We start from the raw sequence: 60,948 nt of genomic DNA on the forward strand, positions 1-60,948 counted from the left end.
GTTCCTGTTAATGATAAACTACAAATTTACCCCAAAGTACTAAAATATCGATATTTTAATATGAGAAACGATTCTATAACATAAATTACTGGTATCGGAAGAATCGATATTTCAGTATCAATCCGCACACCACTACTGGTTAGCCTCGTCAGAGAAGTCTGGATTTCAATATGGCAATGCCCTCGAAAACGGTTGTTTTGTTAGCCCTCTACAAAAACAAATTACTACTAAACACAATTGCAGCCATAGCTGAACTCAGTGGGCCGATGGTGATTTTTTGTTTTTATGGGCAGATGTTTTTTTTTCTTCTTTTTTTTCCCCCGTAACAGTGCAGGGACACCGGCCCTCGTGGACTGAGATTGGGGATCCCTGGTTTGGGATGACCTATTCCAGGGGTGGCAAACTCCAGGCCTCGAGGGCCGGTGTCCTGCATGTTTTAGATTTGTCCTTGATCCATCACAGCTGTTTTGGATTGCTAAATTACCTCCCCAACATTTCATGAAGTTCTCCAGAAGCCCGGTAATGAACTAATCATGTGATTCAGGTGTGTTGACCCAGGGTGTTATCTAAAACCTGCAGGACATTGGCTCTCGAGGCCTGGAGTTTGCCACCCCTGACCTCTTCATTCACAAATATTTGCAGAGACAGTCTGCACGTCTAGGTGCTTTCTTTTATAAATCTGGATTACGAGGTATAGCCCAACAGTTCTCACTTGACATTATAACAGTATAAACTTGGTTTAAGGGGTAAAGGGCTCAGAAACATTTCTTGGAATTGCATGTGTACTACAGTCAGGTCCATAAATATTGGGACATCGACACAATTCTAACATTTTTGGCTCTATACACCACCACAATGGATTCCAAATGAAACGACAGTCTGCTTTAACTGCAGACTGTCAACTTTTATTTGAGGGCATTTACATCCAAATCAGGTGAACGGTGTAGAAATTACAACAGTTTGCATATGCGCCTCCAACTTGTTAAGGGACCAAAAGTAATGGGACAGAATAAGAACCATAAATCAAACTTTCACTTTTTAATACTTGGTTGTAAATCCTTTGCAGTCATTTACAGCCTGAAGTTTGGAACACATGGACATCACCAGATGCTGGGTTTCATCCCCGGTGATGCTCTGCCAGGCCTCTACTGCAACCGTCTTCAGTTCCTGCTTGTTCTTGGGGCATTTTCCCTTCAGTTTTGTCTTCAGCAAGTGAAATGCTTGCTCAATCAGATTCAGGTCAGGTGATTGACTTGGCCATTGCAAAACAGTCCACTTCTTTCCCTCCAAAAACTCTTTGGTTGCTTTTGCAGTATGCTTTGGGTCACTGTCCATCTGCACTGTGAAGCGCTGTCCAATGAGTTTTGAAGCATTTGGCTGAATATGAGCAGATAATATTGCCCGAAACACTTCAGAATTCATCGTGCTGCTTTTGTCAGCAGTCACATCGTCAATAAATACAAGAGAACCAGTTCCACTGGCAGCCATACATGCCCACGCCATGACACTTTCACCACAATGCTTCACTTCAGAGACTGCAGCATGTTGTGCGCTCTGCTGAGAAGGTGATTGGCTGCAGACTCCCATCTCTGCAGGACCTGTACACCTCCAGGACACTGGGGCGTGCAGCTCGGATCTCAGCTGACCCTTCTCACCCTGGACACAGTCTGTTTGACCTGCTCCCCTCAGGCAGGAGGCTCCGGTCCATTCGCACCAGAACCTCTCGCCATAAGAACAGTTTCTTCCCCTCTGCTGTTGGACTCATGAACAATAACTGTATGACTGTTCCCACCACTAACACATGACCCTACGCTACGTTCACTGCATCATTCCATGTTTGGCACTGATCACCACCTGCACTCATGTATATATCTATCTACTTAGCACTTTTAATTCTTATTCTCATGTCTATTTAAGCGTAATTTATGACAGTATGTTTGCACTGAAGCACCGCAGAAATTTCCTAATGTTGTAAACCTGCTCAACATTTGGCAATAAAACCCTTTCTGATTCTGATGAGGTGGTATGCTTAGGATCATGAGCAGTTCCTTCCTTCTCCATACCCTTCTCTTCCCATCACTCTGGTACAAGTTGATCTTAGTCTCATCGGTCCATAGGATGTTGTTCCAGAACTGTGAAGGCTTTTTTTAGATGTTGTTTGGCAAACTAATCTGGCCTTCCTGTTTTGAATAGAATAGAATGCCTTTATTGTCACTATACAGTTGTACAATGAGATGCAGAGCATCTCCTACTCAGTGTAAACATGCTGGGGGGGTACAGTTCTGCAGCGCTAAGTACATATGGACAGTATTAACATAGGGAAAAACATATATATAAAATGTACAATATACAAGCCTTAAGTAATATGTAATAAATAGTGTTATGTATATACAGTTGAGTTGGAAGGCCAGATTATGGTTTACATCTTGTGGTGAACCTTCTGTATTCACACTGGTGAAGTCTTCTCTTGATTGTTGACTTTAACACACATACACCTACCTCCTGGAGAGTGTTCTTGATCTGGCCAACTGTTGTGAAGGGTGTTCTCTTCACCGGGAAAAGGATTCTTCGGTCATCCACCGCAGTTGTTTTCCGTGGTCTTCTGGGTCCTTTGGTGTTGCTGAGCTCACTGGTGCGTTCCTTCTTTTTAAGATGTTCCAAACAGTTGTTTTGGCCACGCCTGTTTTTGCTATCTCTTGATGTTTTTTTGGTTTTTTTTTTAGCCAAATGATGGCTTGCTTCACTGATAGTGACAGCTCTTTGGATCTCATCTTGGCGGTTGACAGCAACATGGAACAGCTGAGAAGCCAATTGTCCCATTACTTTTGGTCCCTTAACAAGTTGGAGGCAGATATGCAAACTGTTGTAATTCCTATACTGTTCACCTGATTTGGATGTAAATACCCTCAAATAAAGCTGACAGTCTACAGTTAAAGCACATCTTGTTCGTTTCATTTGGAATCCATTGTGGTGGTGTATAGAGCCAAAAATGTTAGAATTGTGTCGATGTCCCAATATTTATGGACCTGACTGTATATTAGTTTGTATGTTCATTATCCTGGTGTCTTTGAAAACTTGGCCAATAAGGGAAATTTTGATTGGCCAACAGAGTTTTTAGCCATGACAGTAGATGATTCCTAAAATATGGTTGTTACTGCAGAGAGGCAAAAATCCTTAAAAAATGCAAGGTGGATAGACCTACCAGGCAGGACAGAAGACTGCAAAGCGCTTTTGCAGGGTACCACCTCTAGGTTCAGATGTCACAGTCAGCTTTAGTAAATCAGTACAACAAACCACGACACAAAGCATGTTTTCATAGATTTTTTTTCTCGACTTTTATATTTTTAAAAACGAACCAAAAAATAACAGATTAAATAAAATTTACAGTAGACATATGCAATCATTGTGCACTTTTACTACTTCTTCTGATACGTTCTGCACAGCTGTCAACGAAAAAAAAAATGCAAACACAATGGGGCGTCGGGTGGGTGGAGCTGGGGCATGTGGGCCGGCTGTGGGAGAGAGGAGAGGGGCAGAAGAAGTGAGGTAGAGGGCAGTAAGGAAAAAAAAGATGGGAAGAGGAGCGGGGATGAAGAGGGAAGGAGTAAAGGGATAAATAGGAAGGCCTAACCTTTGTCACTCAGGGGGGGAGGGAAGAAAAAAAAAATTTCACCGAATATATAGATTTCTTTTATTCCTTACATCACTTATATAAATATATTGAACCCCAAAAAACAAACAAAGAAAAACTTCTGAGAAAAAAAGAAAAAAGAAAACAGCGCAATACAGAAACCCACAACAGCAGTAAGGCAAACAAAGCAAGAGAGGAGAGAGCAGTGACAGAATACATGAGAGGGACAGAGGAGCAGAGAAAGATAGGAGGCAGTTTGAGACATGGCAAGAGGGGGGAGCAGCAGGAGAAAGCGGAGCGTACGCAACTGTGCCGTATGAAAATTTATAAATATGTGAGATAAAGAGACGACTGTGTGACAGAAAGTCGAGGAAGGTGAGAAAGCGCTGGCAGAAAAAAAGGAGGAAGGGTCAAGGGGGGGGGAGGGAGGAAGAGGAGGAAAAGGTTTGACTGAGGTCGACTGTCCAGTGTGTTTTTGTTATGTGCTACGTGACCCTGTTGCCTGCACTTGTGTTTCTGTTATGTGTGTTTTTGTATCATGGCAGCACACATTCCACGGCAACAGTGAAACACATGCTCGCGTGTCTTGTGTGCTCTTCTGCGATATAAATACAAAACAAAAACAATGAATAAAAACAAACAACAAAATCATATTTGCAACCAAACACCAGCCACCTCATGATTCACACCCTCTTCCCTTTTATACATTTGACACATGATTTAAATCAAGTTTGTTTTTTGTTTTTTTTGTTTTTTTTTTTTAAATTTGTACACTAAGAGCAGTCCCCCTCAGTCCTCCCCCTTTTCCACCACTCCAACAAGTGTCTCTCTTTCTGTCTGTCTTTCACCTTCGTTCCTCCCCCTCTCTTTTCCTCTCACTGAGAACTGGCTCTCTCCAGCACGCGCAGGTCATAGTTCTTTTTGGCGGCCCTCAGTTTGAAGAGGCTGGCCCCACTGTTGTTAAGTTTGAAGGAAGCACTCTGGGCAGCCATGGTGTTGGGGAACACTGCCACTACTGTGTAGAGGTGAGCTGGGTCGTTTCCGTCGCCCTTCGCTCCCCCAGCTCCCATGCTAGCTCCGGGGCCTGCTGTTGCTCCTGGCCCTGAAGGCCCAGCACCAGGACAGGGGCCGCAGCCCCCTGCTCCTCCTCGGCCTCCTTGGGGCTCCTTCAGCCACTGGATCTTGGCACCGCACAGCGACAGCTGGTTGAAGAGCTTTTCAGCCTCTGGACGTGTGATCCCCTCCGGCAGGTCTGTCACCTCGAGTACTCGACTCACCACTGAACGAGGAGGGACAATGATAATACTAATGAACTCCATATAATGTGAGCAAACCAAAAAGAGAAAAGCACAGGAATATAGACTACCAAAAATAATAAAGTCACACATACACAGTCTTTGCTTTCACCTAAGTAACAAGCTTTTATAATCCGTATGTCCTCAGACAAGAAAAGAAGATACGCAACTTTCTCATGCGTGTCTTATACGTGCCACAAATTCTTGGGTTTTATAAAGATAAAGAAGACTAAAGTAAACTGCAGATTCCAGTCGAGTTAGGAAGCTGTGTTGTTACAAAAACAACATACCGAATGTTGAAACTCAGGGTTCTTTTAAGTTGTGTAACTCTTTAAAAACATACCAGCACAAAATTAAAGGACACTTGCCGATTTATGCTGGTCTGTGATGGTGGATTTCTAACTTACCTACATCAGTGGTACCAAGATCTGTTGATGCAGCTTTGAGTGTTTGTTTTTTCCCTCGTGCTCCGTGTTTCATTACTCCTTGGCCCTAAACACATCAGATAACACTCATAAAGATGCAGTAACAAAGGAGGACACTAGGTGGGGGTATGTGATATCAGTTGTACCCTTAAAAACATTTCACCAGACTGCACAGTTCGTGGGCACTGGAAGGTCAGCAGCAGAGAAACAAAATGACAGCTCACGGATTTCAAATTTTTGAAACACTGCGCTTTAGCTACACAACGTGCCCTAAAAAGAGCTTTAATCCTTCAAAGGCCACATTTTATGACTGTAACGCACAAAAGTTGTGTGATTCTCAATTCTGGAGCACTTTAATCACAGAGCCCAGACAGATAATCAATGGGTCTCAATCAGCAATGAATTCAAATTAAATGTTACATTGCTTTATAACAGCTTCTCCTTGTGTTATAGTAACAAAAATGTAATTCTTAAGAGGCTATCAGTTTCTTCACATGCCTACAAATTTATTGTTTCTTCAAAGACAGTTCTGTAGCTGGTGGTAAGTTTTTACACCCCAGAATTCATGACAGCACCCAAACGAAAAACAAATGTCCACAAACTAAAGCAATAAGTTTAAACCAGAGAAACTGATTAATGCACACTGACAAACTAAAAGGCTCTTACTAGAAAACATCAATATCAGTCAATACCCTAATCATTAAGATGGAATTCAGGACAAAGGCTTGTCAATACTAACCTGATGAGAGCTGTAGGAGGACTGACCGTGCATGAGGTGTGGGGGACACAGACTATACTGGAGGGGCTGCCCCAAAAGAGAGTAGCGACCATCACCTGCACAATTCAAATGGTGAATTAAAATTAAAACCTCACCCGAAGCTTGAAAACCGTGCTGTAATCCATTTTGCAAATATATGCAGCACCTGTCAAGTTAAAGTGAGTAATATTAAACATATCAGATGTATGTACTAAATGCAGCGTTTAAAGGAAGACCATGTTTGTGTGTCTGGGAGTGCAGTGCACAATAAAAGAGGTCCGATGACATGTGAGTACATCATTTCAAAACTAATTACAAGAAACAGAAACCACTTCTTATTTGTAACCAGATGAACATAAGTGTAATCTAAATGGATAAGCATTAATGATTTTCACTAGTTTTGAAAACCTAACAGTGTGGCTGGAAAAATACATGTGGCATAATGTTAGACCACTGGATAAGACAAATGATCCCTTAGAAAGAGAACAACTCCTAATGAAGAAGGAACAGTTCAAGATTGGAAATCCATACAACATACTCTAAATACACTAACACTCAACAGTCAAAATGGATACGTATAATGTATACTGGTAAATTAAATTGGCAAATTACTCCAATAAAGATTTGGAAGAAGTTAAAACAAAAAAATATGGAAACCACCTAAAGTCATCTATGGGTCAGCTGACTACGACAGTATTTATTATACATTATAAATGCCATAAAGATGCACTGTGGAGATGTAGTATCGCAGACTGATGCAAGAGCCTGTTCATATGTGTAACCGTACATTTCGAAGAATAAAAATAGGCCAAAGGACAGTGATGAGGTAAAGTTACGTGTGTATGCAGAAGGTTTGACCAGGTGGCACGATGCCAGTCATGTGAATTTGCTGAGGTGAAGCCATCATTTGTTCACTGGCTTGCAGCCAAAAGCCACCCGACATGGTTTAGAGGGTTGCTGATGCAACTGGTGAAAGCGCACAAACCTAACAAGGGCTGAAAGCACACCTGCATCAAGAGGATTGCTTTTTGTGCACTAAACCTCTTTTCAACCAACCAAGCTGGGCGAATACAATTGTTATTTATTTATTTATTTGTTTTAAATCAAAGTTGCACTCATAATGTTTTAACCAGGGGGTCCCAAACTTTTGGGGAGCAAGAAATTATTACAGGAAAGAGCAATTTTGTCAAAGACAACTTACAGAGTAATCGTAATGATTTAGCCCATTTGCTTTTTTTGGTTATAGACTCCATGCTCGCCACCTAAATGGCTAATAAGCAAAGCCACAAATGAACATGAACAGTCTATTACACCCTTGTTGCAGAAGGTGATTTCCTAACAGATTGAGCTGATGTGTCACAATCATTTTAGAGTTTGTACAGGCTAAAAGATAAGATGTTGGGTAGTACATGATAAGATGTTACAGAGTAAAGGGCGAAATAAGATTTTTTTTTTTTTGTAAATTGGCTGTAAAGGTGCCATCTTTATAGATAAAGCACAATTTTATGACCTCACAAGAGATTCTTTTTGGGATCCTTCTATAAATAACTCACCTGGGGGCGAAACCTTAAATGTATAAAACAACATTTCATCAATGCTGCTGTAAATGGTAGCACCAACAAAGCTAACATGGCAAAATATATATACTACTGCTGACTAGTCCAGACTTTTATGGATGTATAAAGCTGCTGAGAAGAATATGAAAGGGTAACATAGCACACAAATCAAAGCCTTAAGTGTACTTTATGTGATTGTGAGTCTAGGGGCTATACTGGGATGATATTCAATTGGAGACCAGCAATATTTTTTACATTGTGTATGAAAACTTACTCATGAACAGTCAGTATCTGTTTATGGATTTGAACCTTCACTTGTACCTTGAGCTGGCCCTCCTGGCCGAGGAAACTGGGAAATGAGGGGTAATGGTCCCAGGCCTGGACAGACACTGTTGACGCTGCCAGAAGGTGACGGGGTGGGAGACTGAGTGGGAGAGGCCAGGGGACTCGTCAGTTGAGTACTGGCCTATACACACAGAGCAAAAATAAGAGACATTATAATATTATTTTGATTAATTGATGGTAATTTAAGTTCAAAATCTTTACTCATTCATCAGATTCAAAGAGCCTCCTGATCTAAACAGCCTTTAAAGCGAATCACAGATCACAGCTAGGGTGTGGAGATGTTAATGAAAAGACAATTAAGTACACACACGGACATGCGAGTTGCAGATTGAATTAACAAGGTTTGTTGCATTGATCAACAAGGCTTGCATGCACGCGTGTACCTGTGGAGTGTTGTCAGGTTTGTAGAGCTCGCCTGGCTTGCTTGCCCTTTGCTCTATACTGTAGTACTTGCAAGGGTTCCACTGGACAAGAGGGGGGTTCTGGGAAGGCTGCGGTCCATTGGGGACACTGAGCTGCATGACCATCACCCCAGGCCCAGGAGGTGGTACTCCTGAGAGAGCACAAACAGTCAGACACGTGTAACATAATAATATCAATATGTGTAGTGAAATACGTTTCATATCTTTTGAAAGATAAATATTTGATTCAGCAAAAAAGGCAGCTTTACACAAGTTAATTAAAATACCAGTTTCCCTTTAAGAGTGACAACTGAGCAATTCCAAGACTTTAAACCACTTTAGTAAGCCACATATATTATATATTAAATTATAGTGCAGACAACTATTAATCTAAGTAATCTGTGTTCATCCATGAGTGAGAGCTGCTTTAAAAACAGATAATGAACAATGTAATATTAAGGCGTTTATTATAACATGACAACCATATTAAGAGAACTTATAACCATTAAAAATATAGTTGTATAATTAAGATGTCTTTATATCTGTGTACACCTGCATTAGATCAGCTGTTTGCATAGTTTTGATAAATGCCAACCAAGCTGACTTATTTTTAAATTAATTTTCTCATTATTTTCTCCCCTCTGTTTACACAACAACTTTCAATTTGGTGGTTTTAATTGTCACAAATGAAGCAAAACTGCAGAAAACATTGAAGAACAATGTCACGTTTATAGATACATCTCATTTCCTGGCCAATCACATTGCTCTATGAATACATAAAAATAAACCTGACCTAATTTGAGGTAAAACATTGTTTGTCCCCGTGTGCAGGGCTTGAAGTACACAGAGTTACGTGTTAAACATGTGAACCCTGTGTACCTTTGTCTGAACTCTTACCTAAATACCTTTCATCTAATTTTGTAAAGGACAGTTGCAACTAAGATTAGTCAACATAGTGTTTGTAGATTTAAGCACACTATGACTTCATCAGGTCAGCACTAGTATATACTCAAATACAGATGTACCTGGGACTGCTGCAGTCTAGAACAAAAACAGTTTTTAGACTGTTTTCTTTTTAGGAGCCTACACTTTTATAAAGCATATAAGTCCAGTATTAATTATGGATGTCACACAAATTTCTGATGTCCAAAAAAATCCTAAACATATTCATCTTTACAATCTGCTGACATCAAGCCTCACCTGAATATTGCTGCTGCAACTGTGGAGGGTTGCAGGGGGATGGTGACTGTGTTATCTGATACTGCTCAGAGCTGGGGGGCTGCAGGTAACCTACTGATGGACTGCAGGATAGACAGACACATAAAAAGATGAACATCATCACCACATTGTGGATGGTTATATTAACCATTTCAAATACTTCAAGGTTATTATTAAATCTCTTGTTGGAATATCATGTCTTCAAGCACCTACCTTGTGCTATTCTGCTGTGTGGGTGTGATAACACTGTAGTAAACAGGCATGGGCCCCTGGACAGACTGGCTGACTGGAACCATGACCTGCTGCTGGTACTGCTGCTGCACCACCTGCTGATTTTCATTACCCACAGGTACCTAGCAAAGTGTCAAAGATCAAGGGGAAAAAAAGTCCAGTTCAAGAATGTGTACTGATGGGTCTAGGGGTCTTCTGACAAAGATGATTAGGTAGATACTCGTGTTAAACCCGTGTTACACTTTGCACGACGTTTGTTATTGTTTAACAAGCACCAGATATTCAGCGCAACTCTTTGCTGCATATTGGTGTGTTTGGAATATCACAGTAGCAACAGATTTTCAGTTGCCTCTGAGCGGCAACCTTATTCAATTCACAATCTAAACCACATAATCAAAACTCCATGTTAGCACATTTTAGTAAAATATCATCGCAACATGGATTATAAATGCAAGCTTTTTTGGCTGCCAACACAGGGTTGAGGTGTTCTTCGGTGCCTACACACAACACAAACTACAGTGGCAAAAAGCGAGAGCTTTCTGCAGCTGCACCCCTGACTCTAAATAAACCACTGGCACAAACCTGAGTTAGATCTGATCAGTTCTTTTAACTCTTATCTGTATCAGTACAGCAGAAAAACAGGTCTACTTTCAAAATATTTGCTTAGATTGTTTTGTTAAGCTTGTTGCAGTTTTAGGACTGTAAGCTCCACATCTGTTTCACAGACATAAAATGATGTTTCAACTGTACACCAGATGGCGCTGTTTTAACATTGAGCCGCATGTGGTTTAGATACTGGAAATGCTTAACTTTTGTTCTCGCCTGGAAAAAAACCTGACAGTTCTGTAATCATCAACTAGTCACATTAACCAAAGAAAGATATGACTGTTGACAAGTATCCTTTATCAACTCCTACAGTTGCATACCTGATATGATGGCATCTGTGGGTACTGAACCATTATACTCTGCATTTGTCCTCCCATTCCTGCTCTCTGTGAATTGAGCAGTCCAGGATTTTGGGGTTGTTGCACACCCATCATGCCCTGGTAACTCGGCTGCTGGCTGGGCATCATGGTCTGAAGACCTGATGACCAAAATAATTTAAAAATAAAAATATTTAAAGTAAAACCACAGTATATTACAGAAGGGAGAAAATGGGATGAAGAGGAGTAGTTGGGTCTTTACCTTTAAATAATTCACAGAACAACAGGACATAAGCGTTAATGTCAACCATAATATATTAAATAAAAAGGGAAAAAAAGGAAAACAATTTACAGAACACTGACAATCACGTAACTCACAAAAACTGAAATGTACCATCACTTTAAGCTTACATGCTTAAACATAATATAAATTCATTAATTAATTTTCTATGAGTATAAATCTTCACCATCACAAAAATTATATTTCAGACCAGACTGCAGGCATGTTGTAATGTAGGGTCTTTCTGACCTTCATGTTCATGAACTATGTGGCTTTGGCAGACGTCCATTATGATCCAAAGTCCGTTTAGGTTGTCAACACTGTCAGTCACTTACTATACAAACAGCCAGACTTCACAAACCATACAATGCTGGCGCCTGACAACTTTTTCCAGGAACACAAAAGGAAAAATAGCCCTATATTTATCTGATTGTATTGGACTTGGATGAACAAGCAGGCACGGCTGTTTCACTCCAACCTTTCACCTGGTAGATTTAAAAGCAAGTGTGACTGTGGAAAACATTTACAGTTCCAAAATCGAGTGGACTTTATCCCCAATATAATTTCCAGTAAGTACAACTACATGGACAAATAATAATTTTGAACTTAAGTATACAACATCTGTTACAAATACACATTAAAACCCTGTCTTCCAGTTGTCAATAGACTGAAAAATAAAATAAAATAAAAACACAATATGCAATAAAAAGTAAATGTGCATCAACATTTGACAAAGGCCTCTTTTTAATGGCCATTTGCTGCAAATGGAAGTATTTATGTCTTTGCATATCAAAAAAGTTTTGTTTTTTTTTTGTTTTTGAATATCATGTTGTCTGATGATGCACAGCACATGAAAATCAACTGACCTGACTGCTGTGCTGGCTGAGGCATGGGTTGTGTGCGTTGGGTTGGGTAAGACACCTGGTGGGACATTGGCTGGGGCACACGGTACTGCTGGCCTGAGCTTGGATACTGACCAGGAGGGTAGTATGAGACTTGTATCTGCGTAGAAATAACAAACCAAAGTTCAGTAATCTGTATTTAATGAACTTTGAAGGGAAGAATAACTGAATCACACTGGTGTAGACAATTTTTAGTGTAGAAGTAATAAACTACCATATTATTTTGCTTCTGCAAACCATCAAATTCTCAAATCACAACAGCAATAAAGACTTTCATAAATACTTTGTCCTTAAATTTCACTAAAGCAAATGTGTTAGGACAGGATTATCAGCATGAAAGCTGGAATATTTGTAGTAATAGTCTTGTATTTAAAGCAGTAAAAAATTTCCCCCCTGTTAAAAATTGCTTATTTAGACCTTTAGCAAATAACATTCATCATTCATTGTTGTACTTCAACTGGGTGGTTTTCAAGCAACTCCATCCATCTTCTTCCACTTATCCTTATCAGGGTTTGCAGGCGGCTATCCCAGCTACAAAAAGACAGACTCTCAAGACTCGCATCACAGCTGTGGGCAATTTAGAATCACCAATTAACCAAACAGCACTAACTGCATGTCTTTGGATGTAGAAGGAAGCCAGAGTACCTGGAGAGAACCCGAGCAAACACGTGCTGCATCTTAAGATTATTTTGCAAAATTTTTGTAGGCAGGAAATATGTCGAGGACATTTGCAACATAGCAGAAAAGTGAGAGTAAATCAAAACGATGAACTAAAACAAAAGACAATCAACTCCACTCAAAGGTGTGATTATACTTCTGCGTCCACAGGTTTACTGGGGTGCAGGTTAATTCTATCTCACCATACAACATTGTGATTCAGCCTGTTGACGACTGTATTGGCCACCAATTTTTTATGATTGTGCTGACTCGCCAACAGAAACACTAGAGTACACTACACTACAATGCACCAATAACCAGCAATAAATGTCTCTAAAGGTCAAGATTAGAACTTTACAATGAAAGCACACAGAATCAAAGCTATTTTTAAGTGTCAATCAGGATGAATCTGTATAAAGAAAACTGCACAACATGTCAAAACTGAATTAGTTCATTACAAATAGTACGTATATAACTTTTGATAGAATCCGATGAGTGAAAAGCCTGATGAAAAGCCATAAAAACAGAACATTTTGCAAATCTTCCATGATATTTGTGACAGCTTTGGTAACTGACATATCACGAAGTTAATTACTTTGCCTTCGGTGTAGAGTGCTGTTCTAGGTAATGATTTAAATTAGATAACAGATCTATAAAACCTTTTGCAAGTATGAAATATTAATTTATGTTTGCAATTATATTTTAACTACCCGATATGAAAGTCATACACAGGTCTGTTTTATTTATTACATTGTGTTACATTTCATTAATCATGTAATCCTTGGGCATGGTTGCCTCCAGATATCAGCTACATCAATATTCAATCAAAGCTGACAAACTGTGGAAACTGAATTTAAATCTAAAAGGTATGTCTGCTGTTTTTATCTAACCACCTGTGGAGGAATGCATACCTGCTGAGGTGGAGGGGGCTGCATGTAGCCTTGTGGAGGTGGTGCGGCCTGCATGACAGGCTGGGATGGAGGAGGCGGTGGAGGTGGAGGATGGGGGTGTCCAGTGGTGGGCTGGTAACCAGACGGAGGTGGCAAAGGTTGACCCGTAGTAGCCATAATGTAGCCGGTCTGAGGTGGGGGGTGCTGCGGCAGCACTGGAGGAGTAGCCTGATACATCGGGGGAGGCTCGGGGTTCTCACTGGAGCCCTGCCGACTCAGTGTCATCTGTGTGAACTGGGGTGCCAGCTCTTCTCCCTGGGTAGAATGGGAATAATGCCATTAGTTGGTTATGACTTATAGGTGACACTCCTATATCAGTACTGTTTTTTGATTTTGGAGATGGATTTTAGGATATACTAAGTAATTAACAATGATCTCCAACAGCCTAAATGCTTCATTAGCAATGGTCTAAAACGACTCCTATTCTGATTATTAAAGGGTCATTGTGTCATTTTGGAAAACACTTTATTTATTACTTTGAGTATATACATATACAGTTAAACACATCATCATGATTATTATTATTATTAGCAGAATCCAAATACAACATTGCAAACATTCAGAATATATGACAGGAGTATCGACTTTGTTGTATGCTGGAAAATCTAAAATTAGACACTGAAGTTTATACTGGTTTAATCGGTCATTGCTTTACATACAGTCATGTGAAAAAGAAAGTTTTCAAAGGACTCTACACAATTTTGTTAAAAAAAAAAAACAAAAAAAAACCCACATCTCTCACATCACCTCTGGACGAATTTTCACACACTTGACTTTACAGTTCATTGAAATTTGCAGGTTATTATTTATGCTTAGCTCTCTTAAGGTCCCAACGCGGCATTTTAAATCAGGCAGAACTCATCTCTGACTGGGGCCATTACACCACGTTGAGTCTTTTCCAGTTATTCTGTCATAGATTTGTTGCTGTGCTTGGGATCATTGTCCTGTTGCAACAGGACAATGATCCTAGGGTGTGTGACAGGTTTCAGCCACCTTTTGCTCTCAGATAGATCTGACTCTAGAATACTTTGGAGAGGATTTCATGGTTGAGTGAGTGATTGCAAGGCCCTGGGGCAGAAAACAAGCTGTGCTTCGTTTAGAAAGCTTCTTCAGGTTACAGCTTCTGGTAACGCTTCCCAAAAACTCCTCAGTTGTTCAGTCTTTTTCTAATTGTACTGCATGAACTTTTAAGATTTAACTGCATAGAGTCAAGTGAAAACTCTTTTTCAAATGACTGTTCCAATGTAAACACAACCAAACTCAAACTCTGCTTCTGTGGGCAACCGTGGTTGCACTCATACAGATGCAGTGATTTAAAAGAGAAAAACAAAAAACGTAGCCAGGAACAAACTGGACACATCCTTGTCATTTCTTTTGTTACTACAGACACAACATTTACTCACTGAATCCACTTTAGACAGTAACACCAATTTATATGAAAAAGCTATTACTTAAATGTATTTGCAGACACACTCACATCTTGATAGAACCAAGATATGTTTTTTGACTCCCCTGAGTGAATGTAAACAGGACAGTAAATGAGTGCAAGTGTTTTTAGTAGGATATGGCATCAGCTAAAGTGTCAGTCATTAACTGAATGAGTATAACAGAGATGAAGCTATAATACGTGTCAGTACCATTGTGTACTGCTGGGGAGGAGAAACTGGCAGGAGAACCTGGGGGCAGGAAGGGCTGGAGTAGGAGACAGGCTGAGAGGGCTGCAGAGACGCCACCGGCTATACACACCAAAAAAAGGGATGAAATAAAGAGGTAGAGCATAGAAAGAGTGAAGCAAGGCAGTGAAAAGAACACGGCATCAGAAGCAGTGAAAAGAAGGGAAAAACAGAAATGAAGACATAGGAAAAATGAGGGTTAGAACACAAAGGAAAAGTTGTTAATGAGCAGAGAGGATAGTAATGGAAATCAAGTTTTTTTTTTCTAAATATTACACAAACAAATTATGTATAAAAAATTAAGTGTAATTATTACTACTCAGAAAAAAAGGAAGAAAAGGAAATGTGTGCAATCAAAGACTATCGACTGTGAAGTTATTGGAAAAATCAAACCTGTTAAAGGAGGATGGGTTGACATTGATTCTATATATAAGCTGAATATGTTCAATTCACTACACTTGTTTCCATCCATTCCTCCTCAAAGTCTTTGTTTTTTCCCTGATACGTTTGATGAGGGTGTAACAGGATATGCATTAATCCCAAATGTTCTGAAAGGAATGTCCTCAGGCCACTACACCCTGGAAGTGATTGTAGAACAATATGCACACAGTGTCTAACCGTAATAGTTAGAAAACTGTGTTTAAAGTTCTCCCTCGCTCTGGAGAATAAAAATGTGGCATGCAGGCCCAAGTAAAAGGGATGTCGACCATATATTAAACAACTCTGGGTCTAAGAATTTTATTTTAATTAAGAGCATGTTTTATCTGTAGCCATTTCAACTTTTTCTTTCACTTTTAAGAAGTAATAAAAGTGTTTGCGAGTAGGACATTGGAGAAGGCCAAGTTTCCATTTCAAATTCTTTTTTCACTGATGAGCTGTGTATGACAAAGAGAAATAATGCAGCTTCACTGTCTGCAGGATATTTATACCTGAAATTACACTGCTGCCCTTAATAATCAATTTCAATGAATAAACTGGACTGTCTAAAATTTTTTCCATATTTTCCAATTACAGTATGCACATTTAAGTAAGAGTTGTTACACTAACAGTCATGACCACTTAAATACCTCATGTTTTTCTCTTTCTTCTGCTACACCGAAGAAAACAAAAAGAAAAACAGACTCTCAAACAGACGTCCTATATTAAACCACAAATTGAATGTGCCATTGCATCCATTTTTGGTTGGTAGTGGAGATAACTTACCTGAGCAATCATGTGGTTGCTCATAGGGTGCTGCGGCGGTGTGGGCAGCAGGGCAGTCTGAGGTGGAGCCTGGGGCTGTGGCTGCTGTGGCTGTTGAGATGGGCAGGGTAGCAGACTACGGCTGGACTGGGAGGCTGCAGGTGGAGGACATACATCAGGGCTGACTAGGGGAAGGCCTAGTGATTTAGAAGATGACATGATAGATAAAGGAGATCATTTTGAAATTTAAATTCTCCAACACTGAAACCCACAAATTATGACTTGATCTTAAAATATTGCATCATCACTGAATAACACCAAATAGTGTTCTGAAGATTTCTGAAAATGATTTGTATGTGTGCAAAACCACTAGAGGGCAAAATAAAGTCAACTTTGCATCAAACGTTTGTCACCTTTGTAGTTTAAAAAGTCAATTGAAGCTAATTTTAGTAACTTCTGATTCCTGGTTGTTATAAAATATGAGCTCTGCTAAATAAGCGCTCAACATTTTACAAGAACACGTTTGGACAGAAATTAATTCTTAATCAGATAAATACCTGTAGCTTTAATATTTTCTTTGCTAATAAAGGGACGGCCTTGAAAGCCTTTAAAACCACAGGAGTTTCTGATGACTTGTTTAACAAGTCACAAACTGCAGGGTCCAAATCATTTGTCAAGTAGCTAGTAGGTACTGGGGGCACACAATTCCCTAAGAAAATACTTTTATTGTTCTGACCAACAGGCTGCCTGTGACTGTGTGGATGATACTTTCCAAAATAAAAACCAACACAAAAACTCAACAAGGGTCAGGATCTTCACAGGCTTTTCCCAAAACAATACAGGAGAAATGAATACACCTTTAGTCTCCACAGAGTAGGGCAGACAAAAACACTTCTACACATGAATCTTAAAAGCAAAAACTAGCACAGCAGTCAACACAGACTTAAAATGAAACCGGGGGAGCCCCGTCGGGAGAAGCAAATCAACCAATCCTTGAGTCCACTGATGACCACTATTAAATTGTTTTCACACATGCACTCCAGCCCTGAACTTTTATAGACACAAGCCGATGGAGACACATTCGGGAAGGCAAATGTCCGACACAGCCGGACCTTAAAAGCTATTTAAGGTCATAGTACAAAATCTGTTATGCCCAACAGAGACCATGTGGAAATAGCTCAGGTAATGTGAATACACACTGCGCAAGTGGGCGTCAAATAGCCTTCATTCTCCACACTTTACCCAGGCAGCACCCTTCTCCTGAACCAAAAATGAGTATTTTCAAAGGTGAGAATTTGTCTGAAGCAGACCATCTCTTGCTGTGCGCTACATATGAAAAGGGCAACTTTTAGAAATGACCAACCATATCATTCTCCAGAGCTTGTTTAAAAAAAAAATATATCTGGCACATTTAGCAATGAAATAAGAAATAAGGCACTATCCATTACCTTAAAATCTCGCTAAGAAGGCCGACCTGAGAGAATTTTATGGGATGTGGAATATAGACATAAGGGAGCTTCTTGAATTCAATTTATGCTACACAGCTAATTCTTAAACTACAATGACGTTCGGTCAGTTCTATCATAATTTTTCATTATGTTTTATACAAAAAACAGCTTACATGACTAGATAATCCATCTCTCCATGTTGTACTACTCATTTAAGGCAAGTAAAATAAAACAAGCTAATAGCATACTACCTAAATGCTTCTTCTCCACTTTTCTCCAAACCTTACCAGAGCGAGAGCCTTTGCAGCTCCCTTGCGAGCCTTTGTTGCTGCCAAGGCTATCCCCCCTGGTAAGGATGGAGATACCAGAGAAGCTGCTGGCCTTAGTGACGGGTGGCCGGAGAGTGCGGTTAGAGCTGTCTGAGTCGGTGCTGCTCCAAGGCCTTGGCTCCAGGCACTTCATGTCACTGTCCGTGCTGCTTTGACGGCTGCTTGATGCCCGGCTGGAGCTCTCGCGGTTTCTGAGAAAAGACAGAGTAGGAAGAAAAAAAAAGAAAGATAAGAGATGACATGATGGAAATAAAATGGGAATGAAGTAGTGATGAAGTAGAGGAGGTGTTGTAGCAGGAAGAGTTGAAAGGTGAGTGAGAATGTGCAAATTACAGAAAGCACAGCCAGAAGAGAAAGACAAAAAAGTATAGGGTTAGAAGGAGGAGATTTAAAAAAGAAGAAGAAGAAGAAGAAAAAAAGGAAGAAAAGAAAAAAAAGGTGTGCATATAAGAGAGTTCGAAGCAGAGGTGTGTAGGTGGAAGCAGAATAAAGACAGTTGAAGACAGAAAAGGATAGGGGGAGCAGAAACAGAAGAGCAGAGTAAGGTCACCAATAGCGTAGAGTACACACAGTTTAAGAGGTTTTAAAGATGGAGCATTCAACACAGATGTATATTTGCTGGTTAAGTATACCACAATACAAACTCAGGCAACATACCAAATAATAATGTCTCAAATTTAAAAAAATACAACCCCCCCCCCCCCCCCCCCCCCCCCCACACACACACACACACACACACACACACACACACTCACACAAACCCATCCAGAAAGGAAAACATACATGCAAAAGATGCTCCAAACACTAGGATGTAAGAAGATATTACAAAGACACTAGACACAAAGACAGATTTCCAAGAGCTCAGCACACATTAACCATCTAAGGGTGCTTTCACACCTACCATGTTTGGTCTAGACTTTTTAAATTTTGTTTGATACCAACCAAAATCACTGTAGTTAAAACTTATGGACATATGGGCCTGGGTCCAGACCAAACAGTCAAACTTAACCTGACAAAAAGAGGTGGCTTCGGTCCAGAACGAGTTGTGTTTGTTTCTACTGTGAAAACTAGAACACTCTGTGGTAGAGGCTAGAGCAGGGGTGGGCAATTCCAGGCCTCGAGGGCCGGTGTCCCTGCAGGTTTTAGATCTCACCCTGAGTCAACACACCTGAATCACATGATTAGTTTGTTACCAGGCCTCTGGAGAACTTCAGGACATGTTGAGGAGCTAATTTAGCCATTTAAATCAGCTGTGTTGGTTCAAGGACACATCTAAAACCTGCAGGATACCGGCCCTCGAGGCCTGGAGTTGCCCACCCCTGGGCTAGAGAGAGGCCGAGACTGTTTTTAAATATCAAGGGACTTGAAGGGTTAAAACCTGACACCTTTCAGGTATATTGTGACAGAGCAATGGCATGTGAAAATAAAGAAAGTGAGGCCGGTATGTATGCATGTGTATATCAGACACATCCCCATCAAATCAGTATCAAGTCCACGTGGAACGTAAACTATTTTAGACTCCATTCACATAATAACCAGATCAGTTTAACAAAATATGAACCTAGTTTGTATTTCCAGGTGTGAAAAGGCCCAAAGACTGTAGACACCATTCCCATAGAGGACATATATACTTGCATAAACATGTTAAACATATTAACACAGATGAAACAATCATGCATGCACTTAAAAATGCATCGTCTTTTCACTGAGACAGCAAATAGCATAGAAACAAAACACACATACACTACTGAATTAATACCAAATGTACATAAACACTCATTAAGAGCAGATGTACATCAGCACTCAGACTCTCACACACAATACTTACAAAAATACACACTTACTACAACTGCTTCACCAATATAGTTCTTTAAGCTACACTGCTGTGTTCACACACAACGTGTTGTTGTGATGCTGTCACCCTAGATAAGGGTAGCTGCCAAGAAAACTAATGATCATGCTGAAACAGTAACCACCACTCTGAGGAAATCCACTATCACGTGAATGACTGGGTCTGCCAGTTAAGTGGCAGCATTAAGAATACTATTGTTCTAGCTGAACATGAAAGAAAAAAAAAGAAGAAAGAAAGCGGAATTTATTAACTTTAAAACTTTAAAAAGAAAAATGCAACTGTGCTGCTAAAATATTGTAGAACAAAGACCCTGCATGCAAGGAAAAAAAAAAGCATAGAAAAGAAAAACAACCACCAGGGCTGTAAATGTTTTTTTACCCCATCACTGGAGGTTTATGAACAGAGTATGTCCATGTACAGAGAAAAGACTGGAATTAATTCATAATATGTCAGACAGGTTGTGGAAATCTCCATGATGAGCACGAAGATGTGTTTATGGTTGTAAAACCATAGTGATAGGCAGTAGTGCTTAAAAGGTGGCTGTGGCTCATAAATATTTCAGAGACCGAATTAATGGGGGGGGATCTATTTTGAGGCCTCTCTCCGCACAGCCTATTTTAAGGAAGGGTGGGTGCTCTGACATTCTCTGTACAAGCAGTCGCACACTTGTTCGCTTCGATCTGCAGACAAAGATGAGAGCAGGATGAGAAGAAAGAGGAGGAGGGATTCTGCTGTTGATCACATGATATTTCATCTCCCCACGACAGCATTCCCCCATCACATGCACAAACAAGGGAAGGAGGGGGAGATAAGACTCCTGGTGTTCTGCACCTCAATCATTTTCCTTGTTAGATGTTATTATAGCCAAAGAGCTTTTATGTGGGTTCATTAAACTGAAGAACATCAACAAGTCTGTGATTTTAGGGGTGTATTTTAACAGCATGCATTCTCTAAAAGGTTAAAATTTCTTATAAGCACATTTAGATGGAAAGAAAAACACTTCAAACATACATAATTCTGTTTCAATTCCCATGTTAAACTTCTAAAATTTTCACAAATTAAGTGATAACAGAATTTTTTTCTTTTAAGTGGACTACTCATATGGTTAAAAAAAAAAAAACTTAAAAAATTCTTAAATATGACAGAAGGGTCATGTCTGAAAACGTCTACATTTCACTACACAAACACATGTTACAAACAGCAGAACATATATTAGATCCTGTTTATATTTACAGAATAAAAACACTGGAATTACCATCTTGTACGCCTTCACCAGTTTTATCAATGTTTGTCTGGCCTCTGCCTTTAAGCTTTTGTATACAAAATGCCAAAACTTTATCCTATTATTAATCTAAATCTTACAAGTGGATTATTCCATAAGAATTTTAAAGCCTAGCCCAAAAACATGGCCTATCTGATTTTTTTTTACCTTTGACCACCAAATTCCAAATCAGTTCATCCTAATCCAAATGAAAATTTCCAGTAACTCCCTAAAGGCAGCATTTTCAAAACAACAGAATGTGATGCCAAGTGTAGAGGCATGAAAACCATATATGAAAACCAGGCTCAAGACCCACCTTTTTAATTTAGCTTTTACTTAGCGTTTATTTATTTTATGCTTATTTATTCTATCCTGTTATTCTATTATTAATTTAGACTTTACCTAATATTTATTGATTTTATTCTTATTCATTTTTTAATCTTCTTACTCTATTTATATTTATATTGTATCCTGTTCTTATTTATTTTATCATTTTACCCTGTATATATCCTATTGTGTCATATCTCCAGTGTTTCCTCAGAGGGCGCTCTCTGCACCGGGGCTGTGATCAACTGTGGCTGCTGGGTCTCTGGGGGTCCTCTCAGCCTGGCTGGGGGGCTCCTTGGCCTCCCTCCTGCTGTGTGCCCAGCCTGGAGGCTGCGGTCTGTGACCGGTGCAGACGGCTCCCTGTTATAGTGTTTCCTCACTTGGCTCATGCGAGCCCAGCCCAATTTTTACTCTTTAAGTGTGCGCGCGTGTGTGTGTGTGTGTGTGTGTGTGTGTGTGGGGGGGGGGGGGGGGGGGGGGGGGGATATGTGTGTATTCACATCATTTATGTTAATGAGAGTGTGGGGAGTGAGTTGGAGGGTGGGGTGGGCTGCTTTTAACTATGTAAAGCACTTTGTGCTACATTTTTTTTTTGTATGAAAAGTGCTTTATAAATAAAGATTGATTGATTGATTGATATTTATATTTATTGATTCACAAGTTACCAACGTATTTGCTCCTCCAATTAAACCAAGTACACATGCGTACCAAAACATTAATACCACTCCTAAACGGCAAAGACACATTAGATCTTAAGGTTTGTAATGTGTTTATGTTGAGCAGCGACAAAGCTCCACTAACAGAGGTTAGTTTAAGGACAAGTGGAAATGTTGGTATTGCAGGATACGCCACAACACGCCTGATCTGTTCAGGCAACATAAAACACTACAAGGATCTGATGATAATATCTGAGTAGCATGGGATAGCTATAGAAATCAGAGTCAAAGCTGAGGCAGGTCGAACAGTTTGGGCACAAAGGTCTAAAAGCATGTTAAGCATGCAAACAAAGATATTTTTAGTATCTCTTTGGACTTTTAACTTTAGTTTTTATATACAAGTATTTATTGATGCATGAGACATTTTTATGGCTTCCATCTAAGAGACTACACAGTACTCATTAGTAATCATGAACATCTCCCAACACTGTATAGATGAAAGTAGAAAGTATTTATCAATAAGGAAAATTATTAGTTGTTGGACACAAAATATAAAGGGCCTCGTGGTTCTTATTTTCAAATGACCATGTCAGTTGGAGAGCACTACTGCACATGCGCACTACTTGTATATTTTATGCAATACTATGCAACATTTGACATGTTAACAAAAACTACAAGACTGAGTCAACCACAAAACAAACAGATTACTGTGAAAGCAATGCAGTTACTTTGTGTAAAAATGTGGTTGATGGTGGATGGGTGGAAGGGTAAGTAGGTCAGTGAGTCCCCAGTGAAACCACAAAGCAGCCATGCATGGGTCTTGGGAAGCCCAAAAGTGCAATGCTGGAATAGCCATTAATCAGCCGACTATGCCAAGCAAAGATAACCACCACAGGTCACCACTATCATCACCAAACCACTTTGAAAAATGGGCATGGCAACACACAAGTCAGTCAGCAGTAGCCCAATACCTAAAGATCTGCCTCCTCTTTTGAGAGCTAGAGCAGTAGCCCTCAGTGGAAAGTCTGTTGGGGTTAACATTAGGAGAAAACGCTAGAGTTACAGGACTGGAGTGGAAAACAGGATAGGGTTTATAGAAGAATGACAACGAGTGGTGTAAGAGGTAGAGGAAGGTTCATTGCAACTTTCACCACCCAAAGAAATAAGGGAGAAAAACAAAATGCACACAAGGCAAAAAGTTGACTGGTCAATCATTCCCGTTTCTCTCAGCATATTATATCATACTCTTTCAAGTTCAACGGACAGGATGCTTAGGGGTCGTCTTAGTCTAACTGCCTGTGAGTCAAATTATTTTCTTATTAAAATAAGAGAGAAGGAAAAAAGTGGCATTCCACTATGCACAAATCTCTCTCAAACACAGTGTCACTCAAAGTAATTTTAACACAAAACATCAGGGAAATTAGAAAATTAATCATTTGAAAGAAAAAAAGATTAAAAAAAAAAAAAGCGAAATTTGATTTCTTCTCTACAATCAAATTTTACCCAAGTCAAACTTGCAAGAAGTCAAAAATTCAACTCATACAGATACTTCTTAATATTTTAATGAGGTAGCTGCCTACCTCTCATAACTAAAACCTAACACAATACAGTGTTAATAGGAGAGATGGCCATGATGAAGTCTATGAACTACAAACATTGAAGTCTTCAGAAGAACGTAGGATCTTACCTGTTGTCATTGATGTATCCATTTTGAGAAGACTGTAAAAAAAAGGACACCTGCACATTATGAAATGTATAATTCTTTCAAGAGCACTTAAGACAAGCAGTGTTTTCCATTTCAAAAAGGTTTACAGGCTTGGATTTATGAGTATTTGGCATAAAATAAAGCACAGATTCCCAGTGTGGGATCAAGAACCTCACAAGAGACTGCAAATTCAGTGTGACAAATAATAAGGACCCATTTCTCAACAGTCTACACTTTCAACAAGGACTACTCTTGCCAGCAGTCCAACCCGGTGCCATTTGAGTGAGCGCGTCTGAGATGAGGGACTCACTGGAAAGGCAGCACGATGAAACTCTGAAGGATCTGTAATGCTATGGCTATGGCTCTGAGGTTGAATGACCCTACTACATAACTCTCTTAATGGGGGGGGGGATAAAAAGGATTTTTTTTTTTTTTTTCTTTCTAACGCGTTTGTTACGAACTGCAGATTCCAGGATTATCACATGATTCTGATCACTTACTTTCTAATAATATCCCAAAAAGTTGGGAAGTGCTTAAGATCAGTAAGCCCAAGGTGTTACCTTTAGCTAAGTGGAGAACAGACTATATGGCTCCAAACAACTCAAAAAACACTAAACACTAATGATAGAGGAGGACGAATACCTCAGACATCTCACATTGAACACAAATCAAAGCAGCTAATAGGACGGATAAATTCAGCTAACATAAAGTCTTTCTGATCTTAACTCTTTAAGATCATTATGTGTAAATGTGCTTAAAATGTAGGTTCTTCCTGAAAAACAACAAACTGTACTGAACTTTACTAATTCTGCCAAGACAAACAGTCAGAAATCCCATTAAATTATGTCCAAAGCTTGTTTATGTCGACCACAAGCATCTGGTCAAAATACAACTGTCAATTATTCAACCCAAGAAAAAGAACAGTTCATTAAAAGTCAGTTTAACACATAAAGTAAATTACTAAGTGAAGGTAATTGTTGATATTGTGGAAGTTTATCACAAAGAAATTAATTTCTGAGTAAACCTGACTGAGTAAACACTGGTGCTGTTGACATATGAGGAAATATGCACTGCAAGCACTTGCTCCTCCATCCATGTTCAATACTTACTTCTCGGGCAAAGATCCGGTCTCGTACCCGCTGATATTCTTCCTCTCGCTCTTCAATGGACTTGCTACGCCGCCCGTCCTGCAGCGGCACGCGGATCTAACATTTGGGGAGAGAATGACAATGTAAAATAATTAAGCATGCAATTTAATTTTCAAACACGTATAGTCACACTTTGTGCAACCTGCTGTCAAGAAAAGTAGCAGCAATGCACAAGATAACAATAGCATGTGAGGAAGGGCAGATGTCTGTTGTCAAAACAAGACAGCAGAATGAAAACTGTGCGAAGTGAGTGTTCAAGGGATGAGTCAGCATGGGAATTTTTAACACCACAAACGTGAGAGAACATAGAATCATAGAAGACAGCATGACAAATCTGTGCAAGCATTAGGAAAAAGTGTCATAGCCCCAAACAAACACTGCTGAAATGAATAAAATGGTGTGATAAACTTGGTCCAGAAAACAAAATAAACAAAATCAATTTTGAGACAGAGAATCTCCTAATTCCAAAGTGGAGAATTGTCTCTGTATTTGAAAATGTCCAATTTAAGGTTTAATTTAAAATCTAAAGAGCTACTCAAATATCGAAGCATGCAAAGATCAAGTTCCTTTTGAAATAAACTGAAAATGTTTTTATAAAAGTGTATAATTTTATAGCTCTTCAACATAGATCAAATTTAACAATACAGCAGATAAATTCGAGTTTTGCACTGAATTTCTGTGCTACATGTTTCACAATTGTGGGGTCCCCAAAGCTGTCACATTATGACCACCACTGCAGGGAACTTCGTTACTCTTTTGGGTGCAACACACAGGTCCTCAGGGGATCTTGTACACAGACTCGAGCATCGATGATCATTTAATTCCTGTAAATTCTAAGCCAAAGCCAAAACAGTTTGGATTTCCTCTAATACATTCCCTAATTTGATTACTGGAAAGCTCTAAAAAGACACTCATAACTGCTGATGGGGAGTTTGGATACACTCAGAAAAACCTTCTGCTGCTGTCTTTCTCTGACCTTTGCTGTTGGAATAAGGTAATTAACATTCATCTGTACTAGTGGTCATAATGTTAGGCTTAGCCATCAAGAAGATTTTGAAATGTCTTAAAGACTATGAACTGTATGAAAGTAGGAGGACGATAACTAATACAGAAATGATATTGGTGATGCTAGGTTAGAAAGGAAATGGTGCAGTCAAGCAGTTCCCAGTCATCATCCTAAATTTATCACCACAATTTAGCAATAAGAAAAGATTCTGTATATGGAAACCATAGGATGTGAAACCAAGCAAAAAGCTAAAATGCAATGGTTGCATCAGGATCAGACAGAAAAATGCAATTATTTGTACATAGCCTAGGAATGCAATATATGTGGTATGTTTCCAGATTCTGCAGATTAAAAATGTATCAATTTTCATATTTGATAACAAATGCAGTTTCACTCCTAACTGATAACTGTGCTACTTTAACAGTATACTGTAAGCCAATGGCCATTCTGTGGCCAAACCCTGCATTCTATCATAACTGTTACTGACACAGCTAATTAGCCTCCTCAGTAAGGTTATGTAAGATGACTACAGGACTGAGCCAAGAAATTGCTGCAATGCTTGTTGTTCACACATCCAGATGCCTCGGCAATCTGTTGTCTGACTGAATGAAAACATGTCAAACACCACATGCCATTAAATCCAGCTATGTCCCTTTATTTTTGTGGGGCCATCTCCAAAAGCTGTAACATGTGGCAGCAAGATTGAGAACTAGCTTTACATACAGTGTTTCTTTTAAAGTTATTAAGAAAAACTATTTGAGACAAGCCTACAGAAGCTTTTGTTACTCAGCGAGGAATCCAACTCATTGGTGGAGCTAAAAACACTAGCATGCGTGGAAAGTGACAAAAACAAACAAACAAATGAACCACTGTATACACACAAAAAATTACAAGGTACCAGTGTGTGAATGTGTGTGTGAATGGGTGGATGACTGGATATGTAAAGCGCTTTGGGGTCCTTAGGGACTAGTAAAGCGCTATACAAATACAGGCCATTTACCATTTACTTGTGATAACAATCGATGTACCTGATTATCATCTTTATCCATGCTAGCATCATCTCTCTTAAGGATGAACTTCTTCTGGAAGTCCATGTTGCGTTCATCCTTGATGTGTTCAGAGAACCTTTGTTCTGGGCTATACAACCAAAAAAAACAAACGTTGTGGAGGACAAAAAGCATACTTTTAAACATGAGCTCGTTTCACACATGAATTCAAGACAAGAATTTTGGGAGAATCTGGGAAAGAAACTGTTGTCCAAAGCTCTAAAGCACTGCCCCACATGTGTCACAGCAGGAGTTAATTTGCGTCAGCTGGGTTCTTAATACTGGAAATATTCTGCTTAAGTAAATCGTGCATGAGACAGGACACTAGCTTTGAACTCACAAGACTATTGCCTGCAATGCTGTCACATCCGTGCAAATCAAACTCCACATGGGGGATTTGACAGTTAAAGAAAGCTTAATGCCCAATCTGACAGTGTCAGACATGATGTTCTTAAATGCACTTCCATCCAATCATGCCTAGAAAAGTTGAGTGGATTTCTGAAAACTAATATAGTAAATAAACCTAGATAAAACTGAACTGGTGAAATTTTGTGAACTATAGGGAAAAAACAGTAAATTTTGCAATGCTGGTACCTCCAAAGGGAGTCAAATGTTTTGTTCTTTCATTTCTAGATCTAACGATTTGTCAACATGTTCTTTAACAAATCCTCACATAGTATTTTTGTCCACTTTAACATCTAAGGCAGCAGTCCCCAACCCCCGGGCCTCGGACCGGTACCGGTCCGTGAGTCGCTTGGTCCCGGGCCGCGAGAGTTGAGGCTCAGGTGTGAAATGTATGGTTTTCAGGGTTTTTAATCGGTTTTCAGCGTTATTTTGTTATTGTTTTTATCGTTAACTCTGTTTTCCTGGGTCTTTTCACGTGTGTTATGAATAAATTTTTTTTTTTCGGTACCGGTACTAGTTTTATTTTGTTGTATTTATCCACGACACCTTAAAGGCCGGCTTGTGAAAATATTGTCGGGCATAAACCGGTCCGTGGCGCCAAAAAGGTTGGGGACCGCTGATCTAAGGTGAAACTGCTGCTGGCACAATCGATACCTCAATACAAGTATTATTTATATTAAAAATGTACTTCTTTCTTAGTTGAAACAATGGTACAGAGTTAAATAAAACTGATAAAAATCTATTAGATTTTTTTGGGGGGGGTGCGATACATGCAGGGAGTCAAACTTGTGTGCTGAGTGTTTTTTCCACCACAGCCAATGTCCTAATTTGAACTTATTTAATGAACAGTAATTAAATCTAAAATAAAGTTTTTGTGTACTCTTGCTGATATCACATACATTGCCTCTTGTGTTTTGTCTTGGAACAGGATTGAACTTTGAGCATTAATTTGACGTTCTAACTAACCAGACTAGTTGAAATCTGAGCCAAAGACAAACTACACTCACATGCGTGTGTTGCCCGTCTTGTTGATGATGACAGCCTTTCCCGTCTGATCCACATTATGGTCCATGCCAAAGTAGGCAGCCACACGGTGCAGCAGCATACGATGATAAGAAGTCATTTGTGGAAACTTCTTATACTGGTTACTGAAACAGAGATAAAAATGCATGAAGCAGGTTATTTCAACAGAGCAAATTACCCACAGCTGGGTTTTAATTCTCTGATTATTTAGGACATTTGAAAAACAATATTTATAAAGGATAAAGATAGATTTTCAAACTATTAGGATACACAAATAGTATTCTTAATTACAGAATACACAACTACAACTTAACATAATTCTCTCATTTCCTCAGCACACTATAAATAATAAGAACTGAAGGTGGGAGGGCTAAATTTAAAAACATGTGAGTGATATGAAGAACGTGGCTTACTTGTCGTCATTAATGAACTCCAGGATATCTTGTTCCAGTTTAAGCAGCATCATTCGATCCCTGGTGAGCCATAGAGGGAAAGCGAGTGAGGGACAGATCAGAGAGGTGAGCAAGACGCTGAATAGTGGAGCAAGTATACTACTGACATGTCATCACACACACACACACACACACACACACACACACACACACACACACACACACACACACACACACACACACACACACCAAAAAAAAAGTGTTCTCAAAATTCAGGACACCAAAATTTGCTGTTTTTCAGATATCTAAAAAAGTAAAATTCATGTACAGAAGCCTGTACAGGCGTAGATCGTATCTCATGACACAACATCCAATTTTTCAGGATGAAAATGAAGATATTTAGAGAGTGCAGATTTTTTTTAACAACTAGTCAAAAACAAATGATATTTGATTTTACAATAAAAAAAAAATGCAATTTAAATAAAATCATTGCTATCAAGTTTGATATTATTTCATATTTTCATAGTTTGGACAAAGAACTGCACTATTTGAGCCTGTTAAAAAAATGGGAAAAATCAATTTTATAAATTGATTGGTATAAATCAATAGCACTTATCTTACTTAATAAGTAATTTATTATTGTGCTCGTCTTATTACCAACATGTTTATCCGTCAGACCCGTACCTGGGATTGTTTTTCAGTGTGTTGACCAGAAACTCGTGAACGTCGATGCCTGTGGAGTCAGTATATTCCTGACTGGAGTCTATTAAAAAAAACAAAAAGGGAGGGGGGGGCATAATCAGACAGAGTTAAGGGAAGATGTTGATAGGAAAAGATACTTTTATGAAGTGAGAGTTTGCATCTTACCACGTGACAGCATCTTTCGGGGAGTCTTGTCCTTCTTCTCCTCTTCATTTTCATACTCGTCCTTCGAGGACTTCTCCTCCTCTTTGTCAGATGGACAGCTGATGTGAAGCTGGATGATATCCTAGAAAACCGCTTTTCATTATTACACAAATTGCAGGTTGTGCATTTACTAATTTTGCCTATTAAGCATTGTAAATCCCATCAAAACAGACTTGCAAACCACAAAAAACCAAAAAAAACAACCAAAAAATAAAACAAAACACGTTACCGATTCTGGTGGTCCATCATTGGAAAACGGACCGGAGGACTCTTCACACACTGCAAGACTTCGTACCAGCTTCAGTTTGGCATTAGACTGAAAGATTACCACACAAATTATCTGTAAGGCTAATGTGTTACAATTTTATATTCTAAACACAGAAATAGTGCGATTTGCTCTAAGCTAGATTTTAGATTTTATGCTCAGACTTTCCAACTATAATTTACTACAACAACATACTATTACATCTATCCATGTGTAAAATACAAGCACCTAGCATTTTGATACAAGGAAACTCTGAATTTCATTAACATCGTTGTGTACCATGCCAAAATTCTGATGTTAGGCTTTCTATCGCATAAACAACAGCATAAATGTCTCTCGAGCCTTCAGGACAATGATATTAGCTAATGAAGAAAGACCCAAGATGGCACAGGGCTAACACAAATCTTCAATACAGCATATGTAATGACAACACTTCATTTGTTAGTTAAAACCCCAGAGAAAATTAAACCTTTAAGTGACATGATGAGAGCCATTATCTAATGAAAGCATTGGGAACTAGTTAAGCAAGGTATGTCATACTAAAATACCATTCCAAAAACGCAATAACTGGGTTGAACTCTCATAATCAAGAATGACTAAACACTGGTATGTCATATTTATCAATGTCCGAATGTCCAAAATCAATTACACATACATATAAGTAAGGTAAAGCCAGTTTAAGAGAGCTACAGTATCCATAACTCATTACTAACATAACTGAATGAAAATGTTACTTTACTATGCTACGTACAATTTGGTCGCCATACTCACGAAACAGCTGACCTGATTTTCTTTTTCCCTTTACTCTGCAAACCAACATCTAGTTGTAAAATGTAACTGGTTGTATCTGTTTTTCTCTTATCATTACAGAGGTCAGTCTAACACAGCTACTTTTAAAGTTGGACTTAAGATTTTAAGCCAATAAAGGAGGTGCTCCTCTGTAGTTGAGAGGATTACAGTGTTAATAATGGAAGGTCGCCTTATACAAACAAACAAAATAGCACGGGGATTATTTCAAGGAATTAAGAATAAACTTGAATAAATTTATTTAAAAAGAAAAAAAATCTAACCACAGACACTTACCTTGGCCCTTTTCCTTCCATGGCTGTGGTTAGGAGCCCGCTTCTAAAAGAATAGTTTATTGAATCATTTTATTAATTAAATTACAGTATATTAGACACAAACTAAATAGGGTACATAAAGTTGAGGAGTAAATGAACATGTGTGTAAGAAATTGTTCTGCATTCATCAGTATAAACCATAATGAGGTTTAAATATTACTGGCTAACTCAAAGCTTCTACACAACATGTGGGATAATAACGCTATTGTTCGTTGATTAAAAAACCTGCAGCAAAATAAGGAATAAAATTTTTGGTAATGTGTTACTCAAAAGACAACAATGTTTGTCAAGCACAATAAGATATTTGCCAATAAAATAGAAGGTAAAGGTAGCTTCATTTGAAAAAAATAATAATAATATGAATTTCCTGACTTGAATCCACCTCATCCGTAACATCCGTAACACCAACAATAATTGGTTAGCTTACTAGTCACAAAACAAAACAAACAGCTGATTACTGGGTATTGTTACCAGCCCTGAAATTCAACAATGGTCCTTCTCAAGAGAGGAAATGCGTTAGAACTATGTGGAATACTACTTCCTTTCTTTTCTTTTTTTAACATCTAAATGCAAACTTACTATCACCAGTATGATCAACTTCTCCTACCTGTGCATCCTGTGGAGAGCTATCATCCGGCTCCAGGCTCTCTCCAGTTCCTTCTTTGGTGCCCTGTGGTTGAGGGGAGGTCTTGCCTCGACTGCAGGGCTCAATAAGTGGCCCACTCTCTCCCTCCTGCTGGATGTCTGTTGTCAGGCTCACTGACATCTTTTTAGGGGAAAGGGGGGAGGGTGGGAGTGGGGAGGGGGTTGGGTGGAGGACCCAGCAGTGGCTGAGAAAAAAAAAAAAAAAAGAAGATAGATATAAGAAGGGGAAGTTCTGCACTCGCTGCATAGAATGGCTACCCACTTGGCAAAAACTGTGCAAGGAAAGCCAAAAAAGACAGAGAGAATGTACTTTAACACCATTTACCTGTAGGTGGTACCAGATCGGAGCTGGACTCTGTTCACTGAGTCTGGACAGGAACCACACGGAAAGATGTGGGGACCCACTAACGTAGTGTACTCGACTGGGCTGCAGCAGGGGGCGAAGTGCAGTCCATAGCAAGTCTTAGCCTCTGGGGAAGGGCTATAAGGACAAGAGAGAGAAAAATCCCCAAATTATGATACATAATACACATATACATACATATATATAAATGTAACATTTTACTGCGCTTTGTGACACTCAAGTGGAGTTGAGTGGGGGAACACAGCAGCTGAAAGCTCAACCTAACAGCAGCAACTTTAAAAAGTAGCATCTAAAAACTTTTTAGGTTTAAATTAGGGAGGCTATTTTTGGTTATTTGGTTCTTGTTTTTTTTAAAAACATCAGACAAAAATAAATCACAGTTTGTAAATGAAAAAAAACTAGAAATGCAGAAGTAACTAATTTTAGTAACTAATTTTAAGGTCTACATTTCCCAACATAGGTGCAAAACCTGCTCTCAATGACACACCTTTAGGATAACCTTAGAAAAACAACATGCACATGGGGGGAAAAAAAAGATATCTACAGCAATCAGATGAATTGAAGAGGCAGCAGCCAGCCAGCCAGACAAGTGGGAGGGGCACCAAATGACCGGCCACCACCTCAGGGGTCCTCAGCGGCCTCTCTCTCCTTCTCTCGCTCTTCAGCTTAGTGCAGCAGCATGGTCTGTCCTACAGTCAGGAGTCCTGTATACCAAGAGCAGAAGAGGAAGACACGGATGACGTCATGTTTCACACACTGAGTGACTCATCGCTGCTGCTGTTGCTATTTCTAAGAGGGAGGGGGACAAAGCAGCTGAAAGCTCAAAACCTAGCAGCAGGCAGGTTTTAAAAAGTAGCAGCTAAAGCAGGATTAATCTTCCTTAAACTGCTAAATTGTTGACTTTGTCACTGCTTATAATTAGTTTCTACAGTGTGGGCTCCATGTTTCACGATGTGCTTTCTGAGAAAGCGCTAAAAATGTGTTCCTCCTCTGCAATTCATCCCAGCAGAAAGGTAGCAGACACACACCATCTGGCAGAGTCTAGCACACTGAAAATTTCTGCCTGTTTAAAAAAAAAGGTCCTGAACAGTGCCAACAGTACTTTTTTAAAATTCTGGTGTCATGCAAGAACAGCAACACAGCCTCACTAGCAAATAAACGGTCATATAGTCCTATATTCCTCCATCACACAGGAGTAAAAACAGCACGTTGTGCAGCTTTGTTAATATAATTGTATAAATAAAATAAGTACGCTTGTTGTATTATGTGCACTGCGTGCACTGTTGAAGATTCATGTACATCCATGCCTGTACCACTGTGCCATGCTGTAGAACAGAATAGATACAGTGTTCAAAATGAGGCAGGGATTCCCAGTGTGGGAAAGACCCAGGCAATGTAACAGCAAAGTCGTCATCAGCAGCATTACACTACATCACTGACCAGGGCACCCACAGGTCCCAGCCATATTCTGCTTACACAAAACTTCAGCTACGCCGACATGTGGCCGACTTGATCATATAAGAATAATATCATGCTCCTGCTTGACCGCACTCTGCAGGGCAGTTTTGCACAAAGAGAGTGAAAGATTTTTGATTCGAAAGCAAATATATTCATTCATTTCGAATGTCAGTCTCAAATCTCCTGGCTGAGCAAACTGTGCAAGCTTAATGTAAGGGAGGGGCTGCAGGAGAAATTGTGAATCAGAGCCAGTAGTGGGGTGCTTATGAATAAACCGGCTTTACCTATCCCCTCCTCCTCTGCCCATCCCTCGCTTATGATCTCTGCTCTATCAACACTCCTCCCAGTTTCTTACACGCGTGCACGCACACACACACCAGCCCAAGGGGTTGCCAAGGAGATGATAACGTCATTCTGAACTAGTGCCATTTGTGCTGAGGGAGTACCAGTGAAACAGGAAGAAAAACAATGATATTAAAAATAAATAAAAGGATTTCAGTGTACAGAGAGAGATATGGAAGGACAGTAGCAGAGAAAATACAGCAAGAAAAAAAAAAAAAAGAAACAGCAAGAGCCCGGATACGCCATTACGAGTGTTCCATTTTCGCCTTCTCAAGTTCAGGCAATCTTACACTGACAACAAAGTGGTTTCTCATTTTTCTAGGTCACAGGATATCAAGTAGTAAAACATCAAATTAATGCTACTGAATTGATAAGTGAGTAGTGAGGCTTCTTCAGTTGCCTTTAACCTGCTCTGTGCTTTTCCTTGCTCTAAATGATGATAAACATGACTACACCTTTCAGACTGCTGCATATTTATCAGAATCTTTCTTCTTGTTATTTTTCTTTTCCCACCGATGTGCATTATGACACCGATATTCCTTTTGATTTTGATAAAACATCTTGGGACATGATGTCAAAACATTCACTAGCAGCATTTATCATTCATTTTTATCCAACTGTATAGCCTGGTATAGACATGACAAGGGAAAGTTGTGTCTTCATTCTCCTAGCTAGCAAGGATGAAAGTCACACCTATATGATTGAACAGAGCACTCTGATATTACAACCAATTTAAGGTCTCTTAAATCAGTAAACAAAAGAAAAGTTATCTCCTTCAGCCTGAATCTGTTTTAGTGGCAACACCTGTGGTTGCAAAAAGACTAGTTAGCAATCTATAGGGAAACAGCCTCAAGCTCCCTTACCCTGTGACCTGAATAAAAAAAACTTTCCTAAAGAGTTTATGAGGAAAACTCACTAGTTTCAGGGAATTGTGAGTACAACATTAAGTCTATTTTGTAAATTACTGCCATCCAAACATTTTGAAAGGATATCCAGGGCATCACAGGCTCAATAAATGTGTGGTTTCATAGTCAAAACCACTCCTGATTTGTAACATCTAGCCTCAAAATAAACTGTTAAACAATTAACCCCTGGCTTTTTAAATGGGGCATCTCTAAACAATGGGCAATATCACTATATAGTGTGTGGGTCTATATTAAATTCACATAAATTCAGGTTTACTTATATATTGCCAAATCACAACAGACACCTCAAGCCACTTTATACTGCAAGGTCTCAAGGGCCGGTGTCCTGCAAGTTTTAGATATCACCCTGGGTGAACACACCTGAATCACATGATTAGTTCATTACCAGGCCTCTGGAGAACTTCAAGACATGTTGAGGAGGTGATTTAGCCATTTAAATCAGCTGTGTTGGATCAAGGACACATCTAAAACCTGCAGGACACCGGCCCTTGAGGCCTGGAGGTGGACACCCCTGCCCTATAGTATTCTGGAAAAAGCCCTAACAATCAAATAAACTTCCTATGAGCAACAGGGCAACAACAGGTTTTGTAAAGATTGAGCCTTAGTTGTTTTTGACCATTTTATCAAAAATGTATACACCACGATTACATTATGATATATTAAGGGTTGGACACTGTAGACTGAACAACTACATTATCAGCAGCAGCACTGCTCTTTCCTTCCTGTGCCCCAGTTCAGTCAATGTGGTGGAGGGCCTGATGCTGACATCTCACTTTGGCTATCTGCTAGGGCAGCCAATAAAACTGATAATAATCACAAAATAACTTTTCTTCAATATAAATATGAGACATGGTCAATATAAAGGCAAGAGAACTCAGTCCATCAATGTTTTGACAGGCAACATGAAAAGCCATGAGAATAACACTGTGCAAACTAATAATGTGGTTAGAAAAGCATACACTGCAAATTATGTCGAAAGCATGTTTCCACAAAGCCAGGTACAACCACAAATTGTTTTTACCATCTGTGTCATATTGTAAAGTTCACTGCACAATGCAATGCTAGACTTTACAGTCCCAGATGCAATCTTCTATGCCATACCTTACAACAAAAAACACGGGCAATGCAGCAGATTATTTATTTTTACCGAAAGCTAACAGTGGGGTCATTACTAACCTATGCCACTTTTTTTGCTATTGTCAAGCTTTTTTGCTTTTGCACAATTCACTCTCACATACTACTTGTGTTTGATTGCAGAGGTAAGATTTTGTGTATGTCTGACATTACCCGAGGTCCACAAATCCCACCCACTGACAACATAACAAATATAGTCAATCCTCATCAGCTGTCATGATGCAGTGCAGGACACTTTGACCCACATCATGCACATTACTGGTCTTGCAGAGTAGCACGGACCCTGATGACAGGGTCCATGCTGAGACACATAGGTCATATGTGTCTCAGCTGAGGGTCGCAGATGCCAACAGACTTAATAAACTAATCCGTAAGGCCAGCAATGTTGTGGGGATGGAGCTGGACTCCCTCAAGGTGGTGTCGGAGAGGTGGATGCTGTCCAAGATAAAGACAATGTTGGATAACACCTCCCACCCACTCCATGACATGCTGGTCAGTCACAGGAGCTCGTTCAGTGAGAGACTGAGATTACCGAAAAGCACCACTGAACGACACAGGAAATCATTCCTGCCTGTGGCCATCTCCCTGTACAACGCATCCACTTAACACACTGTTTGCTGCTACAACTACACATGTTTCTTTTCCAACTATTTATTTATGAGTGACTTATGTATGTATGTATGTATATATATGTATATATTGTACTATTCTTAGTTAGTGTATTGTCTGTCTTGTCTTAATGTTGGTTTAAAATGGAGCACTGTAACAAAAAATAATTTCCCCCAGGGATCAATAAAGTATTCTGATTCTGATTCTGATAAGCTACCCAGCCCACTGGTTTAGGTTACCACATCAAAAGCTGAGACTGGAAAGGATCCCTGAATCAGAAATGAGGGGCGTGTTTTCGCATTTATGTGTGTGTGAGAGAGAAAGGCAGTAAGGCTGGTAAACACTGCCTTAAAACTAACACACACCATTACAAACACACAGTATGCATATAACCACTGCAGACAGTAAGCTAGCCAGACTAAATATTGTCTGCAGGTATGAGCTCACTGTCAAATTTAGCTTCCATCTGGTCAGGCTGGGTCAGGGTCTCTGCAATAGTTAGCAGTCCGGTAAGCCAGAGAAATGAAAGGAATTGCATGGCGGTTATAAATGCAGTAAGATTATTGATATCAAATGCTACGGACTGGCTGACACAACAAATGCCTAACAGAATGAGACTTGGGGCCAGTTTAAAATTCTTTGTCCTCAACAAAAATAAATCAGTCAACCCAACGAAAAACACAGTTTTACAAGTGGAATGGTAGTTAATAATAGACATACATTTCTAATATATCTAACTATTACGTAGAGTACTAACAGTCCAGTGTGGACATTTCCAGCCGAGTATGATAATATTAGGGGAGGGGGTTTGTAAACTGTTAAAAACATGAAACACCTCAGGAAAAAACCATAACAATAAGAACAGTAAGAAATACACTGGAATCTTCAGAGGGTAAATAAACAGAACAATCACAGTATATTCCTATAATTTTCTCAGGGTAACTTAATAGCTGCTACCTAGGACTAGTTTTTAGTTCATTCACTGCATCATTTCAAATTTCATAATGGGAAAGCATGCGTAGCAAGAATGCCTCTCCATTTTCTCTGCAGAGGCTGAATGAAAGATGAAGGTGAATGAAATCGCAGATCGCTGCAAACAGGAGTGAGCATGCACACACAAACCCACAGAGAGCAGTGGGAGACGTACACAGGCAGCTTCGACCCAGTTCATCTCCTCTGTATTCAGCTGCACGCCTCGCCCATTTGACGTCAGAGAGAACCCATTTCACAAAAGGCAGCAAGGTTATGTCTTCGCAGAGTGGAGGCTGATGTGTGTGTAGTAAAAGCAGAGTTTGTGCAAGCTCAGTGCCTGCACATATCATATATCAGCAGCCCTCGCAGTGTGTGCGTAGCAGTGCTTGTCTGTGTCAGAGAGGATTCCCCTTTGCGTTGGTTGCACAATTTCACATAGGGAGGGGACGAGGGCGCTGGCAGAGCACTCGGGACTGTAGAATAGCGGTCCATGCACATTTGCTTCACTTAAATATCTGTAGATAAGTCATTTGTCCATATAGTTTTCAGCCACAAGCTCCGTGAAAGGGATTAAGAACATTATATGGGTTAGAGATAAGGACACAGAGAGGGGAAAAAAAGCATTCTGTCAGCACTCAAACACAAATGAGGGGAACATAAATGGTCGAATGTAGCGGAAGAAAGGATTTCTCTTCTTCCATTTATGTTTCTCTCCGTTCTTCTCCTTGCCACCCCCCCTCGTTTCTCTCTGTGTTATGAGGATACCCCTTCCTGCCTTCCACCCCCTCCACATCAATCCCTCCTATCAATACCTCTCTCTCCTTCCACCCACTAATAAATGTTAGTTCTCTCTGCCTCTCTTTTTCTTCCTCTTTTAATGTGTCTTCTTAAATTGTCAAGCCTGGTGCTGACGCCATCCTCCTCCACTCAGCCAGCCCACTCAGTCCTGTGGGACGAGCTATGACTCATTCTCTCCCTCCTTCCCTCTTCTTCCTCCCTAGTTACCTACCTACCTACATACCTTTCCGTAACCATCTCTCTGTGGCTCACTACTTATACCCTATGTATAAGTCGTTTTTCCACTGTTGCATGTGGAAAAACATAAAGAACGTATATAAAGAGAAAAAAACTTAACAAAATAAAACACACAAGGACAAAGTGGGTGATGGCATAAAAGATGTGTTAGCTACATAAACGACTATCTTTTCTGCATAATGAACAAACGCCAGTGGAGAGAGAGGGGGCAACTTGATCCTGGATGCATTATTGATGAAGGCAAGAGTGCAGGAATGTGGGTGATGAAGAAAAATATTGAATTCCATGTGGGCCAAAACTAAACAAGTAAATAAGAGTTGTGAAATAACCACTTTTATTTAAAAAATTATCAATATAAGAAAAAAATGAAATTTAAAATATCCATTTAAAAATAACAGTTCTGCTATCCTTATCACAAGATATTAGTAAAAGGCTTTTTGAGGTCACTGTCAAGGTGTGTGGTAGTAATTTAGTATTTTTCTTGCCCAAGGACACAACGACCGGGGCTCGAACCGGCAACCTTCCGATTACAAGGCGACCAGCCAACTCTTGAGCCCCTATACTGGTGGTGCCAACTAACTGTCAGATTAGGCCTCCATCACTACCCCCGAGGCTGCCATGCAAGTCTACCAAGGTACACAAGTCCGCTGCTGCCTAAGCCCCTATTTGCCCCTGTCTGTATCTTGAAATTTCCCATAGTTAAAGTTGCATGCTGGCAGGAACCAGCAATGAGCTGGGGTTGAATTCATAATCATCATCTTCTATGGGCCAACTCCCTAGTAGAAAAACCCTGTTTGCCCCACCATATACACTTCAAGACTTGTTTTCATTTGATTTATGTATAAAGATCAAATGTATAAAGAGGCATGTTTCAAGGACTGCATGATGTTTGTTAACTTAAATAATCATGTAAAATATATGAAATTACAACAATGACCAAAATAATCGTAACCATGCTGTCTCATTCAAAATAATGCATTTTATTTCTTTATTTTGTGGCAAAAGGGATAACTGCTTGGGGTCTATGTTAGCGATGAAGCAGAAAAACAGAGACCTTGTACACCTGATATGCATATTTAAATATCAATCAAAAGGTGTATCAACACCAGTGTTGAACAGGGTTTACTAGAGGTGCAACGGATCACGGTTGATCCGTAATCCGAACCGATCCCACTCCACGGTTCGGCACGCACGTGATCCAAAGATTCGAAAAAGAAGAAAAAAGTATGTGTATGGTGCGCATGGTGGGTCTGTCAAGCGATCGTTATGGCCAGCGCTAGCGGTCGAAGTGGAGGAGCAGAGGAGTTTTCGGTATTTAAGCAGCCCTTTGCTGCCCAGTCCGACCGGGCTAAAGCTATTACAAAAGCTATTGGGGTGTTTAGCTGCAGACGGAAGGCCGAACTCCCGAAGCATGTATGAGCAGGAAAAGTTTAAAGTTATGGCTGAACTGTCCCAGGCATCTTCTGTTGCCCTAACTACTACAAATGGGTGGAGCTCCAGGGCAATGGAAAGCTACGGGACCGTGACACTTCATTATATCACAGTGGAGTGCGATATAATCCTCGGTATGTATTATTGTAGGGTCTACCTTACAATATAAAGCGCCTTGAGGCGACTGTTTTTGTGATTTGGCGCTTTATAAATAAAATAAAATTGAATTGAGTGGTAGATACAAAGCCCTATACTGCCCTATATTGAACCATAATTTTTTTTTAATAATTGCGTGGAATGAGTCTTGAGTTGAATGTTTTTAACAGGCAAAAAATACTTCAATAACTGAATAAGTAAATGTTAAATTTTTGTCTTTTTTCATTTTTTGCTGATCCGAAAATTGATCCGATCCGTGACTTAAAACCGTGATCCGATCCGTTGCACCACTAGTGTTTACACATTGCAGGCCCAAAAGCTACTTTTCAGTTACAAATATGTGAGGAAGCAAACACACAGATGACCCACCTCTGTTTCCAATAAGAAAATGGGGCATTCTTTTGTTTTGCAATGTATAACAGACAAATATCTATTTGTCTATCTGCCGAAGACAACACTACTAAAATGAGAAAATGTCATGAGCATTCATCATGTTTTACAACTGAAATATTCCTGAAACTTTGTGCAAAATGGGAACAAACTCAAATTCTGCTAAATCTAATATTTTAGACACAGCATTACTGAAGCATTAGCAACTAATAAAAAAAATAAGGAAAAAAAAATCTGTCCAACAGCTAGTTTAACCCTTCTGGGCAATCAGAAACGTGATTTGAAATAATCACATTTCTTAGCTGCCCTCAAGAAGATGTATATTGGATTTTAGAGTTATCTTGTCTCCTCAAGCACCGTGAAGAGATTTATGAAAGATTCTGCCTCCCACACTTGAGCCGCTGATGTTAAATGAATAACTGTGTCAAAATGAAACTGGGTGGCAGCTACTGCACTCATTATAAACCTTATGTAACATATCAGCTTCTTTTAGTGTGAGAAGCAGTGCAAGAGGATGTAAGAGATGGGAGAGGGGGGGAAAAGAATGAAGGATGGAGGAGCAAGGGGTGGCTACCGAGACAGGAAGAGAGGAAAAACTTCTCAATGATGAAACAATCTGCACTGTTAAGTGATTGGACCAGACTTCCACCAATGGGAGGACCAGCTCCATGGCAACAAGCTCTGTCACCAAGAGAAAAGCAGCCATATCCCTCAACACCCCCATATTTTTTTTTCGCTTCTTTTCTCTCTCACGACCCTCGTCTATCCCCAATTACAAAGCTCAATGTATTTATCATTGGGTATTCTTGTAAAGACAAAAACGACACACACAGACACACAAAGAGCAGCATCGTGGGTTACATATAGCCTAAACAACACAGCTCAATTGCAGACACAGCAAACACACAGGGGGACACCAGCTTAACACAAAATTATTAGAATGTGATTCATTCACACAGTTTGTTTAAATGTGCACTTTGGGCATGACGTCCTTGACTGTCTCCATTCACATGAAAGCAGTGACTAACTACTAGGTCTGTTGGAGCTGAACCTTGACCTAAACAGACTGAGCTCACAGACACAAGAACAGATTTCCAGAATAAGTAAGTAGGCCCCAGCAGATAGTAACTGCCCTTTTCTGTCAGATGCACATTATGCACAGTAAAAGGTCATTGTACACCCATCAGCCAAAAAGAAATTAAACACTCAAAGCTTTGTGCATCAATGTTATTTTAAATATTGCTGACATTGCTCAAACTAGCTCACAGTAAATTTACAGGACATAGGTCTCTCAAGTGAATCCATTCAAAATGCTATAGCTCACACTGAAGCCTTCCAGAGACATTAGATCATCTTCAGGTACGCTCCAATTATATTTTGTTCCCCACAGCAAGTCACAGTTGAGTGTGATAAAAGGAAATGGCTCCGTCTTTCGGCTTCTCCCTTTGGGGGTCGTGACACTGGATCATCTGCCAACATCTCACCCTATCCCTGACATCATCTTCTGTCACACCAATCCATGAATCTTCTCTGTGGTCTTCCTCTTTTCCTCCTGCCCAAAAGCTCCATCTTCAACATGCTTTCAATATATCCGCTATCCCCCCTCTGCATATGTCCAAAACATCTCAGCCTCGCCTCTACATTTGTTTCCAAACCGCTCAACCTCAGCTGTCCCTCGGATGTACTCATTTCTAATCCCGTCTCTCCTGGGCAGTCCCAATCTTAGCATCTTCAACTGTGCCACCTACAGCTCCACCTCCTGCCTTTTGTGAGTGCCACCATTTTCAAACAATATATCAGAGCGGGTTTCGCTACCACCTTCTAAATCCTTCCTTTCACGCTTGCTGCCATCCTTTAGTAACAAAGTACTTATGCCACTTGTCTCCACCCGCTCCACCCTGCCTGCACTCCCTTCGTGCCCTCCTTACACTGCACTGTCCTTTGCTTTGGCTGGTTGACCCCAGGTATTTAAACTCATCCACTTTCACTACCTCAGCTCCTTGCATCTTCACCTTTCCACAGAGATAGCAACTGAAAAAATTAAGACATTTGCAAAAAGTTTTATCCAGCTAGTTTTCACAGTTTAGCATTTTAGAAATGCTATAAAAACCTGTTTGCTTTTGCCCACTATCTATTATTTTCTGTTCTGTACAATATGAGAGCAGAGTGGAGCAGCAACAATTTCTATTGCCCCTTAAACCACTTCATAATCACTTCAGTCTAAAAACTGAGTTATGCTTCCTCAGAAGTTATTCTTAAGACTTTCTGTGTGATCATGGGATGAAATTCAAATTTGCCACAGTCTAAGTGGAAGTGACAAGCTGACAATTATAGACAGGTGGAGGAAGAGGAGATGTAATATTTAATGCAATCTCCCCAGGGTGATATTGACAGTGCTGCACTGGGTTGTGTACATGTGCCGCAAACAACTGAGGGACACAAAAAAAAAACACACACACACTACGGGGTCACTTGAAGAGCGTGCACTCTGATAATGTTCTGTCTCACAACATTAAAGAAAGAGATCCAGATCATCAAGAAAATGTCATGGGTTCTTCCTTTGCCCATGCTCCACCTCTGCATGATGTTTCTTCAGTTTCACTTTGCCAGTTCTTATGTAATCTTGTCAACATTCAGGGAAATAAACTGTATGGATGGAATGGTGTAGTGGGAGTGGATTTGCAGTACTACTTAATATCAGGATGTTGTGTGGACAAAACCAAATCTTTTTCTGGCTGCTTATTTTCACACCAAGTGAAAAACCACATAATTACACATCATTTAAAATGCAGTGTCTAGTCTTTAAAAAGCTTATAGAGGACTCATGAATGAGTATGTGACTGTCGCAAGTTATTCAAGGAATCCTTTGTCAGAGTGTGCTTCTATTTGACAGCAAAACAGATACATTTCCAATTTAAAAAAATATCTAAACACAGATTCTTTGGTAAATTGAGCAGTATTACAAACACATTTGTCCCCCAATGTGCTTGCACTGTGCTCCAAAGTTAGTGTCTTGTGTTATGACATTTACTTAAGTGTGTTCTTTATAACTTGTCTTTTAGAAGCACACACACACCACTTAATCAGTTATATTCATTTAATGTTAATTACACTGACATCCAAAAAACAAAAGAATGAAGTCAAACTAAAGGAGGGATTAGAAACACTGCATCTTTTAATAATAGCATGTACTGGGATTGTTGCAACAATCCCACTAATTACTGCTTTGATCAAAACAGAGCACTACTCAAAACTGTGAAGTTAAAACCCATAAGCATTTTGTTGTATTAGAAATGTACAATTCAAAGCTTTGTTGACGAAATGATTAGCCACCTAGGACATAAACTGCCCACTCTTCAAAAGTGTAGACTGTAGACCAGTACAGGCTTAAGCAGTTCCCATGACTGAGGCACAGGCTGTGGAATAGCTAATTGTGATAGATGGGCCAAGAGGGGAAACTAAAAACAAAAAGAAAATTACATGACAACTGATGAGCAACATTAGAAACAGCTTTCGAGAACTGGGCTGGTTATAAGTAAGGGTTTGCTTGCACACGCTATTAGATTTTACAGTGCTACTTTGGGATATTAGAACATAATGGTCTAGTATATATTATAAAGTCTGACTACTGCTAACCAACTACTGGATGTGTCCAGATGGTGACCGATGTCCTCTGTGATCTACACAAATGGCTCTATTTGCCTGAGCCAGACTTAATAACAGCTGTATTTCTGGGCTGCCAACACCACAACACTGTTGGCTTCTTGAGTACTGCCAGCCAGCCAAACCCAGAAGTCAGGCATCCAGCCAGTCAACTTGCCAGGCTGTCTATCTTAGGCCAGTGCAAAGTGGTGGTCTCTTACAATGTGGCTTGTGCACTCAAGAATAACCAGCAGGAAGGAAACACTGCCATTCATTCAGCCATCCAGCTAGTGAATACTCATTTCCCTAGATCACCAGACATCATCCTCTGCAGTGTTTCTAATCCCTTCTTTAGTCCCAAGGGCTAGTTTTGCCAAATAAATATCAAATACCATATACCACAGTCCATGGCCTGAAAACAAGACAGACACACCCCAAACAAGATCTCTGTACGCATACCAGATGAGGTTAGTGGTTGGTGATACGATGATCTTAATTTGGCATATGACCTGCTTGTCAGAGGAGCCATATAGAATCTGTCGTGAAATAAATTACATCAGGCTGATTGTAGCTTGCAGAGTGAGTGAAGTCATTCACTGCAAGATGAAGAGTAGTGTGTAGCAAATATATTTATTATTTAGTTTCTAATATTTACTGGAATAATTCAACAACATCACTAATTATACTCTAATACAGATATATCGAGTAAGCATTGTTAAACCTGTAATGATGCTAAAACTAGGGATGGCAATATATGCGTTCCTTAAAAATATATTGATTTTTTAGTCAAATTAAGATTGAGAGTGTTTTTCATACTGATCTACTGTCTGATATTGCATTACATAAAAGATTTCTTAACCCTCTGATTCAAACAGCCCCCTCACTCTCATTGCTTTCCTGCTTCAAGAAAGGACACAGAACTGGATCAATAATAAATAAAGTGATGGTTAAGTTGATGATAAACTGTATGTGTGGCAACAGTGAAAGAAGGAACCCTTTTAAACATATTCTAGTCTCTTGACAAAAAAAAAAAAAAAAAAAAAAAAAAAAAAAAAAAAAGGACATGCTGCCTAGAGCATACCATTCACAGTAATACCAGTATAATGTTAGGCAATGATAAGAAAATGAAATATCGCGATAGAATTTGGGTAAAAACGCGCATGCGCAGTGCCGTTGTTTTCATACACACATGGCAGAAAAAAGTATGGCGGCAACAGAGAATGAAAAGGGCGAAAGCAGATCATTGAATGAAACAGATGAACCAGAATTGGTTTATAAAAATGGTGCAACTTCAGTATGGTGATATTTTTGTGCCACTATTCTGAGCGCACGTAAAAAAAAAAAAATTGCAGGTGCAAGTGTTGTATTTTGAGGAGAAATTTATTTTGAGCGAAGAAAAGCTAAATTTGAGTGAACAAAATTCATTGCTGCATGCAAAAAAAAAAAAAAAAAAAAAAAAAAAGTCTTTTTTACAATAGCAGCCCCTCTCGCTCAGTTTTTGCATTTGCACTTGCTCGCAATGTGTTGCTTGCGCTCTCAACATTACTGCCCGTGCACGTTCAACTTTTTCTGTGCACCATTATATTTGTGCCACAAAACCAGCCAATCACAGATATGGATGCAAAAAAAATCTGATTGGCTGTTTTGGTCTCCAATCAGCTCGAAATGACGAAATGCAATATCCCAGAATCCATTTCGTCCAAAACTCAAAGGAGGCAGTGGCGGAGCAACACAGAGTGGCGGAGTTTGAAATATTACTCTTTCTGGGTCACAAAATAAACTTTTAAGATATTTTCATGCGAGAATGGTGCTATGTAAACTTCAAATAATTGCTAGATTTATCAAGACATCACATATTTGCATAAATGCTCTAATGTTTTCATTAGAATAGAGGCACAAAAATGACACCATGCTTCAGTGGTGCGGAACAGGTTTGGCTTTCGTCCGTCAGATACACACCGAAGCACATTTTTTTTGGCAGAGCATGCAAGCGGGCCATCGTTATTACCAAACTGATTTTATGTGGTACACGGCGCTCAAAAATCTGTCAAAAATATTTTAGTACGACTTTGCTAAGCTACGAAGCCGCACCGCTTGATGGATTGTCGGAGCACTGCGGCTACCATAGTCAGGAGCCTCGCGGAGTGATACGTACTGTGCTTCAACATAATATTACCGCATTGTGTGTGTATAACCTCTTTTTAAGTTTCGTGGATATTAAACATGGTTATGCTCAGGATATGTCGGCCAATTTCCACTGGAAATGCCTTTTGGTTAAATTGTCAGCAAGGAATTTGCATTTGCACTGTTAAAATTTTATATAACTTTAATGCACATAAAAAACAGCTGCTTGTTTAAGTGAAAATACATTGATTTGGGGGGGGGGGGGGGGGTTTGCACTAATAAAGTTGTGGAGTTGTAAAGTATTTTGTCACGCGTCAATTATATCGTTATCGCAAATTTTCAAATATATATCGTGATAAATATTTTTGGCCATATTGCCCTGCCCTAATGCTGCCCTGTTTTCTTTGATTTTTTTTTTTTTTTTATTTAGTTTGGATGGCAACTTAGTTCAGGTCTGAAGTAGCCTATTTGAAATATTATAGTCGCAAACTTCTGAAATGTACCAGCTTTGACTTAACCATCAACCAGCAGGTTAAGAGGATAAAAGCTTCTTAATACATCATACATGCAAACCGATAGTGATGTCTTTTAGGTGGCTATAATTTTTGCTCCTGCCCACAGCATGACCTTCCTGTCAACATGGTGCAGGGGTACATTCATGCCTACAGAACTTTCCTTACAGAAAATACTTCCAAAGAACAATAACCCATGTCCATGCATGAAAAACAAAATTACAGTAACTTCCAAAACTTTTAGAACAAAATCAGGGCATAAAGTTTACATAGATATATATGAAGACAACATGATCACATTACAATTATGTGATCATGAGTTCAACTAAGTCTGTGAGGAGAATTGTAATTCAGATTCTGAATTAGGGCTGGGCCATATTATACCGTTCACGGTAATACCGGTATAATGTTAGGCAACGATAGGAAAATGAAATATCGCGATAGAATATGAGTAAAACGCGCATGCGCAGTGCCTTTGTGTTCATACGCACATGGCCGATTGTTGAGTGAAACAAATGAACCAGAATTGGTTTGTAAAAATGGTGCAACTTCAGTGATGTGGAACTGGTTTGGTGTTTGTCCGTCAGATACACGACAAAGCACATTTTTTTGCAGAACATGCAAGCGGCCGTCGTTATTGTCGTATTTGTCGGACTAAGATGCTCTTAAATCTGGGAGTAATCTGGGTCCTAAACTCCGTATACTTCAGGTCAAACGAACACTGCAGCATCACTGAGAGTTAAAAACTGTCTAAATTCTTTCATCTTTAATAAAACGATCAGCATTGCTGCTTTACCAGGTGTAACTATGAAGTTTAACTTCCAGGCATCCATGAAAACAAAATTTATTACATTTAACGGAGTTAGAAGTTAGCAGGAAGCTAGCGGAAGTTAGCTCGCTAGTTTCGCTAGTTACCTAAGCATGATATTGCATGTTCTGACTGAGAGATTTCTGAAAAATTCAAACGTACAGCTCTGCTATCACTTCCAACATAAATGAAGACAGGAAACTAAACAGCAGTGACGTTTGTAGGGTTACTGAAGTTGGGCTAGCTGGTATATAATGATGTGCTACGTGATCGCTAGCGACACAGCTATGTTAGCATAACATAAACAGTGAAGCTGGAGGACGAACACTAACACTTTTCCACTTATAAAAGTTAACGTGCCTGATAGTTAGAGACAAATGCAATCGCACGGCAGGATGCTGTAAACGGACCAAACTTCAGTCAGGAGAACAACTGAGATAATCCATCCACAATAGAAGGTTAGTCATTAATATACTGCAACAACATGGGAATAGAGCAGCTGCCAGAGAATTCAACATTAATGAATCAATGGTACAGAAGTGGAGGAAGCAAGAAGAATGAGTTTAATAAAGTTTGATTTATCTGACTGCTTTGTTTCGCTTAATGTGCCTTATAATCCCGTGCACCTTATGGTCCGAAAAATACGTACTGCACACTGCAGTTTAATGTTGCAAAGCACCTCTTTTTAACTTCAGTGGATATTATACATGGTTATGCTCAGGATATGTCAGCCCATTTCTACTGGAAATGCCTTTTGGTTAAACTTTCAGCAAGGAATTTGCATTTGCACTGTTACATTTTTATAAAGCTTTAATGTACATAAAAACCAGCTTCTTGTTTAAGTGAAAATAAAAGGAAGGTTGTCTTTTTGCGCTAGTAATGTTGTGGAGTTGTATTTTGTCTGGCATCAATTATATCGTCAGTTATATCGTTATCGCAAATTTTCAAATATATATCGTGATAAATATTTTTGGCCATATCGCCCTGCTCTATTCTGAATGTCAATTGTTCCCCAAATCATCTTATCCACTGGCCAAATCACTCACCTCTAGACGAGTACCCATCATCACACAATTCACTAAAAGCACAAATGTCACGGCCTCTGTCCATTATGAGCTAACATTACAACTGCAATGTCTCAACAATGACGACACTGTGTTAAAATAGAAAAATAAGGGGAGGAAGACAGGCCTGCTGTTGGCTACTTGAGCTGTAGATGCAAAATGAAACAAATTGTATAGACTACAGTGAATTTAGTTTAGTAATGTATCCTAAGGATGCTAATTTACACCATTTTCTCAATTAGACATGGTAATTATTAAATCAATAAATTGACAAACAGACGACTTTTCCACAGGTTTACTGCGATATTTACAGCAAAATTCAGAGCGGGGTACATTAAGAATCTGACATTCAGATATAATTCAACACTGCCGTGTTTACTTTAACTCAAATAGCCAAAAACTTCATTAAAAACTGCTATTCTATGATTGCGCCAACAAAACCCAAAATACTTAACAGAGCAAACAAGCTACAGTGTTTCACATTAATTTACTATTATCTTTAGAAGGGACAACAGTTCAGCACTGATATATTGGTAATACCTATCTATGTAAAAGATGTACTTTCTGACTGTAGTTGGTCCAGCTGCTACTGGAAACAGCTGGTCAGGTGGAATAGATGTCCAAAAGCATTGTCTGTCAGTGCTTACTAACCACGAGCATATTTATACACCGAGCAGAGAGCGCCACGATACACTTCATCACTTTATTTTTAATGTTTTTGAAAGCATGTGTAATAAGAGTCCTGCTGCTCCTGAACGTTTGGGGTTTTAAAAGCTACAGCTGCTCTCTGCTGTCTGACGCTCAGCTCCCAGACTCTGTTAGTGTTTGAAAATCTGAGTTCGGTATTAACCAGGTAACATTTTATGAGACAACGTACGAGTTAACTGATGACCTATGTCTTAGATGGAAAAGAGGATCTGATGTAATACAATTTAAGCAATACCAAGGGGCAATCAGCAAACACACCCATTACTGCATGCTAAAGCAGCTTCTAATGGTCAGAAGTCAGTAACACAGAATCTGACTAGTCAACAGACTTGTCTAAAGCCACCATGGTAAAAACAACGACTTCACAACCATGCTAACAAGGACAAAATATAAACCTATTTACAAAAGGAAATATAATATTAGTTCTCTTAGTACTGATAAATTAAGTGTCTCAAATGACACTGTGCTTTAAGGAGGGAACGCAGCACATCTGAATGTTGTTTTTTTGTTTGATTGTTTTTTTAATGTCCCTCAATATTTAACAAGCCATAAGTTAATCACTGATACCAATTAGTCACCAAATTCCAGTTGATAAATTCTGGACATTTCATGATATGAAATGTGTTGATGTGGTGAATTCTAAAGACAATTTCTCCTCAGCTGTGAGAATGTTAGCATGACACTGGCAACGCACCAGCCCCAGCACAGATCAGAAAGTACAGTTAATTAGAGAAACCGCACACTGCAGCGGCTCACTAGATCACGTAGCTGACCTGACAGCGGTGGCAGGTCATCAGTGTGCTGTGCTGTGCCATGCCATCTGTTTACCTGTAAAAGCCAACTGCTCCCAATAGGTCTGCCAGCATAAGGATACCAATTTCTGTTCCCTTCTTCTTACAGTTTTGCTTGCTTGCCTCTCTGCTCCTGTGTTCATCATCGCCTAATTATGCAAGTTATTTTTGAGGCTATTTAATACACCAAGTTTAGAAGCACTCCTGAACTTGTCTTGTTTACACCAACACCTCTCGTCTTTAGAGGACTCCTGCTGTTATATTTCGCTTTCTTTTAGTTGTCTCTTCATTAAAATTCACCAAGTGGGCACACGTCTGTCCCAGTCTCATCTGAGGATAAAGTAGATACAAGGTTGAGCTGACCTACCTTGAGCCACATAGTCATTTTACTTGAACATATAAGCCCCACAGTAAAGCACAAGTTGTCTCTATAGTTTACAGCTCAAATAATTGCAGTTGGATCTTACTGGCCCTTCTTCCTTTTAGCTCCTGTTAGCCATCTACCTTCATTAAAGTTATGCTTTGTGTCAGGTACATTCATTTGTAATGCAGATGTCAATTCATCAGAAAAGAACTGATGTATTTATAAAAGGTCACACATAAATTAGCATGTATTAATACTATAATTAGCTCAAATGAGGACACATCAAAAATAAAAATAAAAAACCGCTGTAAAAGTTCAGATGAGTAGGGAAAGTGTGAAATCAGATAAATAGAATTCAATCAGTGCTTCCTTATTGTTTGTTTTTGATGATTTGGTTTTCTTTTTTCATGTAACAAAATTCAAAATAAAAGTTTTGGAGTTAGATTTTTCTTAAAGTCTCAAAGGAGTAGGTGTGAACCTTCTGACGTATAAAGCAATTACAGCAGCAGTTTCTCAGGGGTTTGCTATTGATTTTTTTTCCCCTCTCTTTCTCGCCCTCTCGTGCTTCCTCTGTTTGATACACAGGCTTTTTCCCACGCATTAACAATTAGTATGCAGCAGTGAGGCTATAGGTGCACCAACTACGTAAGGAGAAGAACTCCAATATCACAAACAAACAGCAAAAGTACTGGTCATGCAAGGATGCACACATATTTTTATCAAGTGAGGGGATGGACTTTATTAGCTCAGTCAACGCTAATCACCTGACTTCAGCTATCTGTGTTGTGTTACAAGAGAAGAGACTCACATGTTAATAAACAGCAAAAGAAAAACAGCAATAGCTCTAGCAACATAACACCAAAGGAGCATTTTATATTTAATCTGGAGCTGTGGCAGTTGTCTGTCTTTTCAATTTCTAACTGAGAACAGGGTACAATGATGGGCTTGTTGCCATATTATGTACATCAAGCTAATTCAATAAGATGCATTACTTAGGAGACTAAAAGAGATGGATGCGTGTACATAAAAAATGAATTATATAAACAGGCCATGTTCAGAACAAGGGAGATCTAGGGCAAGCAATCAAAAAAATAGAATAAAAGCAGGAAATGATGAGGATTGTGGGTTGATTTTTCAGGGTTATAACCACCAGAACAGTGATAGAGGGAAAGCCAGGTCTTCTAAACCTGAAGCAGTGCTCAAGCCATGAGGATGGCTTGCTATTTATAGTGACAGATTTTTTATTCAAGAGGGTTCTGCTGTTGTGCATCTCTCACGGCTGTGCTGCCTCTCTCGCACCTCCTCTCTAGTCTGTTCATTCCCGTACACTGTGTTCCACAAATAAAGGAGGAGAAGTCTTAAATTCCAGGTGCATTCACAAACAGTCACAACCACTATTGCTTAAAATACAGTGCAATCCACATGCCTTATGTAAGCCCATACGTTGTCCTTTTCCTCTGCACACCTCCCTCCCTCACAATCGGTATGACAGTGTTGCAGAGCAACGCCTACTTCAGTGACTCTCCACACCACCAGCCCACCTCCACCCTCCTCTGTCCCTCCTCCCACACAGGGACAGTGGAAGGGAATTCCTTATTACCTCAGCATTTGCCTCAAACATGTTTCATGACCCTGTACACATGACACTGGTAAATACGCCACACATTATAGTATCTTAGATGCTTTCATGTATACATTTTTTCTGTGCAAATGCAATCACATGTGATAAAATAAACTGTATACACACTATAGGAAACTACCTTTCAGTCAACCTTAATACATCATATTTGCACTGTTGATGAGACATTGCTTAAAAATGCTTTAGGAACTTCACAAAAGTGATAATGCAATGTGTCATAACAAGAGTTAATTATAGCAGCAGCAATGGCTTCATGCTAAAAATCACACCTACAGCTACAGAAGCTACATCTCACCTACAAATTATTAACACCCAATGACAAAGACGCACAAGCACATTCACTTACAGTGCACATCCTTCCTGTATTTAGAGTTCAGCTCTATGGATCTCGAGCCAAATCAGATCAGGTGTCTCAGATAAAACCAAATCATCGCAGGAGAATGAGCAGCAGAAGCAGATCTGGGCAACGCTGTCATTAGTTTTCTCTCCCCTATTACTACAAATAAATGTATCCCATTTCCTGCTGGAGTTGTAGGGTGTTTAAGGTCTTTCTTCCATCTCTTCAGCTCATTCAACTTTTGTCGTCTTCAAGCTTGCCGTGTTGTCTTCTTGTCTGTACACACTACCAGCTCAGTTTTCTTAATGGCTTTCATGAAAACGGTCAAAAAACTCTATTTCGACTGCCCCCTTTCTTTTTCTGAATGAAGCACAAGCACAGCAGTGAGAAAGAAAATCTTGCTTGTAAGCTGGCTCCCTCTCTCACTACCACACTTATGCCATCATGCGCACAGTATGCACCCCTCCCTTCTCCTCCGACCCTCCCTTTCGTGTGGATTCTGTCTCTCTCTCTCTCTCTCTCTTACAGGTCTTGTTTGCTCTCTGCCTTTGTGAAACAATATAATTGCAATGACAGGCAAACCATGGCGCGCAAGAAGCCAAGCTGTTTAAAGAGTTGCTTGGATCCGCTATAATGTCACTTGATACAACAGTAGCACCACTGAAAGCTTATAGTAAATGAATGAATATAAATAAATAAATAGACTCTTTTACAGGTACAGGTTAAGGTTTGGAACTTTTTTTGCAATAATCAAACACCTGGAGACAGGCAGAAGCCACAGTCCCCATTCATCACTCATTATATGGAAAGTCTGAAGTCGTTGTCTTTGGTGTTTGTCTGGACAAACTAAATGAGTACTGACAGATGCTGGTGAACCAGACAACTGCTCCAATATATAAACAATTTAAAAAAAAATAAAGAGGAGGAAGGGAAGATGGAGTGAAATAATGAAACCACCTCATTAGCAAGGAAAAGCCTTAATCCCACAAGACAACACATTTGCATGTTTTCCCAGTAGCCCCCACTGCAAATGACAGCTGAAAGATGCAGTGGAGGGAAATTATGCAGTCAAAAGTTCAGCATCAAGGAAAACATCAGGAGGATTATCTGTCTCATGGTTTCAGGCTTGACAGTATGTGACCAGGCTTTATAGAGCAAAATTTGAAGAAAAATGTTAGAATGTGGTCCCTCTAGAAATTGTATTCATGCAGCTGTGAAAAAAAGACTGATTGTTCAATCATTAGTCAAAAGTCATTTGAATATCAACTCACAACTTGCAGACAAAGGAGCTCGCGATGCAAGTTAGACTGCACATCCTTAGTTCGCTAAAAAATTAAAAATTTAATGTACCACTGGTCAAAACTTTGGTACCGCTTAAAAAAAAACCAAAAAAAAAAAAACCATAGTGCAGCATAAAAAGGCCTCAAAGTCCACACACAATTTCACCTACCAACAGCTTCACCAAGTTTCACTTCATGCAAGTTATAACACAATCCAGGGGATAAGTCGATCATTAATATTAAGTCTACAATTAAGAGAAGATTTCATAAAGGCAAATAAAATGATTATTTAAAACAGACTTTACTAAAAGATGCACGCCATAGGATTGGACTTCAAGAAGTTGAAGACGAAGAAGTCGAAGAAGAAAAATGGTGCACATTGTTTTGTGGGGAGTTCTACCCCCGTCCATCATGGATACTTGCATGCAATTGACATATAGGCCTGTTTAAATGCATATCAGAATATCATTTTCACCAGTTTCACAGATCAGTGTTACATTTCTAGTCAGCTAAAAGTCTCAGTAAATCTTGTTTTCTCAAAACACTGTTTTATGTGTCCAATCTTTATTCAAATAGAACAAAACTGTTTTAACCCTTTCCTCTTATAAATGCAACCTCCTCTGGACCCTTGATATCACTGACACATCAGCATATACCGTACATCCATAAGATGTGGTTTGATGACCATTAGAACAATTTCTATGTTTTTTCCAGGCGTAGCTGCGTAGGCAGAGACCACCCTTACTGACTTCTGATACAAACCCAGTTGTTTTGTTCTGTGATCAGGCATGAAATATGACAGAAAGCACTCAGTTCAGAAAATAGCTTCAAGGATTACTTCTAGTAGCCTTTCAGGTAAAGAGTTACAGTACTACAAGTTCACGCAGAAACATAGAAACAACCCTCCAACAGCAACTTGGGTACTCTGAGCTTTGTTACTTTTATAGTACATGTAGTAATTATTAGGTTATTCTGTAATGCTTTTCTCCTGCTTTGGGAGAGGGCAGTTTATGTTCAAATATATATCTAGACTCACATCAATCCTCGATATTTATTTCATTTATATTTCATAATTTGAATCAAACTATCAAAATGTGATTTCAGTGCAGAGTTCAGCTTTAAGGCTGACGATATACATAGTGCCACCTCTGCAAAGACACACAGTCAATTAAGGTACAAAAATAAATAAACCTGTCCATGAGAGACAGAAAAACTGAGAAATGGCAAAATCAGCAGAAATCACTGACCAGCTCAGCAACACCAGAAACGCCCTAAAAGGGTGGAAACCAACTGAAGTAAATAATCGCAGAATTATTTCCGTGGTTAAGAAATATCTTTCACAACATTTACCTAACTCAAGCATATTCAAAGAGGTATCACTGTCAGAGTTTAAAAGAGATGCACAGGGTATTTAAATACAGAGGGTTTACAGCAGTTGTGCAATACATGGATTACACTTAACAACAAGAAAGCTAGAATACAGTTTGCCAGAAAACATCTAAAACCTGAACGTAGAACCTGCCCAGATCTGGGGGAAAAAATATTTGGACATATATTAATTAAATCAAGCACAGCTTGCACTATAATGAAGGGAAGACAAACTGAAAAGGTAACGAATGACTCATGATCCTTAGCGTAGGGCTGTGAGATATGACTAAAATCTCTTATCCCGATATAAAACATCTATCATCCGATAACGATATAAATCACAAAAATTTAACATTTTCTGTAAATTCTGTGAATCTCGGGTTGCTGAAGTGTTTCCAGCTGGGCGTTGTGTACCTGGAGTCGAGTGTTTTAACCGATGCATGAAACTACACATTTTTAGACATAGGAAACAGCAGCCGATACAACATTTGTATTTATTACACGGCGTGCTGCGGGGGAAAGCCTGTTCTAACGTTTGAGTCTAAGGTTTATTTTTTAGCACCTGACGGCTCCTTTTTGCTTCTCATCCGTAAATACTCTGCATACTTTTTCACATGATTCCGTTTATTTTGAGAAGTCTCAACAGGATCTTGAGCTTTATTATGAAAGGTTTATGTGGAAAATAAACAAGCGGACATGCAATGGTTTTACCATCGTTGTTGCTAACGACAACGCATAAAAACAGGCGATTGTCCGTCTGTTGTGTGGTTATATTAAATATAAGAGAAAGAGAGAACTTTAATAAATTAATATAGCCACTACAGTGACCATCAAAACTATGAGAAAATAATGCCTAAACAGTTTATTTTGCGACACCATGAAACAAACGATAGCGTAAAATGAAACGATAGACATTTTTATATCGTCATCCGATATATATCGTTACATCGAACAGCCCTACCTTAGCATGCCATATTATCTGTCAAATCTTGTAATGAGCATGTATGGTTGCCAGTGGAACCGGTCCACTAGTGTTTATTGATGATGATAAAAGTAGTAGTAGGAGGATGAACTAAGTGTACAAGGCTATAGTCTCTGCTCAGATTCAAATCCTACAAAACTGAACATCACTCCACGGAGTGAATGGATAATGAATTACAACAGACTACGGTACAAATGCAACCTAAGAGTTTCTTCAGTGGCCAAGCCAGCCACCTGATCTCAACTTAACAAAGCATGCTTTTCACCTACTGAAGATAAACCTGAAGGCAGAAAAACCCACAAACAAGCAGCAACTAAAGGTGGCTGCAGAACAGGCTGGCAGAGCATCTCAAGGGAGATTTAGTGGTGTCCAGGGGTTTTTGACTTCAGGCAGTCACTACAATCACGTCATCTTTGCCCAGGTATTTAAAATGATCATTTTTATATTTCAAATTGTGTTAGTCCAGTCACATTTGAGCCTTTGAAATTGTGTTATTATGCAAAACGCCAAAACATTCCAAACAATTAATGCAATGTGTTTGTTAAACCCCTTGTAGTGACAATAAAAGTTTGCACTTCACTTACATCTTGACTATCTGATTTAAAATCCACTGTGGTGGTGTAAAGAGGAAAAATTACAAATATTGTGCCATAGCCCATACACTTATGCACTTAACTGTACAATAAATTTCCCTTTAAAGTCGAAACACTGAGCAGAAGATCAGTACTGTGGCTCAGTGGTTAGTAGCATCACCTAACATTTGAGAGGGCCCTGCAAAACATAAGCAGCCAGAGAAATTTAATAAACAGCTGTTTAGCATCGAACATCTTTTCTAGCATTGCTTAATTTAAGACACCAGACTTACCCAACCAATGATTCTACAATCCTAGCATGGCCTTGAAAAAAGGTTAGTCTCAGGCTAACAACATGACTGGGATAAAATGCATTGCATGGACTAATGCCTCATAACCTGTCCTGTCACTTCTTCAGCCAGGTAGCTTCTTTCACAGATCAGTAAGAGAAGGGCTTAGAAAGAAGGAAGAAAGGGGAGGGGCTGAGTGAGGATCAGTAGCCAAAGATACCACAGATAGACTGAGTGGGAACACAACCACCTTACAAGATGCTGCCATTTCTGCATGCAGCATAGCTAAGCTAAAGCTATTATGAAACACTTGGAAAGCTGTTGTTATTTACACTGCAAATATTCAAAGCAGTCATAACAGGTTTTTACAAAAACACCTTTATTTAGGCAAACCCACCTTATCTACTGTGATTCTGCATGGTCTGAGGACTGTGAGCCATATCTTTTACTAAATAAAGGCTACTAACAAATGCAAAAAACATCCAGCTTTGCAACAAAGTATACTAAAGTTAGTCAAGCTGATGTACCAATCTGAGGCCTGACTTATAACCATGTCACTTCCCTTCTGCTTTGATCGATAATTTACATCAAAGCAAGCAATGGAGGACAGTAAAGGAAAAAGAAGACTGACAAACACATAGAGTAGAAGACATCATGAGAAAATGAGTTCAGAAAACTAAGAACAGGTGAAGAGGGAACAAATGAAGATGGAGAGAGAGAAACAGAAGCAGGAGCGGTTAAGAGCAGAGACAGATAGGAGCAGCAGCAACAGCACCACGCTTGGTGCTTTGGCAGAGATCTATAAATAGCTCTTCAAATCTCTCTAGAAAAAGCCACTCTTCTGCTTATGCTGCTGCAAACAGAGATTCAGAGGCAAAAGCAGATATCTGAGTGATAAATATCCAATAAGATTATATCTGTGTAAGTTTCTTTTTTTAATTACTCTAGGTTTAAAATATGCTTACAATGGCCACATTGGCTTGTATGAATACATGAATGCAGGAAGCAAATACATTAAAGTGAGCAAGTTAGCATAAAAACCACATGATTTACTAGAATAGGCGAAAGCACCCTGCAAACCACAATAAACACAAACATGAAATTACATATACTTAACAGATAGTAATCAACAAATTTCCTGATTTTCATAAAACTCCATAAGCAATCAATACTTCACAGTTACATGAATTTATGTATATGCACAAAGATCCACAGGCTGCAGGGTATAAGGGAGGGAAATATGTTGACAGAGAGGCAGGTTACTCCATCTTTCTCATTGGTGGCCTTAGCAACAGTAGACTGTTGATTCAATGACTCACCTCCTACAGATCTTACAATGGACCATACTTTTCAATGATACTGCCCTGACACCAACAATCATACTCTGTGTTGCTTACAAAATATTTAAGAGAATAAAGCTGTATTAGGGAAAAAATTGATTATAAAGTAGTAACAGTGCTTTAAACCAGAAAAACTAACATTGCTTTATCGGGGTTATCACCTTGGACTACTATTAATCTAACTGGGAAGCATTTTTATGACAATCTCAACATCAAATGGAACTAAAATGGAAGTCCCTGCTTGCCACTTATCAGTTCTCATTGTCACATGACTGGCCAACACCAATTGATATGTTGGGGGGGGAGTTTTTTGTTGTTTTCCCAGGCACACATGTCATTTTCCCAGAGCAGATGTTTGAACCACTTATTCTATGCTGTTATCCCACCTTGTTTTCACAGCACTGTTGCTGCCTATTTTTGGATTGAGTTTCAAAAAAGTAAAGCTAAAGCCAAGACTCCGAGAGTGATGACCACGTGTGAAGTATGTCTTGAGAAAACCCCACTGTTTTCTTGATCACTTACGATTGTGCGATTTACTGGGGCACAAATCTCTAGCCAGCTCTGAGTCACTAATAATGAATTATTAAGGAATTAAGACTGGAAGAGCCAAGGCTTAAAATCACTGATATTTACTTGAATGTCAAAAAGCAAGCTAATGAAAACACTTAACACAATACAACCTTAAATTGCTTGGAGCAGTGAAGACGGCTTAGTACTGTAGTACAACCTGCATTCCGCCATGCAACCCACCGGCACTCAGTCCTATAAAAACACTACAGCTCTGTAACTTTCCGTTGGTTTGTATTAATATCTCAACCTTGTTAGCTGACGTTTCAAGTCTTGAGTTGTTATATGAAAGTCACACACGTCAATAAATAAAACTTTGTTGTATCCAGTGTGTGTTTTGAGTATGACTTCAATGAAGAGCCATACGCAATTAACAATTACTTAATTTTGATTCATCCAGATAGTTAATCGCTTCGGAAAAAGCAAATATTCCCAGGGTTTTAGTGAACCTTCTCGGTCACGATTGGAAGGATAAAATGTTAACATGGCCATCTCGTGCCTGGCATAGAGAAAGCGGACTTTAAAGATGGTGCTTAACGTTGCGTTACATATTAAAGATAGTGGCTCTTGAGTCATCTTCGCGGGTTCGGCTTACCGTGTTGTTGGCAGTATGTCTTGAGTTGCGTGGAGAATCCTTCAACTTGGGTCTGTAGAAGACAGATGGCAGTTTGGTCAGAGTCGTAGCTGTGCAGCTGACTGAAAATATTAGCTTGCCTCTATGCTAACAATAGCTAGTTCACAGCATTAGCCTGCCTCGTCCGGCGTGTATAATTAGCTACCTAGCTAATACTAGCCCGCTAGCTAGCCTTTTCTTTTTAGTGGACGCTAGCTACTCAGCGTCCATGAAACGCAACGTTAATATTACAACTCGCTGTTCAATAAGAGTGTGCCATGGATCACAGAATGGCGAAACTTGCTGTGGACATGTACAAGCACTGTCAGGTCTCAAAATAGAAGGTGCTAGCTAGTACGGTTAGCAAGCTTTCCAAATGACTTACCGATGCTAATATAATGGTGCTGCTAGCTTGAGTTGGCTCACCGCGACCCCGACTGTCAAAATAGCGCCGCGTGAGGGGAGAGCAGCATGGACGTTAATGCGAGATAGCAAGCGCTGAAGAACACGGCGGTCGAGTCCGACGCAGGAATACTGCTAAATAACAACAAAACCCTAAAGAATAAATGACACAAAACTAAAGAAAAAAGAAACAAAACGCTATTCCCCCGTCAGGGCTCCGGCTTGTGTGTGTTAGCGTCACTTTTTTCCCCTCACCGACAGTTGACGTCAGCGGCGTACCTCCTAGTCGTACGGATACGTAGCCTACAGGATGCATGAGAACTTTGTTTTGTGCATCAAGCGTTAAAATGTAATATGCAGTTTCGTTACATCTCAGTGATGTTTGAAAATCTATTACTGGGATGTAATTTGACAGCTGTCCACTTCTGTAGGAGATGTGTCATTCAAAGTTGTTTAAATACTATAAAATGTAACGATTTCACATTTCTTAAGATGATATTTTTCTTCTTATAGCCTATAACATCTAGTCTATCTAATAAACATATATATATATATATATATATATATATATATATATATATATATATATATATTATTGTTTGTATTCACGGCAGTAGTTAAAAATACGCTGGTTTTAACCTTATTTTTCAAACCTCCCTAGGAAAAATGCTGACAATTCTAGGTAATAAATGTAACGTGTTTATTTGATTTAACGTTTAAATTATTCAAATGTATTGGGGACATTCTTTGACACCACTTGGTGAGGT

The 60,948-nt window shown here is 39.4% G+C and overlaps 1 protein-coding gene across 7 annotated transcripts; it reads right to left on the reverse strand.

The window, feature by feature from the left end:
• Positions 1-3,310: 3,310 nt before the first annotated feature.
• Positions 3,311-60,457, reverse strand: r3hdm2 (R3H domain containing 2). 7 transcript variants are annotated; one of them, XM_085407523.1, is made up of 27 exons: positions 60,165-60,457; positions 59,762-59,813; positions 32,870-33,029; positions 32,287-32,442; positions 31,924-32,146; positions 31,279-31,320; positions 30,160-30,246; positions 29,892-30,012; positions 29,709-29,787; positions 29,046-29,105; positions 28,617-28,757; positions 27,187-27,295; positions 25,114-25,209; positions 23,987-24,036; positions 18,162-18,394; positions 16,448-16,623; positions 15,209-15,307; positions 13,533-13,826; positions 11,929-12,064; positions 10,786-10,943; positions 9,842-9,981; positions 9,611-9,711; positions 8,393-8,562; positions 7,986-8,130; positions 6,091-6,185; positions 5,334-5,418; positions 3,311-4,910 (listed from the first exon to the last, which is right to left on the reverse strand). In XM_085407523.1, the coding sequence occupies exons 5-27, from the start codon at positions 32,080-32,082 to the stop codon at positions 4,507-4,509; spliced, it is 3,180 nt and encodes a 1,059-aa protein (XP_085263649.1). In that variant the 5' UTR covers positions 32,083-32,146; positions 32,287-32,442; positions 32,870-33,029; positions 59,762-59,813; positions 60,165-60,457; the 3' UTR covers positions 3,311-4,506. The 7 variants fall into 7 exon arrangements, with proteins under 7 accessions (XP_085263649.1, XP_085263647.1, XP_085263644.1 ...); XM_085407521.1 differs by lacking the exon at positions 15,209-15,307 and having other exon boundaries at positions 23,987-24,018; positions 60,165-60,456; XM_085407518.1 differs by lacking the exon at positions 15,209-15,307 and having other exon boundaries at positions 18,126-18,394; positions 23,987-24,018; positions 60,165-60,456.
• Between the last annotated feature and the right edge of the window lie 491 nt (positions 60,458-60,948).

This window comes from Rhamphochromis longiceps, linkage group LG5, assembly GCF_057381845.1.
Source record: "Rhamphochromis longiceps isolate RC_006_pf linkage group LG5, R_longiceps_female_GT1.1, whole genome shotgun sequence".
NCBI classification, from domain to species: Eukaryota; Metazoa; Chordata; class Actinopteri; order Cichliformes; family Cichlidae; genus Rhamphochromis; species Rhamphochromis longiceps.

Excerpts from the sequence above, each read along its gene's own strand:
- r3hdm2 (XM_085407523.1), bottom strand. The coding sequence starts at position 32,082 with ATGTCAGTGAGCCTGACAACAGACATCCAGCAGGAGGGAGAGAGTGGG. Across the intron at positions 27,296-28,616 it reads AAGACGGGCAACACACGCAT|CCCAGAACAAAGGTTCTCTG; the intron begins GTGAGTGTAGTT and ends TTGGTTGTATAG. Across the intron at positions 24,037-25,113 it reads ACCGGATCTTTGCCCGAGAA|GTGTCCTTTTTTTTACAGTC; the intron begins GTAAGTATTGAA and ends CATAATGTGCAG.